The sequence below is a fragment of the Rattus norvegicus genome, chromosome 6 (assembly GCF_021556685.1).
Source record: "Rattus norvegicus strain SHRSP/BbbUtx chromosome 6, alternate assembly SHRSP_T2T, whole genome shotgun sequence".
Classification (NCBI taxonomy): domain Eukaryota; kingdom Metazoa; phylum Chordata; class Mammalia; order Rodentia; family Muridae; genus Rattus; species Rattus norvegicus.
In genome coordinates, this window is record NC_141539.1 from 17,718,751 (window position 1) to 17,790,239 (window position 71,489).

The 71,489-nt window shown below is 47.4% G+C and overlaps 2 long non-coding RNA genes across 2 annotated transcripts; one reads left to right on the forward strand and one right to left on the reverse strand.

Moving 5' to 3' along the window:
- Positions 1-17,639: 17,639 nt before the first annotated feature.
- Positions 17,640-23,458, reverse strand: LOC120103472 (uncharacterized). The gene is made up of 2 exons (XR_015622754.1): positions 22,769-23,458; positions 17,640-18,296 (listed from the first exon to the last, which is right to left on the reverse strand). It is a non-coding gene; the product is annotated as an uncharacterized LOC120103472 (long non-coding RNA).
- A 5,454-nt stretch (positions 23,459-28,912) lies between these two features.
- On the forward strand, positions 28,913-37,820 carry LOC148005067 (uncharacterized). The gene is made up of 3 exons (XR_015622753.1): positions 28,913-29,551; positions 31,176-31,774; positions 37,581-37,820. It is a non-coding gene; the product is annotated as an uncharacterized LOC148005067 (long non-coding RNA).
- Positions 37,821-71,489: the final 33,669 nt, after the last annotated feature.

Sequence of the window (71,489 nt, forward strand, 5' to 3'; positions counted from 1 at the left end):
CCAAGTCTAGCCATCTCCCTCCTCCAAGCTCTAAGACAATTAGTTCTAAGGTATTTTCCTTTACTTTGTTGAAAAGCCTCTGGATTTCTGAGGCAAAGCAACAGCTCTAAAAGTCTGGGCCTCTCCAGACCGCTGGTGTAAAGAACGAAGGAAGGAGAATCCAGGGGAATCAGAAGAGAAGCCACTTAGATTGTTGTCATGACTACCATAGCTTGTGATCCCATCTCCGAACCTGCAGACTACCTCCCAAGAACTACTAGAGGATGGAGGAACGAGGGTGCCACATCCCACAGGATTACGTTTGTTAAGAATCTACTCTCGTCCACGCCTTTGCTGTGCACTGAGGCTGTGATGTTGGATGAGAATGATACAGACAATCTGAAGTCTGGTCTTGGGGATGGGGACAGACTTATCAACCAGGAAACTCAGTGCTCCACCTCACAGGCCATCCGGGTATGGGTGTCTGTAACAGGGCTGAGTTAGTGAGGGCCTCAGGCTGAGGGTCCAGAGCAGAATTCCATGCAGAAGGAAGACTTTAAATAACGACCCCACGGTGAAATGCCACACTTCCTCAGGAAGATCTTCTCTAGTTTTGAGTGGCCGAATCAGAGCACAAACTTGGGATTTGTAGAATATGTATTTTTCTTAAGGAAAACCCCAGGGGAACGGCTTGTTTGCTGGTGTTAGTCTTCGCCATGGAAGGTCCTCTGAGTCACTCCCAGGGCTCATTCTCCTCCCTACTTTTGAGTCTTAATTCTTATTTCTCCAGTGAGGTCTTCCTAGACCTCTACATTACAACTGCCTCTTCTTCTGCAGCTCTGACTTCCAAGTTTTCAACATGCTTTTCTCCCCCGCACTCACTGGCATCAATATTTCCTCCTAATTCTTTCCTTCGTCTCTTATGAGACTGTCAGCAGCTCCATGAAGATCAGGACTTTCCCGTACATAGTGTATCCCTATGTCCCTTCTGACCGAGTGGCCTGGCACACAGCGGAGGCTCAGGAAGTACTCGGTTCATGTTGGAAACGTGCCTGTAGATCTCTAAAATGGGCCAGAGATGATGTTGCATCTGAGAGACAACCAATGACTTTCAGATGCTAATTCACAGACTAGTTGCATGGGGGTCATTTGGGGGATACTTAATAAGTAGTCTCTGGAATTCCTCTTAAATCCAGGGAATGAAAACCTCTACAAATGGATTCTGAATTCAACAAAGATGCCAGGCGATTCAACGTATGACAGGGCTAGAAGTCATACCTGGAAAATTTGGACAACAGAACTCGTGTGTCCTTCCTCAATAGTGGTCAGCGAGAGATTGGCATATTCTAGGAAAGGTGGCAGGGAGGCCCACCAGTTGATTAGTCTGGTTAGACCTGATCTGGCTCTGAAACCAAGGTGGTTTGGACCAATAAGGCGGCCCTGGGGATAGAAAGAAGTGATGGGAGCATGGACCTTAGAGAGGCACTGCCTAGAAGAGCAAGGAGAGAAGGGATTGAGACTAACCTCTGCATTCCAGGGTTGTCAGGTGCACGGGTGAGGGAGATGTCTTCATACCATGGAGGACTATCTAGTTTGGGGGATAAGATTATGAGTTTAATCTTAGACCTATCGAACACAGAGGACTTCTGGAAACTGAAAAGGAAAATAGGAAGCCCAGAACAGGAGACTCCCAACGCCCGTCATCTAAACCATCATGGTCAGAATGGAAATGGTTTGTTTCGGCTAAGCAAGGAGACTTCCATCAAAGGAAACAACGGAGACTAGCTCTTTGGGGGGATACATGCAGAAATCTATTTCCCATTGTGAGAGACAGAGTCATAGAGGCTGAAGTAAAATTGCATATGGTCTGAGGGACCAAAACGAAAGATGGGGCCCGTGTGGATAGATTGCCTGTGTCACCGTCACTCAAAGGACTTGCTGACACAAATATGAAATGACAGGCGGTGACTCACGGGGAAGGCAATTCAATCTATGCACTTGCCTCTGACCTTGGGTGCCTTAGCGGAGCTCGGAGGGTAACTCTAATTGAATCAACGACAAGCTGGACGAGGATGCTGTGGGAGATACGATGTTGTCCGTAAGCGTTGAGGGAAGACACTGCACTTTAAACAGAAAGAGAAAAATAGGCTGAGGCAATTCACCTGGGAAAGGACAACAAGATGGCGACGGTAAACTTCTCCAGCCTGGCCCCGGGGAGGGGGTGTAGGCTGTGAAAGGCAGGAATCGCCTGATAGCCAGGGAGGGTTCATTGCTCTGGGAGGAGGGAGCTATCTTCTCAAAGGCCATTTGTCTAAACTTTGCCTACTAAGCAGAATTCAGTAATAGAGAACCCTTTTTAAGCACTTAGCGGTAACCAAGAAAACTCTGCTAGGCCCCTTGCACACATTTAATCAGCGCAGTCATCAAGATTACTTTTTTTTCTCTTACTTATTCTATTCTTTTTTTTTTAAATTAACTTGAGTATTTCTTATTTACATTTCGAGTGTTATTCCCTTTCCCAGTTTCCGGGCAAACATCCCCCTAATCCCTCCCCCTCCCCTTCTTTATGGGTGTTCCCCTCCACATGCTCCCCCCATTGCCACCCTCCCTCCAACAATCACGTTCACAGGGGTTCAGTCTTAGTAGGACCCAGGGCTTCCCCTTCCACTGGTGCTCTTACTAGGATATTCATTGCTACCTATGAGGTCAGAGTCCAGGGTCAGTCCATGTATAGTCTTTAGGTAGTGGCTTAGTCCCTGGAAGCTCTGGTTGCTTGGCATTGTTGTTCATAAGGGGTCTCGAGCCCCTTCAAGCTCTTCCAGTTCTTTCTCTGATTCCTTCAATGGGGGTCCCATTCTCAGTTCAGTGGTTTGCTGCTGGCATTCGCCTCTGTGTTTGCTGTATTCTGGCTGTGTCTCTCAGGAGAGATCTACATCCGGTTCCTGTCAGCCTGCCCTTCTTTGCTTCATCCATCTTGTCTAATTGGATGGCTGTATATGTATGGGTCACATGTGGGGCAGGCTCTGAATGGGTGTTCCTTCTGTGTCTGTTTTAATCTTTGCCTCTCTATTCCCTGCCAAGGGTATTCTTGTTCTCCTTTTAAAGAAGGAGTGAAGCATTCATAGTTTGATCATCCGTCTTGAGTTTCATTTGTTCTAGGCATCTAGGCTAATTCAAGCATTTGGGCTAATAGCCACTTATCAATGAGTGCATACCATGTGTGTTTTTCTGTGATTGGGTTAGCTCACTCAGGATGATATTTTCCAGTTCCAACCATTTGCCTACGAATTTCATAAGGTCATTGTTTTTGATAGCTGAGTAATATTCCATTGTGTAGATGTACCACATTTTCTGTATCCATTCCTCTGTTGAAGGGCATCTGGGCTCTTTCCAGCTTCTGGCTATTATGGCTTGGATTGCACAGATGATGGAATTGAGGCACAGAGTGGTTAGTTAACTTGCTTGAGGTCACACAGACAATTGAGCAAGCTGAGTGCCAGAGACTGTCTGGCTTTTGGACTCCAGTCTGCTCTAGTGTGTCCTTGTATTTGCATAGTAGTCGGTTGTCTTCTTTGGGGACTTTGAGAGAGAGAGAGAGAGAGAGAGAGAGAGGGAGGGAGAGAGAGAGAGAGAGAGAGAGAGAGAGAGAGAGAGAGAGACCAATCCCACATAACATTAATTTGTTGGAACTCCTACTTGCATAGTTGCTTCTGTGAATTTTTGCAGCCCAAGTTTCTTGCCAAGAGTGTTATAAGGATGTTCAAGGGCTGGAGAGATGGCTCAGTGGTTAAGAGCGCCGACTGCTCTTCCAGAGGTCCTGAGTTCAATTCCCAGCAACCACATGGTGGCTCACAACCATCTGTAATGGGATCCAATGCCTTCTTCTGGTGTGTCTGAAGAGAGTGACAATGAACTTGCATATAAATAATAAAATAAATCTTTTTTTAAAAAAAGAATGTTGAAGAACTGGGGATGTAGGTTGGTAGACGTTGGGGATGTTCAGTGGTTAGAGCTCTTGGCTAGCAAACAGGAAGCCTGGGGTTTGGCCTCCAGCACACTATAAACTGTGTGGTACCTCAGGCCTATGATTTCAGTTTCCAGTCTATAAAGGCCAAAGGATCAGACATTCATTCTCAGTTATACAGAGAGTGTGGGGCCTTGCCTCAAACAAACAAAGAATGTTCAGTCTGTTATGAAAGGAATAGACCATCATCATCCTTCCACAGGGGTCCCCTGGACCATTGGAAAACACAGACATTTACATTACGATTCCTAACTGTAGCAAAATTACAGTTATGAAGTAGCAACGAAAATAATGTTATGGCTGGGGGGGTCACCGCAATATGAGGAGCTGTACTGAAGGGCCACAGGAGGGTTGAGGGGCACTGGACTGGACTCTATCTAGCTGCTGGTTTTAGGAGCCAGATCAGCATTAGCCTGGGGACGCCCACGTGAGGATCTTTCCAGAAACAAGATGACACAATGGTATCAGCTAAGGGACTTAAACCAAAATGTGGACACTATTATTTTTTCCCAATTCTTTTTAGGTCTCGGTGTTGAGATTTTCTTTACTGTTGGTTGCAAACTCAGGGCTGCTTAAACATATGTTTGTGAACAGAACTCTATACTTGTGTTTTAAACATTCTTGTGGGGGGAAAAATTCTTCTCCCAGATGTAAGTAGAACCTAAAATGTGCAAAAGTATAGGGCAAGGTTAGGCCGTTCAATGTAGTCCTTTTGTAGAGAAAAGTTTCTAGAAGCCTCCTGCCCACCCCTCAAAGGTTTCACATGGGAGAAAAGTACAGGCTTTGCAAATTCTATGTCTTGACTGCTTGCAAATGCCTGTAATTTCGAAGCTGTTGGGGAAGCTATATTTCTATATTGCCCTGTGCAATGAAAACCACATGGGAGAGGCTGGTTTTCCAGTTTCCTTGGTCTCATTTATTTATTTCTATTATTTAAATCATGGCTAGGGATACCTCTCTGCACAGATGAGCTGGTGTTACGGAGAGTCGTGAGCAGTTTCACATGGATGCAGGAAGCTGTACTTAGTGTCTCTGGAAGAGCAGCAAGCGCTCTTAGCCACTGAGGCATCTCTACCCACTGAGTTCCCTGGTGTTTCAATGCCTACAGGGCACTGAATGAAAGTGTCAGCGGATCAGACTCCCAGCCAGTAAGGCTGTCTACTGTCTTCACACTATTAGTTCTAGATGTTTAAAATCAGAGCTGGGTAACTCATAAGAAGTTGCAGAAAAACATTCAAGGGCTCATGTGCTCTCTGCCTGGTTTGGTGTCAGCTTGGATGTTGCTCTCAGTGATTAGAGGAAAATCAGCGACAGCCCTTTCGTGAAGGATTGCGAGAAGAGCGGTTTAAATTTCCGAGGGAAAGGTCGTGTTTGGGCAGAGATTGGCCAATTAGGTTTTGTTTAATAACCTAATTTGGAGACTTTTAAAATGCATTTGGGAATTTTATGTGAGATCTCTTGAAAATGCAGACATCTATGTGGAGTCACCGCTGTCCTCATTTTCCTGTCCCCCCCCCACACCCTTACTGCTCCTTTCCCATCCCCCTCCATCTACTCTCTTGTATCTGCGTGTTCCAGCCACCAAGTGAGCCCCCTTCATTTCTTAGCTCCCTTTTGAAACCTGTCTATTTCTTTGGGGGACACTGTCCCTTCATTCCTGGCAGAATCTCACTGTTTCCCCTTAAATGCCATCTGCTGAGACTCTGACAGCAATTTTATTTTTAATTTACATTAGGGCTCTGTCTCCACGTATGTCTGTGTGAGTGTCAGCTTCCCTGGAACTGGAATTACAGACGGTTGTAAGCTGCCATGTGGGTGCTGGGATTTGAACCTGGTCCTTTGGAAGAGCAGCCCCTTGCTCTTAACTGCTGAGCCATCTCTCCTGCTCCTCGGTCAGCAATTTTATCTCAAGGTTCTTTCTGTTATGCTTTCTTGTTGCTTCATGGAACCTGTTTAGTTTGTTGTGTATGTGGTTGTCTTTATTGCCTCGTTTCTGGTTTACAACACAACTAGATTGAGGTAAAGGACCTTTAGGGATGCCTCATAGCTGACGCCCAGTGACATTTAGATGTGCAGAAACTTACGTTGACCAACTCATCGGCATGGTCATGTTTCACACCCATCCAATTTGATTTTATTTTTTAGATGTGTTACGTGTATAGGAGTGTTTTGCCTGTATGTGTGTGTCTGTGTGCTGTTTGCATGCTTGGTATCTACTGAAGTTAGAAGAGGCAGTTGGATTCCCTGGAACTGGCATTATAGATGTCTGTGAGACACCATGTGCATGCTGGGAACCAACCCTGGGTCTTCTGCAAGATCAGCAAGTGCTCTCAACCATCCCTCCAGCTCTTCTAGCCAACTTTTAATCCTTTCTGCCCAGAATGGTCTCTAGAACTTTCTGAGACTGAAACCTCAGCAACACAGTAGATAATTGGGGACAAGTACTGTGGTCAGTGCTATTTGATTGACATTACTTACGTCCCGAGTGTAAAAAGAATCTCTTTCTTCCCTCTGCTGCTGTCGTCCAGACCTACAACAGAGTGAATGTCCGCTATGGCCTGGACCACTGGCTAAAGAGCTTCTCACTTATATTAACTCATTTGATTAATATAAAATCCCAGAAGATGGTCGTTACTGTCCTCATTTTAGTAATGAGGAAACAACTCAGAGACATGATGTTGCCTGAGCAGGGATAATATAGCTGTCAATACCCACCATCTCCTTCTTCCCTGTAAGAACCCCACAAGGAGAGCTTTTCCCAAGTGTGGTCCCTGTGAAATTTTCGAGCATTGTTTTTAGGGCTCTCAGTGAAATGTCATCAATGTGATAGAAAGGTGTCGGTGAAGGGTTAGTTTAGAAAAGGAAGAGAAGGAAAAAGAATGGGGCGACTATTGCAACCCTGGAGATGCTCTGGGGTCAGATGAGTCCTCAGGCATTTCTAAACCATGAGTGCTTTCATTATGGTAACTGAGAAATTCAGGGGAGGGGAAATTACTAATTTACCATGGTTATGCATGTCAGTCACCCTCTCCTCCCCCTCTTGTGACTGCAAACTAGGAGAGGAAAGTGTTTTCGGCCACTTAAGTCACTTACATTCATGTCTCCAATTTTGGGGAGGGAAAGAAAATGGCAAGCACTTGTTAGAAGAAAGTATTTTCTTCCTCTTTAGGATGAGGAAGGTTTTATACAGAGCCTCTCCCAGCCATGTTCCAGTGTCCTGTGCTATCATAGTGGTTTGATAGCAGGACAGGCAGGACCTGTGTTTGAAATTTTAACTAGTTCTAAGGGAAGACTTTGGGGAAACTATTGGCTCTAAATTTCTACGTCCTCACCTTCCCACCCAGGCGTTGAACTAACGCTGAAGTGACTGTGTGATGCCATGGTGTTTGGGAACTGATTCCTTCATAGAGGTGGAACCCAGGAAGGGTAAGTGTCCTAATGAAAATGACCACAATGGGCAGCCTGCTCCTTTGTCACCCAAGGACAGAAGCAGAAGGCATTTCTGTGAACCAGAGCAAGAGCTCATATCACACACCAGAACAAACAGTGATTTCTTAAAATTAAATTTATTATTTATATAGACAGGGTCTTTGTGACACAACTCTGGCTGGCCTGAAGCTCCCTAAGTAGACCAGGCTGTTCTCAAAGTCACAGAAATCCAACTGCCTTTGCATTCCTGAGTGCTGGGGTGAAAGGCCTGTGCCACCGTGCCCGGGCCCTGCCAATGTTTGGATCTTGAACTTCTTAGCCTCTAGAACCGTGAAGTTTAAATTTGTGGTTACAAATTACCAAGTTTGTGGCATTTTTGTTGCAGTAGCTGAAACAGAGTAAGGGAGACATAGAGTTGCCCCCATGTATTTATGAAAAAGTAACTTTTCTTCATCGACAGGCACAAGTATCACATCATCTCTTTATTCTTTTGTAAACACACACACACACACATACAGACACACTCACACACACACACACACACACACACACACACTCTCACATACACAACTTCCATATCAAATTTTTTCTTTGCTTTCTTTTTTATTTTTTTCTCTTCTGTCTAAGGCTGGTTGGAGTTACCTATGTAGTGAGGATGATGTTTAGCTCCTGATTCCCCTGCCTTAGCCCCTCCTGTGCTGGAATTCTAGGTATTCCACCATATCCACTTTATGTAGTATTGGGCACAAAACTTGCATGGCAGACAAGCATTCCTCATCTGAGCTGTATCCCTGCCTCTGACGCGACGTTTTAAACACTGTATTTTATTTTATGTACTTGTGTATGCACCTAAATGTATGCCTGTGTACCACAGGTAGCACCCGCAGAGGTTAGAAGAGAGCAGCAGCTATCCTGGAGTTGGATTTAACAGATGATGGTGAGCCACCGTGTAGGTTTTGGGAATCAAAACTGCTTCCTTCCTCTGTCAGCACTCTTAACCAATGGGCCATCTTGTTTGGTTTTTGTTGTTTGTTTCTCTCTTTTTTGTTTTTGTTTTTGGAGACAGTGTTTCTCTGTGTAGTTCTGGCTGATCTGGAACTCACTCTGTAAATCAGGCAGGCCTTGAACTCACAGAGATCCACCTGGCTCTGCCTCAGTGTTGGATTAAAGGTGAGTGCCACCACTGCCCGACTTCCATGGAAGCTCTTTTTTTTTTTTTTTAAAGATTTATTTATTATATATAAATACACTGTAGCTGTCTTCAGGAACACCAGAAGAGGGCATCAGATCTCATTACAGATGGTTGTGAGCCACCATATGGTTGCTGGGATTTGAACTCAGGACCTCTGGAAGAGCAGTCAGTGCTCCTAACCACTGAGCCATCTCTCCAGCCCTCCATGGAAGATCTTAAATCTTTCTACATCTCTAATGTAACTCTGGCTGGCCCAGAATTCACTCTGTAGAGCAGGCTGGCCTCAAACTGCCAAGATTCTTCTACCTCTGCTTTTGGTGCTGGGATTACAGTCCTGGGCCGCTATGATCCACTTCTGGGAAAACAGGAAACCTCCTTAGCGTGTGCCACTACAGCCCAGTGCTCTGAGCCATCTTGTCAGCCCCTCCGAAGTGACGTTTTAGGTTCTTATCTCTCTTGGACTTCTACTCGAGGCAAAAATAACACATTGAGTGAATGTGGCGCTTTAACTTAAGAAAAAAGAAATCTTTGCCTTTGTTTAAAGTGTCCATTTGCAGGGAATCACAATCTGAAGTTCAAAGAGACCTTCAGAGATCTTACTCTTCAGCTATTAAAAAAATCACAAAATATTTAAGAAGCCAACAGTTATTGGAAACCATATGTAGACCCACATCTGTAACCGTGGCCGGCTCACACAAAGCAAGACTCTTCAGCAATATGAGTGAACGGCTGCTGTTTACCTGGGAAAGCCCAGGTGATTCTATCTCCATGTTAATGAGGACCGGACAAACAGAAAGCCAGACACAAGCATGTACGACTTGACTCTATTTATAAGCAGTTTCATAACAGGTAAGATTAGTTGGTGGTGGTTGGAAGCTGACCCTTTGTACAGCTATGTAGTGTTGTTGCTCAAAAGAAGCAGCAGCGAGGCGTTTGGAATTCTGGGACCGTTTTCTTCTTTGAACAGAACATGCTATGGGGTGCATTTGATTGTGAAAGTTTATCAAGCTGCATACGCAACAAATTGGGCACTTTCAGCGTGTTAATTATACCGCCAAGAGCATTGGAAAGAAGTAAGTGCACGGGTTTGAGGGAGAGGCTGGGTTGCTGGCAGGCATCCCAGCATCCTTCACTCCAGACGTGATGGCAACCTCCACTCTATTCTATCTCACCCTGGGTGGTGGATGGTGGGAATGAGGGACAGACTCCAGGGAGACACGGTGGTCTCTAATTACACTTTTTCTTTTAGAAAATGGTATCCCCCCTCAAAAGGACTTTAAATGATAGCCCATGAAAGAACCTCCTTGATGTCATTTACTGACAAATCCTTCCAGTCAAGTGAATAACCCTCCACCACCGCCACTCTGCCTGCCAGGCCTGGGCAGTGGCACCCAGAGGTTCAGATTGCCACAACTCTGGTTCTCTCCAGTCCTTGGGCAGGGTCCTTTCTCTGAGCCCCAATCTCTAGCTGACAGAATGAAGCTGAGACTTAAGTGATGCTCCCCAGAGATCTGTGTCTGGTACCCTGACTGCACTTGCACTGAAGGGGTTGTAATTACAATTTCTCTGATTTTTGTCCCACACTGTGAGTAGTAGTATTTTAATTTTGAGAATGAGGAAACTAAAACATTTTTATTTTTTAAAGCAAGATCACACATGCCTATTGAGTGATAGGGCAGGTCTCGAATTCTGGCCATTCATCCTGACCCCCCGAGTAGGCCCATCTCTTTGATATATTGTTTCAGGTCACCCAGGCTGCTATGCTGTTGTGGTTCCAGGGACCTGGGAGCAGGGTAGATTGAGGGGTGTGTTTTTTGGATCCATCATTGTGATTTTGAATTTCTCCTGGCTGCAGCTCCTGGGAAGCAAGTGTTCTTTCCTCCCTCGTGCATTTATAAACTGTTGCCTTCAATCTGTTTTCTTCCTTTGTTCTCAGATCACCTCATGTCGATGACCAGACACCACCAGCTATGGCCTTCCCTGAACCATCTGTGGCTTGCCTTTTGGGCCATCTGTGTTCCGAATTGGTGCATGCATGGATGAGAACAGCGGGTAGCAATGAGGGTTTCTGTCCACACCAACTTTCCTGGCTCCGTCTCTGGTCTTGGGGTCCCAAGAAGCAGCTTCAGGCTTCAGGTACAGCCATCTTGTTGGGCAGGGCAATCTTCATGACTAAGCACAAGAGGCAAACACAGGCTTCTTGTAAAACAAAAATAAGGATTTTAATGTTGTGATCTAATGTTTACCTAGTTGTGGGCCTGTATTAGTAACTTTTCTGTCGACGTGACGAAACACCAGGAATTACGGTTCCAGAGGGGTAAGAGTCCTTCATGGGAACAAGTGACGGAAACAGAAGCTGGGAATTCATACCTTGGGCTGTAAACTGGAAGCGGAGAGGTGGAACTGGGAATGGCATGTGGCCACTCTGAAGTGGAGGTTTCTGGTTTCTTCGGAGACTCAGTTGTGTCTTGTAATGTCTTTCTGGGAACTCTTATGAGAGGATGTTTTGCTGAAGCAGACACATGGGAGGGTGTTTTGCTGAGACCCGACATGGTATTTTTCTGGAAGCAGCCTGGAAAAGGGCACGTGATGTTTTGCTAGCAGGGAGACTTGGGAGGACTTGGGAGGACATGTTTGGAAAGGATATACGTAGAACCCAACAGACAGTAGAAGGTGCTGTGCGCTATTGGTACGTCTTACCATTCTTTGCGGGTCATGGTTGGGCTTTGCTGACAGCGCTGTGTGGTACTGGTTCTCCTTGTCACTCTTTGCTGGTCATCATGATGGCTTCACAGAGAGAAACGCCACCAAAGAACTTGGCGTCCCTGCAGCTTCCTGCCACTTTCGGTGGACTCGGGCTGATTGGCAGAGCCTCACGGTTTCTTCTGGATTGACCTGCTGCTGCTAATTTGTGCATGGTGTTTGCAAATAGATTTAGCCACCACTGCTGATTTGTGTGAACTGAACTGCTCTAAAGAGCTGTTCGTGAACAGGTCCACATCCTCCTTTGCTCTATTAACCTTTCCTTTCCACTACCTCTGGTGGCTGGTGGGCTAGCAGAGAGGTTAAAGCATCTAAGAACTCTTATTAAAAGTAGATTTTGAAGAATCTAATCCTATACAACTCCTCCAGCGAGACTACATCTCATAATCCTTCCAAAAACTTTGCTAGCAACTGGTTACCAAGTATCCAAACAACTGACCCTGAAGGAAGGGAATCTTATTAAAACCATCACATTTGACTCCGTGGCCCTCTACACCCGTGACCATGTCATAATGCAGAGTGCATTCAGTCCTAAAGTGGAAACTTAAGAGTTCTTTGGACAGGCAGTTGTGTTGGATGGTGTTTTCCCTGGGCAAACATGTGAAGGAATGCTTTCCTGAAGTGGGCACAGGTGAAAGACTAAGGCAGACTCCTGAAGGAATGTTTCACTAAAGTAGACAGTAGAGAGGATGTCCTGCTAAAGCAAACATGTAAAGGATGAAGGGTTCTTTGCTAATAACACGCATGTATTGGTCCTCCTTACACTGTGTAGTTGAGCCCCATTTGTCGGGACTCTGTGGACTCGGGCTGACTGGATGCTCATGCTGAGGTAAGGCACATGGAGGACACGTGATATTTGGAGGGCATAAATAAGATTCCATGAAGTGACGGAGACAGAGCTTGGCTTGCTGGTACAGCTGTGCAACACTTGTGGGTCTCAAGTCTTTGCTGATCTTTTGGCATCTCTCTGGGTCCCCCTCAAACTGAGGCTGAGGCCTGGCTGTCTCTTCTAGTTAAAGCCACCACTGCTGATTCTTGTTGCTAACCCAACTCTACTGAACTGGACTGCCGGTGTATCTGGGAAGTGTTTGAGAGTAGATCAAGCTGCCCCCGCTGACCTGTGAACTGACTGCTGATTTCTAGACAACACAGATGGGAGTTGCTCCAAAGAACCTTTCTAAACAGGTCCATTTCCTCACCCCTACCCTGTATCCTTTCTTTCCCACTATCTCTGGTGGGCGGTGGGCTACAAGGGAGGTTAAAGTGTTTAAGACCATCATTAAAAATAAAGTTTGAAAAAATTAAGGTTACATGGTCCTAACTCAAAAGTCCCACATAGTCTTTCACAGTCTCAACCATATCTAAAAGTCCAAAGTCTTTTCTCAGACTCAGGCAATCCCTTAATTGTGGCCCCATGTAAAATCAAAAGCAAATTACATTCTTCTAGTACACAATTCACACAATATGCATTACCATTTAAAAGGGAAGAAATAGACGCACAGTTAGGAAATATTGGACCAAAGCAAGATTGAAACTCAACAGGACAAACTCCACAGTTTACAATACAATGCTAAAAGGCATGGATGGCCCTACCCTTCCAGCTTTACTGCCTGAAACATGCATCTCTGTCTTGGGCTGACTCCACTCCCTGTGTTCAGAGATCTCATTGATCTGGCATCGCCAATATCCTGTGAGCTGCTCCAGAAACCAGGCTTCATTTCCATAGCTTTACTAATGACCTCGTGGGGCCTCCATGCAGGGACTTAGATGACATGGGTTAGCTGGCTTCAGTGGCTCTCTGAAATCAGAGAGGATTCCAAGACTTTGTTACTTGTGCATCATTGCCCCTGGATGACACTTCCAAGTTCAGATGCCAGGCTGGGACAGACCCTGGCATCTTGAAGCACGTCTTTTGCTTGTTGATGATTTATAAGCGTTTCCTTTCGCAATGTGGAGGTTTGGTCTTGCCCCCAGGGAACCCTTCCCTTTATTCCTGCAAATGATGTCTTTCCCTAACAACACTGGTCTCCTTAGCAATTACAGCCTCTGTTGAAGCACATGCCTTGACGGTGTCCTTTTCCTCTTCAAATCGTACATTGTACATTTCTTTCTGTCCTGTTTGCCCATTTCACTGTCAACGGATGTAAGACTGATTGCTAATAACCATGCCACAGAGCTAATATCACACTGCTTTGAAATCTTCTCTGCCAAAGAAATTAGTCTGCTGTGTCTATTTATCTATCTATCCATCCATTTATCTATTTTATTTATTAATTTTTGAAACAGGGTTTCTTTGTGTAGCTTTGGCTATCCTGGAAACTCACTCGTAGAGACAAGGCTGGCCTTGAACTGAGAGATCTGACTGCCTCTCTGTCTCAAGTGCTGGGATTAAAGGCATGCATCATCACCAGTAGTCTGTTACTTTTAAATTTAGTCTCAGACAAGTTCTTAGGACAAGAACAGAAAGCAGCCACTTTTTTTTGTCAAAATATCACACAAGAAAGGTCTCTATCTTAGTTCCTAATGTTGTTCCCCCTGGAACCACTTGATCTGCACGTCTTTGATCTACAAACCTCTCAGTAGCTCTATCTTTCAAATCCTTCAGTGAGGGCTCACTCATGAACTCTGCCAACAGCATGCAATGGATTCTCTAGTCCAAAGTTCTTAAGTCTTCCAAATTCCTCCAAAAAACAGCATGGTTGGGTCTAGCACAGCAATAGCCCACTCCTGTACCAACTTCTGTATGAGATACGTTACTACGGCTGTAACAGAACAGCACGATCAAGGCGAGTTGTAGAAGAAAGGGGTTCTTTGGGCCTCTGGTTCCAGGGGGGTTAAAAGTCCACCATTGCATTGAGTCACAGGCATGGCAGCAGGAAATGGAGCTGAGAGTTCACATCTCGATACAAGTAGGAGGCAGAAAATGAAATCTGAGATTGGCCAGCGACTTTAAAGCCTTAAAGCACACCCCTAATGATGTACTTCCTCCCAGAGGGCCACACCTCTCAGAAAGCCACACCTCCTAGACTTACCTAAACAGTGCTGTCAACTGTGGACCAAGTTTTCAAACATCTGAACATGGGGTGGGGGTGGGGCAGTCTCAGTCACATCCCCATAGAGCCCTTTTGCATATGAGATCCTATGTCTGTCTCTTGAGTCTTACTCAAAATTTTGTTAGATGGAGGGCTAAGATTTGTGGCCATGGATCCTAGTTCAGACCTCACCATCCACACCTGCCTGATTCCTTGGTTCCTTTAAGGGATTAGATTGTCAGTGAAGCAAGGGACTGGTGTGTTCAGGAGGCAGTTGGCATGGCTGTGGCAACCTGAGGTCTGGCTCACCTCAGGTGCTTTGGTCTGATGGCTCAGTTCAGTGGCAAAGTTTGTGGAGTTGATGGAGTAATTGAGGTGGAGATGAGGAGACATGTGTCTGGGGAAGCCTAGAAGGACAGGGGCTGGGTTGTGGGAAACTTGGAATCTGGGCTTTGAGACACAATGGGCTATTCCACAGACTGGAATTTTAGTGTAGGCTCAGCCTGACTTGTCAGTGGCTTCCAGTGCTCTGGAGAGGAGGAGGTGTCTGAGGAAGCTTTGGGGCCATGCTAGCTCAGGAACGCCCCAACTTCTTTGGTCATTAGTGAGGCTGACACTGACTGTCTCTCATCTTCAGTAAGTACACTTACTTGCTTTGTGTTCTAGTCAAGTCCTTCTGTGTGGGGGCCACCATTCTCATTGCTCTCCCTCTCATGTCCTTATCCCCTCTTCAGATTCTCCTAGTCCAGGAAGAACTCAGGGCTTGGCCTTAAAGAGAGAGCATGGCAGCAATTCTGACTCAGAGTGGCTATGTGAGCAGAGCCAAGTTACTTCTTTGAATCTTGGTTTCTCACATATGAAATGGAATAATAAAATTATCTGACTCTTAACCTAGATATGAGGGGTAATGAAACAATATAGCTGGAGTACCTGCCATGGAACAGATGTTACATATAATAAGTGGTAGATGTAGTGTAGGAGTAAGGAAATGATTGATTGGAACAGAACCTGTGGCATGTAGGATTAAAGTCTCAGAAGTGTGGGAGTGAAAGTCAAAATGAGCTAGTGTCTGAAGTACCACTGCTATTTCTCTCAGTCTACTCCTGTCCTCTGTCTGGCCTTGCCCTGCCTGGAAAGCCATTCCCCTTACCCATTCTCCCCCAGGGGCTTGGACGGGGTCATTACCTGGGCTGTGATCTCTAGACGACCTCAGAAACCTAGGCCAGAGTGAGCCGAATCCCCTTGCCCCTGGCTCTGGGGTGCCCCCCAAAGTGTCCTCCCAATCCCCACATGGGCAACAGCCTCTCAGGTTCAGCAAGTCGGCCTCATCCGATGTTGTTTATGTAATCCCTCCCTGAAGTAACAAGGTGTTTACTGTTGCACAAACACATTTTGGTTTAACGGCTGACAGTAAAACTGTCTGATAAAGTTTGATTTAGCGAAAGAAAGCAAAATAAATCTGGGGACACAGAGAGCTGTAGGGAAGAGGGGCTGCTGGGTCTTTGTAGAAGGAGCAAGAGAGCATTGGCCAGGAGCTGGTCTACATTAGCCTGGGTGTTCTCTCTGCCCCTCTTCCAAAAGTCCTCCAAAGGTCCCCCTTTCAACAAGTTCACTGAGATCCTGATCAGTCTGAACTCTGGATCCTGGAATTCCCTTGCTGTGGCACAAGACAGGTTTTCTCCATTGTCTGCTCCCGTGCATGACTCCATCCTCCAGCAATTTGCAAAAGCCTCTGAAGGCTTGAGAGCAAAGGTGTGGCCTGAACTAGCATACCTGAGAATTGGCTTCAGCTCTGTCCTGTTGCTTTGAGAGATGTCACTTAGCTACAAGAGGCGCGAGGGCAATAAAATCTGCGGCAGAACCTGTTTCGCAATTAGAACCTTGCTTCATTTAGGACACCCCTGCCTTGCCAGCCACGAAGCCTCACACGGGACATGCTGGCTGTGCTTTCTGGCATGTTCCGCTTGCTAAGTAAAACAGGGCAAACATTTGTTCTTGCAGGAGGATCTTCCATGCTTCAGGTCAGTTAAAGGGTGCACCTTTCCCTTCTGCTTCAAATCAGATTAGTGAACCCTAGAGAAGCCTGGAGCCTCCAAAGTATACCAAGAGTTCTCTGCTTCCCAAATAACCAGGAAAACATACGATAAGGAACTGAATTTACAGCTGTTGGACTGGGTGTCAATGACAGTAGGTGCCTGTAGGAAGATGGCAGCTTAAAAGTGTTTGCTCACTGCTTCAGGGAGCGGCCTGCTGGGTGGAGGAAGAAGGGACCTATGGGAGGAGGAATGTATGTATGGCATCGCTTTCCTCCTCACACAAAGGGACAGGGCCTGGCTTGTGTGTCCGAGGCTCATGCTGGTGTTGATTAGAAGGTGACTGTACCTGGGGCACAAAGGGAGGATGTGGTAGCAAGAGTCGGAGGCAGGAGATTAGACAGAACTTCAGTAACATGTCTCTACCTTTGGAACAGTGCTTGAACTCAAAGGGAAGAAAGAGATATACCATGCACCATTATTCATATCAACTTAAAATACTATTTTTTCAGAAGCACACAAAAATGATGCATACCAAACCTCTTGGATAGTTGTGGGTAGAGGTGGAGGTGAGGTTTGAGGATAACAGGGAATTTCTCAAAGCTCTGTCTGCAACAGGAGCCTCTTTCCACTTCATGTTTCCGTGTTCCACCCTTACTTACCGATTCCTTGAGCTTGCCCATGCCTGGCTGTCAGCCGTTAACATGTATGAGTATATCTGGGAGAGTGGGGATCCAGAGAACTTGACGGGACCACACCCTATTAGTCACGGAGTCTGGATGCTGCCCAGCAAAAGTCCCCTGAATGTACTGAAGAAATGCTGGTTCCTCCACCGCCAGCAAATGCCTTTATCTCCCTGAGCTTGGATCCCCACAGCTGTCCAGACAGAGTTGATAGTTGAAAGTCTCTCCCAGGGTCACTGCGGAGGTGAGCTGCTGGTGTGTTGGATGTACTTCAACTGCAAAGAGGCATCCGGGTCGGGAGGGGAAGGGCAGATCGAAAGGCCATAGCTCAAACCCTAGCTCTGCCTGTGCTAGTCGCTGGCTTTGAATGGCGGAGTTCTTACGCCGCATCAGGTTTGACATTCTGTAAAATGGGCCTCACGAGTGCCGACTGTGAAGACGCTTGGCGTTACTGACAGCGCCAAAGGAGTACTAGCTGTCCAATAATAGACGTGCAAACAGCCGTCTGTTTTCATTCACCCATTTATTTAATGAACAACTGTGTATACTACTGGGACTTGAATGTCTTGCTCCCTCCCCTCCACACTCAGACATTGAAATCCTAATCCCCTTGAGGCCATGGTGTTGGGAGGGAGGCTATGGAGTCATTGAGGTGGCTGCCTCACAAAGTGATTGATGCTCATCTGTAAGAGGCTCCAGGGAGCTGCTGGGTGCCTTTTGCCATGTTAAGACGCAGGTAAGACGTTCCTTCTATGAAGCAGAGTGTGGGTCCAGACCAGGTACAGAATCTACTGGTGCCTTGACCTTGGACTTTGCAGTAACTGTAGGACTTTGCTGTAGTGTTTTAGAACAGCCGAGAGAGTGTCAATGTTGTGATAGACTGAGGAAAAGTCTAAAGAGTCTTCTGCTGTGGAAAAGGAGCCAGGTAGGTGTGTTAGTTATCTGTGGCTACCCCCAAATTTAGCGGTGAAAGCAACAGTGTGGTTGCCTCAGTGTTCCTGTGGGTGAGGGGTGAGGCGCAGCTGCGGTAGCCTCCCCCGGGGCTGCATTCACCTCGGTGTGGATTGGAGAGGGTGGTGAAGGCTGTCGTAGGGGTTCAGTGGAGTCTCTCGGGTCTCTGCCTTGTGGACCTGTTGTGCTTCAGTTCGTCGTGTCCTGGTCCTGGTGATGCAATGTGACATCGTCTCAGCTTCATTTTATTCACTAGAGATAAGTCACTAAATCCAGTCCTGGCCCGAGGGTGGGTGGGGGCTGGGGACAGATGACCCATGGATACAAGGGAATCATACGGGCCATCGGATGGATCCCATAAGTCTATGTAGGAGTTGTCGTTTACATATGCAGTGAAGTTGCCCAAGACTAGAGGTAACTGAGGAATTCATCACTGCACCCAGCAGAGCCTTTGGGCTTCATTTTGGGAGCACAGTCTAGCTGTGCTTCCTACAAGGACTACGCGTGATCAAGTAACTGGGAATTATTTATTTATCCATATAGTGATTGTGGGCCCAGCCATCCTGGCTAATTAGGCCCTCTGGCTGCATGCAGGGGCTGTTCCAACTCTCAGGGAAACAACATTTATTTATGTGGATGTATATGTCCATGTAAAGCTGTGTGTGTGTGTGTGTGTGTGTGTGTGTGTGTGTGTGTGTGTGTGTTTCTATCTTCTCTGCCTCTTGGGTCCTGTCCCTCCCTGGGCCCACAGACCCCTAGGTTCACCTTTCCTCTGTCCCCCATGCCCCATGTCGGGAGGTCACGTGTGAGGAAACAAGCTCCACATGGTTTTAATCATTTTGCTATAGAAGCCGGGCTGCTCTCGGCTTTGATCAGGGTTGAGCTAGAGGAGGAAGGGCTGGGGGCCGGCCTGGCCTGTCCGTGAAGCCCTCCGCACGCAGCTCCCACATCAGACCGCAGCCATAAAATGGAGCACAGCTCATTAATTCTCCCTCTTAACCAGGGCACCTGACAAGAACTGACTTTGAAAACCCGGAGGACGGATGGGTGGGCGGGTGGGCAGCTCTTGGTCTAGGGGAGAAACATCTGTTTCCAGGTCCCTGGCTGTTAAATTGACATCTTTTTATTTGAAAAATTTCTTTTATTTCGCAACTTCCTGCAGTTGGCAAGGTCTCCGGTGCCAGGGGATAGACTGTGTGGCTTTGTGGGTGATGTGAGTGGAATGGCCTGGCTGTCCGGCTGAACAGACCTCCAGGTGCCACAGTGGGCAGCTTTGGCCCTCTGTCAATTATTAAACCCGTGTTGGTGCAGAGAACATCAAACTCCATAAAAAAGCGAAACGGCCTTGAAATTGAAAACCTTGTGAATGTCCTTGAGTCTCCATATGAGAAATATTAGTGCTGAAGAGTTATAAAATTCACCTTGAGCCTAGTACGTTTCATCAAGTCTCTTCCCTCTCCACGTAGCAATCGAGTTCCCTTAATAAGAACAACCCAGACCCCTGCAGTCTACAGTCTTCATCCTGCAAGCCGAGTCAGCCATTGGAAACCAAAGACCAAGATTTGACCTTTAACCTTGAACTGTTAAAGGTCACTGACAGAGGCCGAGTTGGTCATCCTTTCATCCTGAAAGGGGTAAGAGCCTGGGGCTCTCAGGACAGGCGGCTGGAAGTGATGGGTGGACAACCCTATTTATTTCTTCTTTGTCTGGGGGGGGGGCCTTGGCGTTATTTTTACCATGTGGACCATTGTCAACTGGACACATAGCAGACAGCCAGGGCCATCAGTCAACTTCTGAGGGACAAGAGCATGGATGACTTCTAAAGGATCATGGGGAGGTAACTGCATCTGATGTGCCTCTGTCTGAGTGTGTACATGCTCATGCGCGTGCATGGTGCTAGAAGACCTGTATGTCTCGGTGTGTCTGTGTGGAAGTGTCGATTCCGTGGTGTGAAAACACTTGCCTGTGACATGTGTGAGTGAGTGAGGAGTGACTGCCTTTGTCAGGGTGTGATTTGTGTGTTCGGGTACACAGAGAAAGACTTTATGAAGCAGTGCCCTGCACTTGTGGACAGCACGGTTTCCTAAAAGTGACATCCTTAGTGGCTTGACTTTGCCAGTGACTCAGCTCAGTGAAAGATCTCCAGCATACCCACGGTACCCACTGCCTCCCTTGGAAGCCCTCAGTGAGACGGTAGGGTGTCCAGTCACTTTGTCTGGGTCCTTATCTTCCAAGCCTTATAAAACGGCTTAACTCTGTGCACTGTGCTTCACCCCTCCCCCCATTTAAAAAAGATTACTTATCTTGCATTGTATATATGGATGTTTGGCCTGTGTGCATGATATGTCCATGTATACGTCTGTTGGATCTCCTGGGAATGGGATTATAGATGGATGTGACCTATCACGTGGGCTCTGGGACTCGAACCTAGGTCCTCTGCAATAGCAACAAGTGCTCTTATCCTTTGAGCCATCTCTCCAGCCCCACTTCAGCTTCCTTATCTCAAAAAAAAAATTGAGGAAAATAGTACCAAGTAAGCGAATCCATGAAATCGTCCATGCGAAACAACTTGAAACCGAGTGGCGCAGAGTAAATGTGTGGTTGAGCATCAGCAGTAATGCCTTTCAGCATTTCCGCTATTTCCAAGTCTTTTCTCAAGCCCTTGTCTTAGTCAGGGCCACTATTGTTGTGATGAAACACCTTGACTAAAAGCACGCTAGGCTAGGAACGACAGGGTTTATTTACCTTCTGCTTCCACACTGCAGTCTGTCACCGAAGGAAGTCAGGACAGGAACTCAAGCAGGGCAGGAGCCTGGAGTCAGCAGCTGGAGGGATGCTGCTTACTGCCTTGCTCTCCGTGACTTGTTCAACCTGCTTTCTTATAAAACCCAGGACCACCAGCCCAGGGATGGTACCACCCACGATAGACTGGGCCTCTCTCAACAGTCGCTAATTTAAAAATGCCCCACAGGCTTGCCTATAGCCTAATCTTATGGGAGCATTTTCTTAATTGAGGCTCCCTCTTCTCAGATGACTCTAGTTTATGTCAAGTTGACACGAGACTCTCCAACACATCCTTTTCTTCTTCTGTTCATGCCTTTCATTCTCTTTACACCACATGGTCGGTTCCCAAAGAATCATCTGTAGTCCCCTTGGGCAGTGTTCTGTAAACCACCTTTCCGGACCAGACCACTCACCCAGGCAGGAATGACCCAGACAGTGTGACCCTGAGGAGGTAGCCTCCTAAGCACTCCTTAATTTATCAGCATCATGGGGTGGGGACCTGAGCTGGCCCAGGCAGTGTGCTTTCTCTTCCCTCTCATCACTTGGCTTGGGGTGAGGGGGGAAGCCCAGATTCGAGGAAGTATCTGGTACAGTTTCCTATCAGTTTGGGGCCAAGAAAACGAGAAAATCCACATCCTGGTCACTCTGGCTTTTCTGTTGCAATGGGAATATATTAAAAGGCAACATTCCAGCTGTGCAAATCACCAGGCCATTGAAATAAAAGGTCTTTTAACTTTAACCATTAAAGATTTAACTAGTCAATAAATCCAAGTGTGTGGGGGGTTGTTACCGAATGTTTATTATGTTGCTCTTGCTTTTAATTCAGCAGCAAATGCTGGGCTTGGGCTTGGGCTTGCATGGGGAAAGACCTTCCTTTACCATGTCCTGACGGAACCCAAGCAAGAAGTCTCTGTCTCTCTTCTAAGGGTTGACTCACTTTCTTCTCAAATCTCTTTGAAAGTTAAGACAGCTCTGTTAGGTTTTTTTGTTTTTTGTTTTGTTTTGTTTTTTTCTTTTCTTTTTTTTCGGAGCTGGGGACCGAACCCAGGGCCTTAGCAATCGCTCTACCACTGAGCTAAATCCCCAACCCTCTGTTAGTTTTATACACAAGTTTGCTTGCCGGACAAAAGGCCTGGAAGACCCTCTCGTTGCCTCAGTCAGAACACAACTGACTAAAGTGATTCAAAATTTGACTTTCGACGTGAGCGTTTTGGTCCTGACTTTTCCAGATTCAGATTTCACAGAGGCACAAAGGGATATAGCTTTGGTGAAGAAAAATCTCAACGTCTTTTCTCTTAGTGTCTTCGGAGTGAGTTGGGTAATCAGGTCTTAGGCCTTGGCAACCCCCCCCCCCCCCCCCGAGACAGGGTTTCATTGTATAAACAGCACTGGTTGTCCTGGAACTTGCTCTGTAGACCAGGCTGGCTTCCAACTCACAGAGATTCACTTGACTGTGCCTCACAACTGGGATTAAAGCTGTGTCACTGCCGCCACCACTGCCACTACCCAGTGGCCCTGACATTTTATAAAGAAATAAAGAAAGTTGTTCCTGTGATTATTCTTACTACGGTTGTTTTTACATTTACAGCAGACGCAGCATCTGTTCCCTAGTGAAATAGGGGTTTTAATTTGCACAAATGTGAGAGCACAGAACTCAAAACAATCATAGCCGTCATGGAGGTTAAAAAATGAATAGAAGCTAGATAAATTTTGGCCATCAAAACAGAAGACAGACAGGAAGCAGAAGAAGATCGGACACACTTGTTGAGTTACACCAACCAGCTCCAGACAGGGCCATGACAGCTCTCCAAAGTACTCCAGCAGTTAAAAGTCTAAACTCCAGTGAGCCACGATGTGGGAAATACTCTCTGAATTCTCCCTCTACTTGGGGCACTTACCTCTGAGGAGAGTTGATAAGCTGTCGTGATTTCGAGCCCAAAGAGTTTGACTTGACTCTGTCCCAGCGCAGAACTCCATAGTGGAGCAGGTGCAGATAGTTCAAATGGCAGGGGACACATGGGGGTGGCAGCCAATCCCATACCTCCTTAGCTTTGGCCAAGGAGGGATCCATCCATGGTAGTCCTTTCTGCTCTCCTGATCTTGGTCTGTGATCCTTGTCTTTCCACTGAGAAGGAAGTAAGCCTCCAAGCGACAGGAAGCTACTGTCCCCAGAGGTCCCCTGTGCTATCCTTGGGCATGATATGGCAAGGAAGGACTAAACTTGCTAAATTTCAAAGCCTCCTCAGTGAGCCATTAGGTGGAGGCATGGCGATTTGGGGGAGGATCTCTTTAGTTTTCTGTCATTCTCAAATCTCAATTAGCTAAGAGAGAAAAAGCAAGAGAGAGACCTCTCAACAGTCATTAGGAAGATCTGCTTCCTGAGGGTGTGCCAGCTGGGAAGATGTCACCTGGATCCCTTGTTCGATTGCGACTGCACTGCATGTGGCCCTGCTTGTTGGGTGTCGCATGACCTTGGTGTTTGAGGAGACAAGGCACCTAACTTCCCAAAGGATGACAGAGGTTTAGAAGCGATCCTCAGTCACTTGTCCATTCATAGGTTAGCTCCCTCCCCCGTCCGTTTACTCACTGGGCAGATTCCACTCCGAACGTTCCGAACGTTCCGTGTACCTCTCTGCTGGGCGTCTGGCTCAAAGCTGGAGGCAGAATGAGCCCAAGGTCTGAGCAGACGATCGGCCAGAGCCCTCTGGGAAGAAGAAAGGACACTGACTCCACCCTAGGAGTTACTCGGTGGAAGCCCTGCTCCATGCGGAAGTCCCAGACCATTGGTGATTGGGTCTGCCCTGATTCCTGTCTGTTATTGATCCCCCTGGAGTCCTTCATGGCGCCATTTAAGGATTCCCAACTGTCTAGAACTTGCAGCTCCGTGGTTACCACTACAATCAGTTCATGCTGCCAGAGAAGGCAGCCAAGGCCGATGCCGTGTCCCCAGAGGGTCCCCCCTCTCTGCTATTCCTCTCATTTTCCCAGTGGTGGGGTCAGAACCCAATTCCTCCTATTTCTTTTTGATTTCTGTGTTCCCGCCTCCTCCAGGACCCACCCCTTCCGCTATATCCCTTCCTCCAGCATGGTCAGTCAGTTTCTCCTTCCCACCTAGGCTTCCGAGGCAGGCTTTCAGATTGGGGTCTTTCTTCCTCTTGGTTCCTGACTGAGGACCTTGGAGCTTGGACCTCGGTGGGGGAGGGGTACACTCATTCTCCCTGAGCTTCTCTTTCCAGCAGCCAAGCAGCCTCAGATGCACTTATTGCCTCTTCTCTTTCCTTTTCTCTTTAGACACTAGACATTTAAAAAGTTTGAAATGGGCTCATGAACTTTAAGGGGTTTATTAGTTTCGAAAGCTGCGTTCTCTGTTTGGAAGGAGGGAAAACAGTCGCCTTCTTTGTGGATTACGTCAATCCACAGGCGTTCTGCAACCGTAATTTACATTAAAAAAAAACAAAAACCCTAACATGTTCAGAAATAATGGAAAAGCTGCGTGGAGAAAAACAGATGAAATAAAAACGGATGGGAAATGTGTATTATACAAAAACCAGACCTGTGAGCCTGAGGCAAGACCTACGGATGGCCGGGGGAGCTGATTAATGAGGCGAGCTGAAGGGATCCCCAGTGAGCTTCGATGCCCGCTCTCCTCAGGACCACAGACGCCTGGGCGCTGGCATTTTATTTCCCACGCACAGCCTCACGGATGGTTCTCATTCTGAAACTTTAGGTCCCCTGTTGTTTCTGCCCTGGGAGAAAGGACTCCTGGATCCAAGGGAGGTGAAAGGAGCTAGGGGTCTTGCAGGAGGGGATTCTGCATTGTTCCAGCCTCAGTCTCTCTTACCCACAAATCATCATTTTCTTATGTATCTTTGTCTTATTTAGTCCCTTCTTTAACTTCTCCCTTTTCATCTTTCTCTGAGGAAAAAAAAAAAAAAAGAGAGGAGAGTCAAACTGTAGGTCGCGGCAGGATGTACTCATTTTATTTCTGATAATCTTCTAATAGAACCACCTCATTAAAGCAGAGAATCTTTGACTTGGTTAAAATCAAATATCTACTTACAAAATAACTCCATTTCGATGCATACTTTTTCTATACATTATGTCTCTCAGTGCTGTGTAGTTTGACATACCTTTGGCAAACATATTAAGACTATATCACAACACAAGTTTGATGGCATTAGACTTTGGAGATTCAAAGGGACTAAAAGCAATCTGATCGGTGCCGTCTGTTTGACGAGGCCAGAGGAGCATACAAACAAGTCACCATGGTCTCTGTTAGCAGGGGTAGCAGTGTGGCAGCAAGAATGAGATGTCCCTCATTGATCTCAGGCATTTGATGGTTTAGTCCCCAGTTGGTGGCCCTTTGCAAGGGCTTTGGATGTATTACCTTGTGGAAGAAGCATGTCACTGGTGGACTTTGAAGTTTCAAAGCCTGGTGCCACTTCAGGTTAGCTCTCTCTGCTTCCTGCTTGTGAGATGTGAGCTCTCGGTTGTTCCCACCGATGTGGGTTTGCTCTGGCTTCGTGGACTCTCAACCCTCTGGACCCGTAAGTCAGATTAAGCTCTTTTTCTCATACCTGGCCTTGGTCACTTGGTTCTTTATCACAGTGGTAGAAAAGTAACTAGGACAACCAAGTGTTATGGGAGTATCTGCCAGAGCGGAGAGGCAGGGGAAGGAACTTGGGTGGATTGCTAGAGAGAAGAGCGCTTGGATGGAGAGTGGGATTCGATCTGGTGAGACTGTGGGCTCAGAGGTAGAGCATTGTGAAAGCGGACTGTGTTAAGGTGATTGGCAGGAGGCGGGTCTTCAGGGGTAGGCGGGGACCCAGTCAGATGGACATTTTCCTGAGAGCCTAGACTTTGTTTTGTGGGCAATGAGAAGGGGCTCACACCTCTGAGACACTTTTGTACAGTGATGGAGGTGGCTTCAGAAACTATTCAGTCCTACTGTTTGTTTATTTTAGATGGTGAAGAAGAGAGTTGGAGCGTAAATGCCACTCCCTGTCCCTGGCGCTGTGACTAGCTGTATCAGTTTGTTTCTGTCACTGTACTAAGGTTACTGAAGCTGGGTAGCTTGGTTAAGAAATTGAGGTCTCGAAAGAGGAGGTATAGCCTTGTTGGACTACGTGTGGGTTTGCTGGAGGAAATCTGTTACTAGGAGGTAGGCTTTAAGGTCTCCGAAGCTAGTGGTTCATAGTCACTTCCTGCTACCTGTCCATTAAGATGTAGAACTCTCAGCTCCTTCTCCAGTACCATATCTGCCTGATGCCACCATGATTCCCAACATGGCAATGCACTAAACCTCTGAACTGTAAGCCAGCCCCAGTGAAGCGTTTTCCTTTATGAGTTGCCATGGTCATAGTGTGTCTTCACAGCAATAAACCCCCAACTAAAGTAACACCCAGTGGTATTCAATTGCCACCCTCTTGGGATCTTGCAATGGAGTGAAATCATAGAGAAACCATAGCATCGGCTGCTGGCTACTGAGAGCAGGCAGATTCCTACATGACTTGTGTGGCTTGTGTGCCTTAGCTCATGTTCACAACAGCCCTCTGGGGAGAGGCCCTCTAGCATCTCCATTTAACAGATGGAGACACTAAGGCCCAGAAGGACGAGTCACTCACTTGCTTAAAATGATACCAGCTTGCCAAGGTCAAAGCCAGGATTTGAGCTAGTGCTGTGTGACTTCATAATCCTAACCGTGTATAGACCCTTCCTTAAGATACCATGGTGAATTCCTTGAGCCATTATAGTGAATGTGGGAACGTACATAGACCTAGGCTCCTGAGACTGATCTGGGCTGGTAAGCCAAGTGTTCTGTGATGCCTACCAGATATCTGTCTGCTTCCTCTTCCTCTTCCTCTTCTTCTTCCCTCCTTCCCTCTCTCCCTCCCTCCCTCTCTCTCTCTCTCTCTCTCTCTCTCTCTCTCTCTCTCTCTCTCTCTCTCTCTGTCTCTCTCTTTGTTTTATGAGACAGGACTTCTCTGTGTAGCCCTGGCTGTCCTGGACCGTGCTCTGTAGACCAGGCTGTCCTTGAACTCACAGAGATCTGCCTGCCTCTGCCTCCTGAGTGCTGAGATTATAAGCATGTACCACCACCACCTGGTGTTTTTGCTTTCTTAAAAAGTGGACAAATACCTCATTTCACTTGTTCTGTTTCCTTTGTGTGCAAGTGTGTGTATGTGTGCATATGTATGCTTCTGTGTGTGTGTGTGTGTGTGTGTGTGTGTGCATATGTAGGTCAGAGGCCAACCTTGGATCTCATTCCTTAGCTACCAAGCCAACCACCTTGGTCTTTGAACAAGATCTTTTTGTGGGGACCTGGGACTCAGCATTAGGGGTTTGGCTCTGTTGACTGGTCAGTGAACCCTAGGGATACTTCTGTCTCTGTCTCCAGTGCTGAGTTTACAAGTCTGAGAAGCCACACTTGGGTTTTTACATGGCCAATGAGGATTAAACTTAGGTTCTTACAATTGCAGAGTTGCACAACAAGCCCTTTACCTCCTGAGCCCTCTCCTTGTCCATCTCCCCGGTCCTTCAAGTGCTTTCACACACTGTTTTTACGGGCCGGAGAGATGCCTCCGCCTGTAACAGTGCTTGCTGCAGAGCCCGACTCCTGAGTTGGATCCCTTCATGATGACCCCTGAAGTCATTTTTGACCTTAGCACACATGCCATGGCATGGAAGCCCTCCTTACACAAACAGACAAATAAAACAGGGTAAGGAACCAGGAGATGGTGGCCAGCACTTAGGAGGCCGAGGCCGAGGCAGACAGATCTCTGTGTGAGTTCAACACCAGCCTGGTCTGCAGAGCACATTCTAGGACAGCAAAGGGGTACACAGAGAACTTCTGCCTTGAAAAACTAAAACATTAAAAAACAGTGGAATAAGACTGCTTTTTATTCCTCCTCTGTTTCCTTGTCTTGCACTGCTTGTGAAGGGCCATGGGTTTAACAGTTTGGTAGCTGGTCCTTCTCTGGTCAAAGACACTGGTTTGGGGGTTAGGGTGTCTTCTTCCTTCCTTGGCCACCACTTCCCATGGGTCAGCTGTTCACTCTGGGCCTATCCTTTTGGAACTCCCAGCTGCCAGGTCTGGTGTAACCTCAGTCACTTGTCATTCATTCCCAGCTAATGACCTTCTAGCTTGGCCCCATCTCAGCTAATTTCTCCAATGGGGGGGTGGCTGGCTGGGGTGGAGGGTAGGGTGGGGGCTTGTTTTCAGAAGCCCAAACTGGAACTTTTCTGAATTAGCTTTTATGGTTCAGAGCTTTTAATTTGAGATTTAAAAAACACCATAGCGCACCAAAACCCAAATAAACTGAAGCTAATGAAATTCACAGAAGTTCTAGGAGAATGCTTCTTGCTGGCGCTCCTGGATGATTTATTGACAGCCGGTTGTAAAAACAATCTTATTAAAGGTCATAATGTTGGGTTAAAAAAAAAGCCCTTTAATTTATAGCGTAATTAGGCTTCCTCCAATAGCTTTGCTGCTCTGGCTGTCACTTAAGGCTCCGAGGAAGCACTTGGTGTTTTTCATTATATCACAGAGAGGGAGCTCCATGCTGCTGGAGGCCCACTGACTTGCTCTTTATGGCCCTTTTATTGCTGCTAAAATAGTCAAAACAGGGGGTTGATTAGAGTCAACTGATGCCTACTGATTAGGGGAACACCTCTGGGGGAGGGAGAAGGTGTGGGAAGGGCCTCCAGACACAAGGACGTGCCTCTGACAGGAAAAGAAGGCTATGTCAGAGAAGTGTGACTGGGCTTCCAGTCTCTTCCGCAGACACTAGTGGATTGAAGGCTGACCTCAGGCCGGAGAGGCTGGGGTGATAAAAGGCCTGTGGAAGGTGCTAATGCCTTAAGGAAGAGAACAATCCCAGCACAGGATGTGTATAAGAATAAGAACCTTAAAGATGCTAATGGGCCCAGGAGGGGGGTTGCAGATTCAAGCCTGGTGTGTTGTACCTACGGTGGCCATCTAGTAGGAGGGGAGAGGGGAGCCAGTATCTGTGTTCAGGGGGTGGGGCTGAAGGAAGTGGCTTGCCACAGTCATTGCTTCTGGTCGAATTTGGAGTCAGCACCTGTGTGTGTGATGCTAGAATGTCACGTGGACCCCACTGAGGTCTTGGCATCTCCACAAGCATCTGAAGACCTGCTCCATGGCTGTGTTCATTGTGCAGTAAGATGTCCTGGGTGCTGTAGCCTCGATGCAGAGTCAAGGGCACTGAGGGAGATTGAGCTTGACCAGCTGTTGTAACGGGGAGGAGGAGGCATATCTGAAGCTGTGCCAACGCCGGGTCTGGCCCTGAGTTATCCCACGACCTATCACATAATCTAGCCGGAGAAACATGCTAGTGACCGCCATTTTTGCAGCCTGAGGGACGTCTGTCAGTTCTACAAATGCTGGAGCTTGGAGGGAGCTCTCCAGGGTTCATCTGGGCTTCCCATCGTTCTATCCCGTTTCCTGCTGGAGCTTACCCTCACCCCTCATGGCATTGCTGACTGTGTTTCAGCCTCCGGGCATCTGGACTGCCTTCTGGAACTGAGGAGTCCAATGCCGGGATCTAGAAACTGAGGGTCATTGTGGCCCTGCTGGGCCCTCAGCGGTGGGCAAACATGGCGCAGTGGCAGGCATTTGGACACCCTTTCTGTCACTGCTCCTCCTCGATCGCTGGAACTCAGTAAGTGAGAGTTTATTGGGAATTAAAGGACAGAGAAGGGAAAATGGGGTGCAAGAGCCAAGCTTTGGGACTGCATTCAGATCTGGAATGTATTTCAAAAGATCAGAGTGTTTTCTGACATATGAGTATTCAACAATCAGGACAGACTGACTCTGCACAGTAAATGCCTCAGCAGGCTTTACACCAAGACCTGGGGGGAGGGGGTGATGGAAAGAGCAGATAACTGGTGTGTATGTGTGTGTGTGTGTGTGTGTGTGTGTCTGTGTGTGTCCACCTGTGTGTGGCAGCGTGATATGGGAGTGTGCTGTGCTGTGTGTGTGTGTCTGTGTGTGTATATGTGTGTGTGTGTCTGTGTGTGTATATGTGTGTGTGCGTCTGTGTGTGTCCACCTGTGTGTGGCAGCGTGATATGGGAGTGTGCTGTGCTGTGTGTGTGTGTCTGTGTGTGTATATGTGTGTGTGTCTGTGTGTGTATATGTGTGTGTGCGTCTGTGTGTGTCCACCTGTGTGTGGCAGCGTGATATAGGAGTGTGCTGTGCTGTGTGAGTGTGTCTGTGTGTGTGTGTGTCTGTGTGTGTGTCTGTGTGTGTATGTGTGTGTGCGTCTGTGTGTGTCCACCTGTGTGTGGCAGCGTGATATAGGAGTGTGCTGTGTGTGTGTGTGTGTGTGTGTGTGTGCCAGTGGGGTAACCTCGGTAGATGGTGGGAATATGCAGACTTTGTTAAAGGTGTGAGTGTCAAGGTTGTCACCTGCAGAGCAGTGACTCGAATAACAGAGGACCAGAGCCCTCCCCTGAAGGTCGGGTTGCTTCTACTTAGGTGTGAGGAGCAGGACGTGTCAACCTGGACTGATTGTAGCCTTGGCTACTTTCTAGGAGGCTGTGTCCTTTGAGACAAAGGGCAGGAGAGAAAAGTCCCCCTCCCCCACATTAGGTGTTACTCAATGCACTCAGGAGGCAAAGGGATACATTCATTCTTGAAATTATTGTGTGCCCGTAAGGCCCCATCCATCCAGAGACCATGACTTATGGTCAAGGGTCAAAGCTCATTTTAATTTACTTATGTCAACTCTCTCATGCTTTCAAACTTTTCGTCCTTATTTCTTTTGAAATCTGGAAAAAGATTATTCACAAAGGAAATTGACTTCTCCACAAAAACTTGTGCATGTAGAAAAAAAAACTGCTTGGCGTGTAGGCATCCAGACACTAAGATTAACTTGGGGTGCCTAACCCTCCTCCAGTCCCCGTCCCTCACTCCCTTGCTGCAACTGGCTATTTCTCCTCCTGACCATTCCTCTCCATTCCCCTCTGCCTCCAGGCTTTGTGTCTGGGCCTGTTATTTGTCTTGATTTCTTTGATTGACAGCCCGTTTTGAAGTCACATTCCCAGACTGACCTCACTGGCTTCGAAGGAGCCCATCTCTGGGGCTTCCCCTAAGGCCTCTTGTTCTGAGTCAGGCATGGGAAACCCTGCTTGGCAACCTCGCATTGGGTCCTTTGCTCTGTGGGTCACAGACCTGGCACCCACAGTCAGCCTTTGAGGCTCTGGAGGAAGCTGAACAGGAAGTGTCAAAACTCCTGAGGTCCCTTCAAAACCTAGCCCTCCCTCCTCACTCTTCTCTCTACAGTACTCTCTTCCTAGCAGGCTGCCTGCCGGCCACTCGCCATCTGCCAATTGAGAATAAGTAGTGGAGTTTCTTAAGAATGCCTGTCCTATTATCACTCCTCACAAGGGAAATAACTAGAGGCTCCTGTGTCTTGGCCACGGCTTCCTAATGTCTGCAGCTTCCCAAGGGTTCGTTTGGTCTACTAACTCTTTTACTAATGGCCGGAGGTGCCAAAGGACTATTGATGGAGGCACACTGCAAGTTACAAATTGCCAGCCGGCTGTGGAAGCACACAGCTGTCATCCTAGCACTCAGCGGACACCAGAGGAGCCAGAGGACTGGGAGTTCAAAGCCAGCCTGGGATGCATAATGAGACCCTGTCTCACAACAAAGCAAAAGCGAGTAAAAACAAACTACGAACAAACATTGCTGTACAAATTGCAGACAGCTGTCCCGAAAGGCTACCAGCTGCGGGACACTGGCGGTCCTCGTCCACGTTTCCCCTGGAACCGGAGCTGAAGTTGGAACTGAGAGCAGGAAAGGAGTCTTGGAGCTGGAGTTGGTGTTGTCTTAGCGTTTATTCGGCGTTGGCACTGGGGATGTGAATTCTGATTGCTCTGGTAAGGGCGAGGGTTGGGGCATGGGTTGGATTGGGGCTCCATGCACCGCTAGGCTTTGTATATGACTGCTGGGGGTGTCAGTGTAAGGGCCAAGTCTGAACGTTGGGGGTCGGTCTTTCCTCTTGTCAAGCCCTCTGCAACCACCTTCCGGTCTTACCAGTACCACTGTACGAACTAGCCTGAGTGCCCTGCAATTTAGATTTGCTGATTGCTTCCGCACATTAACACAGGGATAGCGTGTTCACGGCAGAGATTACGTCCAGCCTTGTTACGGGGAAGGGGAGTAGACACAAAAATCATTGTCGGTTGAAACATGGAGAGCAGAAAAGGAAGTTGGCAGATGAAGGGAGTCCTTTTTGTTAAGCTTTCGTCTGATGGACAGGGAACCCGCAACCCTGCTGGATTTCAAACGCCGCCCTGGGCTTTATAATTCATCTCCTTTTACCTTCATTTGTATCGACTTCCGGAGAAGCCGAGTCTGGGTCTGCATCTGTGCAACAGAAGGTTAAAATATCTCACATCACAGGCAAATGGAGCACACAGAGAGGAAATCGTGTCTATTTCTCCCACTATTGCACTTTGTTTTCAGGCAAAAACGGACTTTTATAAGGTTTTATTCGTTCATTCCTTTATTGAAAGGACATCAAGTAGCCCAGGCTAGCTCACCAGGTAGCCAAGATGACCTTGAACACCTGATCTTGCCTCCACCTCCCAAGTTCTACCATTGCAGGTGTGCACCGCCGTACCAGTGTTTACAGTTCTGGGGATTAAACCCAGGGCCCTATGCATGCTAGCAAGGACGCTGTAGATCCACACCCCAGTCTGGTTGTGTTTATTTTTAAAGAACTAATACCTGAGGCCAGTGAGGTGACTCACCAGGCAAAAGTATTCACGAAGGGAGTCTGGCAAACCTGAGTCCACACTGGGAGGAACTGACTCTCAAGTTATCCTCCGACCTCCACGAGAGTGTTCTGCATGCTGTGTGTGCCACCTGCCCCGCACCATCATACATACACACAATAACAGCTCAGCACATATTTTAAAAATTAAGCAATATTTATTGTGTCCTTGGTACGTCTGCAAACTGTCGTTCTATGACTAACTTATTTGGCCGTCTCTCAGCACCATGTGGAACGGTCTCATTATCTCGTTTACACGTAAGGAAACTAAGTACCTGAGAGGACACCTGCGTCTCACAGAATTCTCATTTCTGTGGTACAGGTTTTTGACGACAGTCACAAGGGTTACATCTCTGAGAGAAGCATAGCCTGACTCCCAGGGCTCACCATGGGGTAATGTGACATTAGACACTAGATACAGAGAAACAAACCCTTTAACATTTAAAATTGTCTTAGCAAAGAGCCATGAGAAGATGCTAATGAGTAATCGGGTGGATTTCTCAAGGGAGCAATGCCCAGGCTGGGATCTGAGGGGCTCAGTGGGATAGAGGAGGAGGGGGGAGCCGGTGCCATTATCCTTGATGATTCTGAGGTGCAGAAGAAACCAGCGGGGAGGAGGCTATGCCCCTGAGGGCTAGTCCCTTGGGAGACCAGGTGTAGCTAGGGCAGCATTACACACAGCTAGCGTGTGTGTGTGTGTGTGTGTGTGTGTGTGTGTGTGAACAAGCAAGCAGTGACTCCTCCCAAACCCCCATGACATAATGCCAATGGAGGTCTGATCCCGAGGGGTTGCTCCAGCAGTCACAGCAGCTTTCATTAACACACTGCTGTCTGTCTGTCTCAGAGGACAGCATCACACAGCAGCAGGACAGAGTGAGGTCTTAACCGTGGCTGCTCGACTACAGAATTCTAGCATCTTCACCTTTGCCAACCAAGGACCAAAAGACTCCTGTTCGCCCTGAGCCTGAGGTGGGAGGAAGCGCTGTCCTTCCTAACTGGCTTCTAACCTGACTGGTCAATGTTTGTTCTGTCTGAGGTGAAAACCTTTCCTCTGCAGGAGGAGTCAGATAGCAGTTCTCACTTTTCTTCTGCATCTTTGCGTCACTCCTGCCCTAGACAGCCCTCAGGATGGGACCGTGCTCTCCTACCTCCTGTGCTGAGTGTAACTACAGGCCTTTGTGCTTGCTAAGGGTTTGGTTTTCCTTGCTCCACCTGTCCTGTACTCTTGTCTCCCCGGGTCTATTCCTACAGTCAGGGTTGCTTCTCTTTTAGAACCAGGGCTCACTGCAATGTCTTCTGTCTAGCCCCCTGTAGATCTTAGGAAAGGACAAGTGGGGACTTCCCTATTGACAAATTAATACAGCCCAAGGGCTTAAGCTCAGAGCCCCTGTGTTTGCACCTCCTTCCAAGGACTTGAGCTAGAAGCTCTAGTGGCACACCCTGGAGTGATGTGAGCAAAACCGAAAGCAGACCTCTTGAGACGAGCTCTTCCACCACTCTGATTTTGCCTTGCCATGCTGGGATGAGAATCTTCACGTCCAGACAAACCACACCAGGCCAACACGGAGGAGGTTTATTGGGATGGCGGAGACAAGGAGGGGTAGTGATAAGAGAGGGAGAAGAGAAAGAAAGAGATGAGAGAGGGGGCAGGAAAGGTCTGCCTTTTATTTGAAATGTGATGTAACTACTGCCAGGTGAAGGTGGGAGCTGAACCAAAGGTATGCTGGGAATGTATGACCATTGCCATGGCAACACATGCGCAGGTGACCAGGTGACATCACTGCTGGAGGCAAAGGCAGTTCCTGATAACCAACACGCCATGCTGAGTTGCCTTGGTGTATGTGCGTGTATGTGTGTGTGTGTGTGTGTGTGTGTGCATGTGTGTGCACATGTGTGCATATGTGTGTGTGTACATGAGTGTGAGGAGCAGAGGCTGACTTTGGGTGTCTTCTTCATTCTTTTCCATTTAAATCACTAAGGTAAGGTCTTGCAGATGCAAACTGGTGTAGCTCGTTATCCTGCTCAGAGATCATTGAGGTTTAAGTATCAGACTTACAGGTGTGCCAGCATGTCCGCTCAGCATTGACATGGGTACAGGACAGTGATTCTCAACTTTCCTACAACCCACGGATACAGTTCCTCATGTTGTAGTGACCCCCAACTGTAATATCAAGTTATTTCATAACTGTAATTTTGCTACTGTTGTGAAATGTAATATAAATATCTATGCTTTTGGTAGTCTTAGGCAACCCTTGTGAAAGGGACATTCAACCTTCAGAGAAGCCATGACCCTCGGATTGAGAGCCACTGACCCGGGGCTCACGACTCCGGCCCCTACTTTTCAGGGCCAGAGCTTTATTCACAGAGCCATGTCCCCAGTGAGACATTTCATTCTCATATGGCTGTCAGGCCTTTTGTGAATAATTTGTTGCTGGCCATCTGTGTTAGGATCAGCTTCCAGAGACTTCTGTACACTCTGTGGCAAGATGAGATGCATGCCCAGAGGGCATTTCAAAATGAGTGTCTATTATAACCTTATTTACTCAGGATTTGGGCAGTGGAGGAGAAACTAATTTGGAGGTACAGTGGTAGCTTCTTCCCTACAGCTACTGTACCAGATGACCAGAAGCTGCGTGGTTAAAAATAACTTACAGTTCTGGAGTCCGCAAGTCTGAAGCCCAGGTGTTGAGAGGACTCTTTTCACAGGACTCGAAGGGAAAATCCTCTTGATCTCTCGTCTCCAGTGGCGCTGGCTGTTCCTTGGCCTGGGTTTGCTCTAGACTTAGCCCGGTCTTTGTGCCGGTGCGTGGTGTGTGTTCTGCTTGCTTTGGGCTAATCTGGATAATCCAGATAATCCTTTTGTTTTTGTTCTTTAAGATAGGGTCTCATTTTGCAGCTCTGGCGGGCATGAGTTTCATTATGCAGACCGGGCTGGCTTCAGGCTCACGAAGGTCAGCCTGTCTTTGCCTCCCGAGAGGTGAGATTAAAGGTCTTGAGTCACCATGCCCAGCCATACGGATGATATTAAAATCATTCATTTGGCTCCATCAGCAGAGATTCTATTTCCAAATCTGGTCAGCTTGACAGGGTTGGGATTTGGAACTCCACGTGTTGACTCATCCTAGAACCGTAAGCTGATGTGGCAATCCTTGCCGTTACTCAATACCCTATAGGTAAGAATTCAATTCTTATTAATACCATATCAAAACAGGGAGGTATGCACGATTATAAACACGTCACACATTTCTCCGTTTTCGGTGAAATAATACTTGTCTGTAAACTCATCTGTTTATGATCGTCAGTTTATCATCAAGACATAAGGAGAACATGGTTCTAGCTCTTTGGACGTAAAATATTGACACCAGTGACACACTTCAAAGCTCCCAAGCCATGACGACGCCAACAGATGGCTTAGTGAATATCGTCAGCTCGAAGACGGTTCAAAGATGAGTCACTGTGCTACCAAAACTCCCAAAGAAGCATCGCAAATCCAAGAGAGGGCCTTAATGGTGGCTTCACCAAGAAATCCTCAACATTTATGTGTTGTTACCCACGTAAAGTAATGAAGCTGAAAGGAAATTTTCTCAGGGCTGGCAAGATGGCTCAGCTGGTAAAGGCACTCACTGCCAAGCCTGATGGCCTGAGTTGGAATCCTAAGACCTGTGAGGTGGAAGGAGAGAACTGATGGAAGTCAGTTGTCCTCTGACTTTCACGTGTGTGGTATAGAATATGTGAACTTACACACACACACACACACACACACACACGCGCGCGCGCGCGCGTGCACACAAAGTCAATAAAAAAGAAAAAGGATCAAGCAACTTTTTTGATTCAGGCTCACTATATAACCCTGGCTATCCTGGAACTCACAGATATTCACCTGCCTCTGCCTCTAAGGTACTGGGATTAAGGTGGCCATCATGAAAAACACCTTTTAATCAGCCACAGTGGAAGCATGAGTAGTCCTTTTCTTTCTTTCTCTCTCTCTTTCTCTCTCTCTCTCTCTTTCTTTCTTCCTTCCTTTCTTCCTTCTTTCTTTCTCCCTTCCTTCCTTTCTTTCTTTCTTCCTTTCTTTCTTTCTTTCTTTCTTTCTTTCTTTCTTTCTTTCTTTCTTTCTTTCTTTCTTTCTTTCTTTCTTTTGTTCATTCTCTCTTTCTCTCTCTCTTTCTTTCTGTTTTTTAAAAAAGATTTATTTACTTTATGTGTATGAGTACACTGTTAACTGCCTTCAGACACACCAGAAGAGGAGATCAGATCCCATTACAGATGGTTGTGAGCCACCATGTGGTTGCTGGGAATTGAACTCAGGACCTGTGGAAGAGCAGTCAGTACTCCTAACCACTGAGCCATCTCTCCAGCCCAGCCATTTCTTTTGTGTCATCATAGAAGATGATCCATTAAGTTTTCGATGTAGAAGAAGCTAAGGTGAGCTCTGGAAAGCTCTGCTGACGAGTGGCAGGCAGTTGACTCGTGTATTTTTTGAAGCCTCTCATATTGATAAACTTAAATCTGGAAGTTCTGCTGTGAATGGCTTACCTGTAATCTGTACAAAGTCAACCCTCTGCTTCCCAGGGTTCTGTATCTGTGGGTTCATTTAGTCAAGGATCAAATATATTTGGCAGGAGGGACCCACATTGGTATGACCATGTGCAGACTCCCTGTCCTTGTCATTATTCCCTAAACAATGTATCTCACCAGCCTTACAGCAACTGCGCCACAGAAGGCAGATGAATACCTTAGCACACTATAAGTGTATATGCTACATGCAGATGCTGCACCAACTGACACACAGATTTTAAACATCTCCTGATTTTCATATCTGTGGGCTCTTGAAATCAATCACTGCATATTTTGTACCGAATTTTTTATTTAAAAATTTGGCTTTTTTTTTTTTTTTTTTTTTACAGGACCCCTCTGCGTTGGTTTGAATAGGAATGGCTCTCAACAGACTCATGTGTTTGAATGCTTGGCCCATAGGGAGTGGCACTATTAGGAGGTGTGGTCTTGTTGGAGGAGGTGTGGCCTTGTTGGAGTGCTCCTCCATGGAAATCCAGCCCGGTGTTTGTTCATGTTTCTCTTGAGGGGCATTTACATTGTTTCCAATTTTTAACTATTGAAAATAAAACGGCTATAAGACGTGGATGGATATTCATTTGTCTGGTTCTTGGGAGATACGTGCCATATTAGAGTTCTCCAGAACAAATAACATATATATTTCTACATATGAAGTTGGACCCTGTAACTATGGGGGTGGGGCTGCTAATCTCTGCCCTCTGCAGCTGGCTGGCAGATCCAGGAACCCTGGCTGTGTAGCTGTGTAGTTCCAGCATGCTTTCAGACCAGAGAGAGATAGTAGTTCAGTAGGGGTCTGTGAGAAGAAGGAATGGTGTTCCAGTCCAGGCTGGAGAAAGAGTGGTAGAAAGAGACTCTGTACTTCAGGGTTTTTGTGCTGCTCAGGTCTTCAGCTGATCAGACGAGTCACATCCAGTTCTGCTTCACTCAGTCCTACCAATACGGATGTTAATGTTTCCCAGAAATCCCCTCACAGACACACCCGGAACACAGCTTGATCAAATGTCCAGGTACCCTGTGGCTGATGCAGAGTTAGGCCATACATGGACTCATTTCCTCAGGGTACCTAGTACCGTGAGAACAGGTGTGTTCAGAATGTGGCTTTTCTGACCAGTACCAAATTGCATTCCAAGCAGCAGTTTGCCTTCCTGCCAGCACTTGGCATGGTCGGCCTTTCATTTTAGCCCTCATGGGTGCGTGGCAGTTTCTATGATATGCTGGGACCAGACTGTGTGTCTCCTAAGTGACACTTATCCCCAAATTCTGCATTGAGTGGTATCACATTGGTGTCAGGAGATATTGCCATGAGTGAGTACTACAAATGAGGGCTTTAAAAAACATTTTTCTCAATCACAGTCAGTTGTTAAACATTTACCAGTGTACTGCTGATTCATTCATTCATTCCTTCTTTTCTTTCTTTCTTTCTTTCTTTCTTTCTTTCTTTCTTTCTTTCCTTCCTTCCTTCCTTCCTTCCTTCCTTCCTTCCTTTATTCCTTTTCCTACTTTTTTAATTACTGTGGTTTTAATTTTTGCCTTTTGCTGAAAAGTTGTGTGGAATACACATCTTTTCATATGTGTACCAGCCATTCATCTATCTTTGTCTGCAAACATCTCTTTATATTTGGTTCTTTCTAAAAAAATTAGGCCGTTAATGTTTTTTGTTGTTCTGTTTAAGCTTGTTCTGGTTGTACGTTCTTTGTACTTATAACCAAATGAATAGCTTTTGCTAGGTTATTGCTTGTTTTCACACTCTTAGAATGAGTCAATATTTAACTTTTTAGTCAGAATACATTTTACCAGTTGTCTCCTTTACATATTATACACTTTGTGTTCTGCTTATGAAATATTTATCTACCCCCAATGAATATTTTTAAATGTACTATTTTGGGTGGAGTTGCTGAATCATATTTTAAAGTTTAGGACCCAGAGATCTATGTATTTTCAAAGCTTCTTTAAGTATAAATGACCTTTAAACACCCGAGACGTTTCTCAGTTTTATTTGTGATGCATGAAATGTAACATATAACCACATGGGAGTACTGCTATCCTTATCTCAGTGTGGATTGAAACACTGTCTGCAAGCACATTGTGTTAGCTAAGATGCAGGGGAGATGGTCCTTTAATACAGCGTGAAAGTCTGTGTAAGTACATGCAGCCTTTTCTATGAAGAGTAAGTTAACAATATTCATCAAAGAAACTGTCCATGTGCCTCTCAAATTGCCTGGCAGTTCTTATAGGAATGACTCTGCTGACATTCACAAATATTCACAAAAGAGTAAGTTCCATGATTACGCGTTCTGCCCCCTCAGAGAAGATGAATTTTTCCTCATATTACCTGCCAATAGCTGTCTAATGAAACAGTCAGCAGCAAGGTGACTATGTTATGGTTACAAATGTGGGATGATTTATATGGCTAAGTTTAAGTAAGCGGATGTGTTTAATTTTTTCCCCTAATGTGTAAAAATAAAGACAGTTTATGTGTTTGCATCTTTTAGATATGTAATCTTACATATCCCTGTGTGTGCAGCTATAAGTGTATAAATGTGTGCATACAAACACACATGTGCCATCACACACACACACAAAGATACAAAAGCCTTTCTGAAGCACCCACCAGTCATAAGATTGGGAAGCAACATGAACAGAGAGGAAAGAAGAGCCAAGAGTCCAGCTTATAAATGGTTTATACCGAGGTTTAACAAATTAAACCTTATAGCAAATTCAGCTCCATGCTTATGCTTGGCCAGGGACGATGGGTTTGGGATCTGTCTTTCTTGGACTGGTGACTTTTGCACACTCTCTTTGAAGCTCTCAGTGATTCAGGTGGCCATCGTGTATCTCCCGGGAGAAGACTGCAGTGGAGAGTCTGGGCCCAAGAAAGGGATTGTTAGGGGTTGGGGATTTAGCTCAGTGGTAGAGCGCTTGCCTAGCGAGCACAAGGCCCTGGGTTCGGTTCCCAGCTCCGAAAAAAAAAAAAAAAAAAGAAAGGGATTGTTCAGGGTTCCAAACTTGTCCTCGATGGTTCTCGCTCTCTGGCATTTTGCCATCTCCCATTCCTTGTTCCTTCTCGGTGCCCAGCTTTTAGAACCAGTGTGTTTCTGCCTTCTGTCTGGGATCCCATCACAGCCACAAGCCAGACTGCCTCTGAAGGTCTGGGTGGGGAGAAGAAACAGGCCACAGGCCAGTGTGCTGAACCAGCACCTCCTGCCCTCCCTGAGGGTGATCTATGGTGATCAGAGGTGTGGGTCCCTGCCACTTGCTGAATAGAAAGTATCTTTGTTCTCGGGAGTGAAAACAACCCAAAGATAAATGTTGGGGCTGGAAGAGCAGAGGTAGTGTTTGACTCCAGCTGCCCGGAGGCCCCTCTCTGGAGCAGGCCTGAGGTTGGGGAAGACAGCCATGGGCTTCTCAAAGAAAGATCCTGATTATGAGTTTTCTGGGAGTCGTGAGCTGGATCTCCTGGAAGGTGGCTGTCCTTCCTTTTCAAATGAAACCTGGCTCTTCTAACGCCTGCCTGAACCCTGCTTCTACAGTCAGTAAACTTTGTCAACCCATGGACGGTTCCCGCTTCCTGTCACTGACTGGTTATGACATGACCACACTGTGTCTAACATCCTTTGTCATCTGGACCTGCTCCCACTACTGTGACACCCCCCTTCTTTTCTTTTGTTTTTTTAACAAGATGTTGAGGAAGGGCGGGACCCAGCTCTGCACCTGCAAACCCCATAAAGCTCAGTCTTACGACTTCCATGAACCCCAACCTCCCTCTTCCCCAATCCAGTCTGGGCAGGACTGAGCTGGAGGATGTTCCCACTGCCAGGAGAGGGGGGATAAGGAAACCACCCAGTCAGGATACTCCAGTTCTCAAAGGGAAGACACAGAGATTTGAGGCTTTCACCCTCCTTACAGCTACAGGGGAGCTACTTTTGACATAGGAATACTGGGAGGTAGTGGGAGACTTTCAGAGACCCCAGAAAAATAGGGTGAGAATTAAAAAATCCCGCAGGAAAGCCTGGAGTATAGTCTTTTCCACTCAAATGCCAACCCTGGGTTAGAGACAAGAAACTGGGAGGTCTCAGAAGTCAGGGATGCAGTGGGGCGGGGACTTTAGAGAAACCTCATTGGCTCTGGCCAGGGCTTCCCTGTAACAAGCATGGCTTCTCTGTGAGACTTGGGAGAAGGAACAAGGACAAAAAATAAAGAGCTGTTAGGGCTGCAGAACTTGGGAGGCCCCTGTATTTTACCTGTCCAAGTCTCATCTGTGCTGGGTAACAAAATGTGAGTGTGTCTGTCCCCAGCTCCTCCACAACGTTCTGTCCCTTTTACTTCTCTTGGTCTGGGTTGGACCAAAGAGATGTTAAAGTAGTAGAAGGTTGAATTGTGCTTCAGAGTTTATACAAAGGAAGAGGAGGGGGAGGGGAGGGGGAAGGGGAGGAAGAGGAGGAGGGAGAGGAGGAGAAAGAAGAGGAAGAAGAGGGGAAGAAGAAACTAGGGGAGGGAGAGGGAGTAAGAATGACCATTTATTGATTCCATTTGTGTCAGGCCTTATAGTAGTGTTACTTACATAAACAGCCTTATGTAAGGCTCACGAAGCCTCTGTACCCTCAATATGGCTGAGGAAACTGTCTTTGAGAGGCTCAGTGGCTCCCAAGGTTGCACAGCTGTGGGTGTTGGAGCAGAGAGGTGACTGGGGCCACATGTGTTGAGACCCGGTGCCATCATAACTGCCTCGCACTGGCGCTGCTGCCTGCCTTCGTGTGCCAAGACTGAGATGTGACTTGAATGGAGACCAACAAATTAGTCACCAGCGCCCAAAGACACGTCAGCACACACCCATAAATAGACTCTTGAGGGTCACGTGTCACATGGCCAACTTCTATCTCGTTTCCTTCTTGCTCCTGGACTGTGTAGGGGACTCTCGGGGCCCTTTGTTCTGACCTCGGCCTGGTGAAAGTGGGCTGTGTGCTTGGCCGCTCCGCAGTCTATGCAGAAATCAGGGTCTTCCTATCTCCTGTGACTGAATTGGGTGGGGCTCAGAGCGATGGTTTGAATCACATCGGTGTGATTTACCTGCACTGGCCAGAGGGCTTGACGGTCCTTAACGTTCAGGTATAACTTCTCTAAAAGGAGCTCTTCCGTTCCAACTGGACACCCCTCATCTTCTGTCTTGTCCGTAGGAGTACCTTCTTCCTTTTGCACAGTATCCTCCTTCTTTTCTGGAGGCTGACATCCTACTGACATTTTACCCCCAGCCCTCACCTTCTCCTTACATCTGGAATTCCACATCCCAAGAGAGCCTGTTGTATTCATTCCCTTTCTCATCCCGGCACATTAGGGCCTCCCAGCTCCTGGCAGGCCTAGCTCAGCTTGGCATGAGTAGTAAAGACAAACGCAGTGTCTGACTCTTCTGAAGCACCCACCAATCTATAAGATTGGGAAGCACCATTAGCAGAGAGGCTTGAAGAACCTGGGTTTGAGCCTGAGTCTGATCACTCAGGCGAGCCCTACTCACGCGGCCGGCGCAAGGCCTCCCTCGCCTCAACATTCTTCTGGGTATATTTTCCAAAACAGTATGCTTGGTGCCACGCGTTTTCCAGAGGCTAGCCATCTTCCTTGAGAAATGCAACATCCCCTTGAATCTTAGGTAGGTAGGTCTTTGTAAATTACATCAACACACGGAACGTGCTAGAAACGGGATTGAGGGACTCCACAGACTATGCTACAGTAGGCTTCTCCTGGTACACTCTTTTTCTCTCTATCACCTAACCAGAAGTTGGCCACCAGAACCTGAGAGCCCAGCCTGGGCACAAGGGTCTGGGCAGGGTCTGTCTGAGAGTCCCAGTGGGGCTTGGGCTGACGGTAATAATGAGTGGGTAGGTGAGTGCCCTGCGAAGAGGGTGTAACCGGTTAGTCTTCCACAGTGGCTCACCCATTCGTTGCTGAAAGAGCAGAAGGGAGCAGGGAGGAGGGTTTATCCAACTCCAGTCATGACTTTATGAACAAAATAAATGTTACTTTGTGGTCACCCTAAGTCATTAGGTTTTGCAGTGTTCTGCTGTATAAGAAAAAGGACCAGGATAGTGATACTTGGTTTATAACAGCATATCCGTGGGGTGGTGCTCAGGAGTCCCACAAAGCTCTCCCTCCACATGTCACCAACACGTCATTGTCATTATCCCCACTACTGCCAGAGCACCTCAGTGTCCCAGACATCAGTGCACATGTGTCTGCAGGTGCAACAGGAACTGGATTAGTGATACACTTCTTTTGTTTAGTATTTTCAATTTTCCCCTCTCCCACAACCTCTGTCCATTTCCAATCCAGCTCAGGCAGGATTGGATTGTCTGTTGGGAAAATGAAATTAAGGTTAGCATTATTTTCTCCAATTTGCAAATAGGAAAAAAAAAAAAAGAATCACAGGGAAGTTAAGTTCTGGTAGAACTGGAGTTCGAGTCTGGACCTGGATTCTAGAGGAAAACATGCAGTTTCTGCCTGGGAAGTGTCTGACAAACGGTGTTGGCTAGTTTTACGTAAACTCAACACAAACTACACAGTCCTCTGAGAAGAGAGAACCTCAGTTGGGGAGATGACTATATAAGATCAGGCTGTAGGCCATTTTATTAATTAGTGATTGATGGGGTTGGGACCAGCATTGTGGGTGGGACCACCCTTAGGCTGGTGGTCCTGGGTTCTATAAGAAAGCAAGTCATGGGAAGCAAGCCAGTAAGCAGCACTCCTCCCTGGCCTCTATATCAGCTCCTGCCTCCAGGTTCCTGTCCTAATTGTGTTCCTGCTCTGACTTCCCTCAGTGATGGACTGCAAGCTAAAATAAAGCCTTTCCTCCCAAGTTGTTTTTGGTCATGGTGTTTGTCTTAGTTATGGTTTTGCTTCTGTGAACAGACATTATGACCAAGGCAGCTCTTAAATGGACAACATTTAATTGGAGTTGGCTTACAGGTTCAGAAGTTCAGTCGATTATTATCAAAGTGGGAACATGGCAGCATCCAGGCAGGCATGGTGCAGGAGGAACTAAGATTAACATCTTGTTCTGAAGGCAAACAGGAGAAGATTAACATCCTTAGGCAGCTAAGAGGAAGTTCTCAAAGCCCACCCTGACAGTGATACAGTTCCTCCAACAAGGCCACACCTATCCCAATGAGGCCACACCTCCAAATAGTGCCACTCCCTGGGCCAATCATATTCAAACCACCACAGTGTTTCATCACAGCAATGGAAACATTAATCAAAACACAAACCATGCATCATCCACAAGCCTCAGTTTTGCTCTTGTGGAATGGAGATAATTATATTTCTCACTTCAGAGGATTGTTGTGAGAATTGCATGTTATATGTTTTGTAAAACACTGCACACGACAGAGAAAGCATGCAGTAAATACCGTTTTTATTGATATAGAAGCAAAGGTTTGCAGTATAACAAGATGCACGCAAAGTCAGTTTGACAAGAAGAGGAGTGTGGTCATCATGCAGGTTACAGGGTGACACATTTTGAGACTGCAAAGACAAACAAAAGAGCACAAGGTTTGTGGAAGAACCGTGTCTGAGATAGACAGCACCCCCATGTCTGCAGTAGAGTTCCGGAGGACTCCAGGCAGAACTAGATGGTTTTAAAGCAAGTGCTCTCTCTGTCTCTGTCTATCATCTATCTATCTATCTATCTATCTATCTATCTATCTATCTATCTATCTATCTATCTATCATCTACCCATCCATCCATCCATTCACCCACCCATCCACCCACCCATCTGTCTGTCTGTCTGTCTGTCTGTCTGTCTGTCTGCCTGCCTGCCTGCCTGCCTGCCTGCCTATCCCTCTTCTCTCAAGAGGTTTGAACTTGCAAATGTCTATAAGGAGAATCCCCGTTCCAAGGATCAAATGCTAGGCATAGTGTGAGAGATACTCTTGTAATGAAGGAAGCAAGCCCAGAGAAAAAGAGATAATCTTACCTATTTGTTCCCTTTTATGGACTTTCAGGCTCCCTTGATCAGGATCCACCACCAGTCCCCAGCACCCAAAATCCCCCAAAACCAAAAACCAAACCAAATCAAACCAAACCAAACCACCACCAACAAAACCCTCCCAGAAATGCCATCAAGGAGTGGCTGGCTACTGGGTCAATGGTGGGCTTACTAACTGGTGCATTTGGCCCCAGAGAAAAGTCACCATGGGGGACTTGGGCAGGCTCTGGGCTCTAGGAGGGCTGAGCACAGCTGCTTCGGTTTAAATATTAATAATGCAAAATGAAATGTGTGGGGTGCCTGGCATACTAGGGCCCAAGCCCGAGCATTGATCTAATGTCCTCTGCACTTCGGTTTGGAAAAATGTGGTCAGTGAATTTAATATACTTCTTGGCAAGGAGGGATGACAGTTAACTTCTCGCAAGTCTCACTGAAGTGGGGTTCTCCTTGAAAGTGGAGGAGGGAGACTGTTTTTCCCCCAATGTGCCAGCATGCCTGCCGCCCATATTCTGGCATAGCTGCTCTCTGCTCTCCCCACCTGGACACCCAGCAGGAGATGAAGGCACAGGATTAGCCAGGCTTGTTCTGCAGGAGTGAGGCAGAAATCCAGTTAGGATTCTGCTGGCTTGAATGGCTTCCTCCAGAAAGTTGTTTGCTTGTTCTATGGCCCCTTCTTGGACTCCCTTCCCCTACTAGAGACAATAGGGGTGTCACTGGGTTCTGGTGGAACCCCTGAACTTAGGCAACTGACTCTAGGTCTCCAAAGCATAACACCAGCCCCTTGGCTCCCCTGACTCACACTGCATTTTTTAATCTGCCGAGGTTCTTACTGTTGCTCTTAGAGCATCTGGCCATCACTTCTGTTTTTTTATCCAGTCATGGCCAGAAACTCTGTGGATTTGTTCTTTCTGCTCCAGCACCCCAAATCCTGGAATCCCTCTCACTAAGTAACACGATCTCAACCGACTTCTTGAAAAGTTAATAAATGCTTGGTGACATCACAGCCCCCACACCCACTCCCCTAAAGTGGGGTGGGAGGGTATCAGAGGCCTGAGTTAGAGGTTGTTTTGAGTAGGGGAAGGCAGAGGCTCTGGGTTTGCCCAACAAAGGAGCCCTGTGCGAGTGTGGCCACAGCAAGGCTGTCGCTGCCACAGAACTGGAATGAGGAGAGGCAGCGTTTCCCCAAACGTCTCTCTCTGGTTTTACACAACCCAGTAATGTTCCCAGTGAGCAAATCGTGCTGTAATGCGGGTTGCACAGCCACAGTGCGTGGGGGTTCGGGGTGGGGGCTGAGGGGCATGGTCACCTGGAACCTCTCAGAGGATTGGGAGTGGACACTCAAACTTGCCTGAGGAGGTTGGAGGCAGTGGTCACCAACTCTGGGCTTCAGCCCCTCCCACTCCACCCCCTTTTGGCATCCATCCCCTGGGGAAGCTGAGAGAAAGTCTCGCCTGCTCTGGAGGCCGCAGCCCAGTCCGCCACAGTGATCCCCTTTATGTGTCACCGCTGGCTGTAAGCTCTGTGTTTGGTTTGGCAAAATGGCTATTTAAATAGCAGTGAAATGTGTCACTGGGAAAAAAAATTAGCTCATGTTTCCTTTGCCATTTCTTCATGATTTCCATTAAAAGTGTAACCACGGGTAATAAATTAACAAGATCTGTAAAAGCGACCATAGGAAACCACGGATCCAGAATCCCTATAAACTTCTAACCCACGGAGCTAAAAAGTTGGGGGACCCGGAGAAGGCAGATCGGATCACCTGCACTTCAGGTCTCTGTATCTGAAGCCTATCTTTCTTTTCAAACCCCCAATCTGAAAGGAAGCCTTCATTTCTGTCAGGGTCTGCTGTATGGTTCCAGAGGTGAAGTTCTTTGTGTGGAAAGCTCAGGGCCTTAAGGGCATTGCTTAACACTTCAAATTTCCTAAAAATGCAAGGAAAAAAAAAAAACAACCCAAAGTTCATACCAAAGAATAGATCCTTTTTATGTTGTGTTATGGTTGCTTGTGTGTGTGTGTGTGTGTGTGTGTGTGTGTGCGTGTGCGTACACGTGCACACATACGTGCTTTCAAATGTGTGGCAGTGGAGGATAACCTTGGGCATCATGACTTCTGAACTACTCATTCCTGTGCCTTGTGCCTTTGGTGTGAGACGGTCTTTGAACGTCCTGGACGTTTATGAAGCAGGCTAGACAGGCTGGACAGAGAGCTTTCAGGAATCTGCCTGTATGCCTCCCATCTTGCCATCCCTAGAATTGCAAATGGGTGCTAACAAACTTAACCCTTTGTGTGGATTCTGAGGATCCACACTCAAGTCTGCATCCTTGGGAGGCAAGCGATCCACTTATCGTGGATCCCTTCAGTCAGGACCACAGCCCAGGTCCTGATTCTCAGTTGGCATGAAAATCAGACCCTTCCCATGTTGCTCGATACTGGCTTTCAGAGAGAAGCACTGAGGTAAGAGCACAATGCTTGCTCTGGCCATCCATTCCTGTGATCAGCGGATGTCAACTGTTGCCACCTCCATTTTTCTTCCCAAGCCGTTTCCCAGCCCATGCTTGTTTGTGCTGAGTTGGGAGAGAAGATCACAGTAGGAGGCCAAGAATCTTTTGGAGATAGTACAGGGTAAAAGCTGCTCCAAAGGAAGGCAGCCTTGAGAAACATGTTTGTTATGACAGATATGGACTATGGGGGAGCCAAGGGCGTGTACTACAGTGCCTCATCTGAAGAGTGGGAGAACGAACAGGGGCTGTGTGCAGGACCCTAGGGATGTGCTGGTGATGTAACCAGTACTGGGGCAGAGGTGAAAGTCAGGCAGCTCTGAGCTTGGGGTTACAGGGGTCGGACAGAGGACTGCACTAGCAGTGCTTAGCTGGGGAGAAGAGTGGGTGTGTGTTTAGTGTTACACTAGGGGCTGGAGGGTTGAAGAGCATCCGTAGCTGCAGAAGTCGAGGACAGGACTGGAATGCAAGTTTGGTATTGTATCAGGGACTGAGAGAACACCTTCAGTTTTAGATATGGAGATGGAAGAGAGAGGGAAACCAATTGGAGGGCTGTGCTTCAGGCTATTCTCAGGAAGCTGGGGGAGTTGAGAAAGCTGGGTAGTGTTGGGGCCAGAAAAATGGCGCATCAGGGAAAGGCACTTGGAGCCAATCCAAAGACCTGAGCTTAATCCCCAAGGCCCACAGGGCCCCCATGAAGTTGTCTTTGGACAGCCATGTGTGTGCTATAGCATGCCTTGGTGTGTAATCTACCTGTCCCCAATAAATAAACAAATAAATGTGATTGTTTTAGAAGAAGTATTGAGGCATGTGTTTTACAATTACACACTGTGAGGAAGCAAGGAAGAGGCCTAGGTTTGTGTTAGCGGCACCGCAGGGCCTATAGGGAAGCTGGAGGCAGGGTTGAGTGTGTCTGCGTACCAGGGCTGGAAGAACAAAAGAGATATCTGAAGGGATGCACTGAGTGTTACATGGCAGGCCGGGGCACTGTGTTCAGTGCCAAGGCATTGGGGAAAAATGTTAGTGGAACACAGAGTTTGTCTAGAGATTGTGGAATGGGGAAAAGGATAGTGGGTGGAGTTACCTAATTTCTCTTTGCCTCTTGTCTTTGTGGTTCCTGTCTTTCTTGTCTTGTCACAGCCTTTCATGAGGATTTCAACCTCCCTTACTCATGGGATGGGATGTACTTCCTGTCTCCTGTCAGGTAGAAGATGGGTTGGGAGAGGGGAGTTGGGTGCTGTTTTTACACTGCCAAGTAGTCCCACACCACTACAGCCCAATTCCCCATGGGTGTTAGGTCCATGACTAAGCAGTAGGCTCCTACTGACCTTCTTCCTTGGGACAGTTCCTTCCCCTAGAAGGGGTGGTGTGGAATGTGGAGACCTTTGCCACAGTGAAAGTAAAGGATTTAGCAGAATGCCTTTTCTAGAATCGCATAAGGAACCCTTCTCTTCCCTCCTCTTCTAGCTTGAGCCCCAACGCTCTGCCAAGGCACCTGCTGTCCTGAAGGAGAAACATCTGTTTATGCCCTCCCTGTACATCCCTTGCAGACGTCTGGGTGCCATGTAGATTCAGCCTGTGTGTGGGTCTTCTGGGCACCCTGTCTGCAAACTGAATTCTCTTCTTGGAGTTGGAAAGCAGAGAGGGAGGGGCTTTGAACCGAGAGCAAAGTGGGGCTGGGTGGCCACCCTACTGCTTGGGGATGGGGGGTAGAGGGAATTTTGGAAGGCTGGGAACTCTGGAAGGATTGTAGCCTTGGCAACAACTGGAACAAGACTTCTCATAAACATTTCGACTGTTTACGAAGCCACCAGTGTAGGCAAGCATTTGCCAAACCTTGATCATGAAAAAGCTGTCCTTTGTAGTCATTCACACCACTTCCCAGATGCAGATGAAAGCCCTACTGGGTGCTTCGGGGGCCCTCCTGTGACCCACACTAACTGCTCTTTGCACACCGTGGCCTGTGGTTAAAGGGCAAAGAAAAACAATGCTCAGGGCTCCTGGCTGAGGCGGCCAATTAACAACGCCGGTCTGTGAGCATAAATCACCATGCTCCCCCTTCCCCGGGCTCAAGGCTGGAAAGTATCAGAACTGTGCAAATACTTGGGATGTTTCTCTTTATTAGTGATAAAATATTGGACGTCAGTGTGTGCTGTTTCATGCCCTGCCTCCGACAGTTGGAGCAGTAATTGTGATGAATAGGGGTCCAGGGGCAGAGCCACAGGCGTTTAAGCAGGCTCTCTGGATTGAAAATATTAGAAATGATTAAAGGTCAAATACTTTATAAATATATCAGTGCTAGATACACTCTCCCAAGGTAGGGGCTACCCTTCCAGGCAAGTGAACGAAACCCAACATTAGAGCATTCTTCCACACCCTCCCTCCATTCCACTGCATTTCAGCTACCAAGCTGAGTAATGTTGCTCTCAGCATCCCAGAGCCCTGGCTCCAGAAGACGCCAGATACCAAAATCTACAGATGTGCAGTAAGTTTTTGTAAACCTGTGTGGTGGTGGTGGTGGTGGTGGTGGTGTGTGTGCGTGTATGTGTGTCTATCTGTGTGTGTGTATGTGCGTGTATGTGTGTCTATCTGTGTGTGTGTGCGTGTATGTGTGTCTATCTGTGTGTGTGTCTGTGTGTGTGTGTCTGTGTGTGTGTGTGTCTGTGTGTGTGTCTGTGTGTGTGTCTCTGTGTGTGTGTCTGTGTGTGTGTCTGTGTGTGTGTCTCTGTGTGTGTGTCTCTGTGTGTGTGTGTCTCTGTGTGTGTGTCTGTGTGTGTGTGTCTCTGTGTGTGTGTCTGTGTGTGTGTGTCTCTGTGTGTGTGTGTGTCTGTGTGTGTGTCTCTGTGTGTGTGTCTATGTGTGTGTATGTGTGTGTGTGTGTCCTGTTCAGATCCTGGCATACACTTTAAATCAACTCTAGCTTGCTTATGATTCCTGACTCCAAGTAAATACAGAATAAATAGCTGTCATACGACATTGTTTGGGACAAGAACAAAGATCTGTACGTGGTCAGCATCGACCCATCCCTCACCCCAAAGGTTTTCAATCCACATCGATTGAATCCGTGTATGTAGATTCCACGGGTTAGACGTGGGCTGCAAATAAACAGACATTTTCCTGTAGCTTGTGTGGGCAGGAGTCTGCTGCTATCTCACTGGCGAGGAGGCATTGTGCTGGGATGGGAGGAATGGATCAGTATAGGATTCCAGGGCCGCTCTGACCTCGGCCCAGAGCCAGGAACTGTGCTCCTCATTCTTGTCTCTATACCAGAGGCCTCCCAGACAAAATGGAGGAATCGGATCCTTCGGGTGGAGCATCTGATCCCCCACTATTGAGTCAAGAGATCTTCATAACTCTGGCTTCTAGGAGGATCATAGCAATAGTGTTCACTTGCTTTCCACAGAAGTGAGGCTCAGGCCTTCATATAGGAGGGGGCAGAGAGAAAATAGATAGAGGAACTTGGAAATAGCCCGGGAGTCACATGGTGATCAACACCATGGTGAGAAATAAAGCACAGGAGAAGGTGGCTCTTTGGAGATGGTCAAGGAGGGCAACCTAGAGAAGCTATAGAAGAAAACGTTGAAGACACTGGAGCAGGGACACTTTCTCAGTACACTTTATTAACCACACAAGCATCTGGGTATTGTAGAATCTCCTGTCCATGTTCCTTGGAAATCAAACTGTGATACAGATAAGAAACCATAAGTGGGGTGGAAAAAGAACCTGTTCACAGAAAGTGATGGCTAACGCCTCATACAAACAGAGTTGTGAGGGAGCCACCCAGAGAGCTGATCAGATGGGCTTTGCCAGGTCCTACCCCCCCGCCCCCCGCCAGAGCATCCGATTCAGGAGGGGTCTGAGATTTTGTAGTTCTAGCAGGTCTTGGCAGGTCTAGAACCTAGAACCACCACCCTAAGTCAACAGTAATGCTCTGCTTCCTGACTGGGGCTTCCTGAAGGTGAAGGAAAGTTTAGGGAGCAGGATATTCGGCCCATCTTGTTCCTTAAAAGTGAGATAAGGGGCAGTGTCCTTGTTAGGGTAACTATTGCTGTGATGAAACGCCATGAGCAAAAGCAAGTTGGGGAGGAAAGGGTTTGTTCAGCTTACACTTCCACATCACTGTTCATCATCAAAGGAAGTCAGGACGGGAACACAAGTGGACAGGAACCTGGAAGCAGGAGCTGAAGCAGAGGCCATGGAGGGTGCTGCTTACTGGCTTGCTCCTCCTGACTTGCTCAACCTACTTTCTTACAGAGCCCCGAACCATCAGCTCGGGGAATGGTGCCACCCATCATGGGCTGGGCCCAACCCCATCAATCACTGATTTAAAAAAAAAAAAAAAAACATGCTCTACAGGTTTGCCTACAGCGCAATCTTACAGAGGCATTTTCTAAATTGAGGTTCCCCCTTCTCAGATGACTTTAGTTTGTGTCAAGTCAACATAAAACTAGCCAGCACAGACAATAAGATTTAAAGGAGACAGTGGTTAGAGACTGAGAGGTCTAAACTCCAGGCAGGCGGAGGCGGGCTCTGATGGTCAGCATTAAAGATGATGCTTCTTCCTTCTGCTGGCTCCCTGTGATGAAGCAGAGAAGGAAAGATCCAGCAGAGAGAGAGAGAAAGAGAGAGAGAGAGAGTGAGAGAGAGAGACAGAGAGAGAGACAGAGACAGAGAGACAGAGAGACAGAGAGAAAGACAGAGAGGAGAGAGACAGAGAGAGAGACAGAGAGAGAGACAGAGAGAGAGAGAGGCAGAGAGAGAGAGAGAGAGAGAGAGAGAGAGAGAGAGAGAGAGAGAGGAAGAAGGCCCACTCCTAGACTGTCCAATACTTGAGAACTAGAAGGTATGTGTGTTGGGGAGAGTTAGAGAAGTGCTTTATTCACCTCCTGTGCTAAGTCAGGCCTCCAGCAACACTGTGGGGATACACAGGACTCTGGAGTCAGCTTTTGTCCAAATGTGTCCCATGGAATGCTCCTGCCAAGGCACAGTTGTAAACGTCACTAAAAAGGAGAAAACATGTTTGCGAAAGCTGGGGAGCATGTCTCTTCACCACAGGACTTGAAAACCTGTGATGTGCAAATGTGAATTTTGAATATCCCCAGAGGTTGGTCTAGGAGACAGTGTTTTGCAAATTTTTGGATCATAGACTCTTCTTCAGTGTTTCATGGAAAATCCTACAAGATCGTCACACAAGAGATATGCTCTGGAAAATACTGCTTTTGGGATAAGGTGGTCTTTGCTAACCTATCAGGATGGGATGCCAAGAACTCTAAGGGTATCTTCAGCAGACACAGAATCAGGACTGTTAGTCCTGAACTGGAGTACACCAGAACTGTGGAATCTAATGCCAGAGGATACCGTAGATCTCTAAGGAGAAAACTTATGAGCCTTGGTTCTAGAATCTCCTGTCTGACATGGGCAGGACAGGAGGAGATCACACTCCCTCTAGGGTATTTGAGGTTCAGTCAAACCCACTCTCAACACACAGAAGTATGGAGGTGTGTGATGCATGGGCTGAGCTGGCCAGATTGGTCCTCACTGACTTAGAGCGCAGGGTTTTGCCCCTTAACAAGAGCCTGCAGAGCCAGGAAGGGGAAGGGGAGGGGCCCTAGGCCAGCTGTGTCTGCAGAGCAGCAGGCCTGATATTTACGACTATGATAGTCCTTCTCTAGTGGACCTGCTTTGGAACATAAATAAACTTAATAGGCTTCAAATAATTGTGACAACCGAGTTTAAACCCTAGACTGTGGTCCAGAGCAATGGATGTCTTTCTTCCCAGGAATCATCAGGCAGTCCACCCGACTCCATAGCATCTATGCATTCAGTGTTTCGCAGGCTGAGCAGCACTGACCTGCTGGTACTTTGGCTAAGACGGGGCGGCCTGGGGAGTGAAGCCCAGTGAGGAGGCTTGCTCCTGCAAGATGCCCCAGGCTGAGGTGTATGTGTTCCTCAACTCACCTTGTCTGGCCTCCATCGATTGGCAGGAATTCTGTTTTTTTTTTTTTTTTTTTGCCTAGAGAGAAGCATGTGCCTTTCTCCCTTTCTGATTCTAGCCATCCCCAGAAGCCTTACTGAGACATGTAGGATTACGATTGGCTCGAGGTGCAGGCATATTTGGAACAGTTTGTGTAAGACATCATGCCATCCTGTAGGAAAGAAAGACATTTACTCTTGGGCAGAGAAACCCTGGATAAAAAGCTAGGCATAACACAGAGTTATAAAGAGAGCAGAGAGATAGGAGAGAGATTAGTTTCTGCTGATCAGGGATGGGACTTTCCAGGGGAGGGAACGACCTAAACAAAGGCACAGAGACGAGAGAGCAGGAGGAATGTTCAGAGAATGGTGCGGTCTGTCGGCTGCAAGAGCAGCAGGATAAACATGTTGGAGCCAGAATGTGGAGAGCCTTTCATTCTAAGGGATTTGGGTTTTATCGAGTAAGCGCTAGGAAGCAGGGTTTTATTTTAATGTTTTAAAGTCATAACATGCATAGAGTGAAATCTTCAAACAATGGCTCTCTGATCCCTAGGCACCAACCTCCCTTCTCAAGACGCATTTGCTGTTCCCGGTTTCTTGAGTATTCACTTGGAGAGTTGGTCTTTGCAAAAATGTACAAGACCGTATGGACACAATTAAAAAACAAGCTATGCCTGTGTTACATACATTGTACCCCGTCTGACTTACCTCACTGCAGATATTAGATGTCTAAAGTTTAGTCCATTCATCTCCACAGTTTAATTAAATAAAATCACACCTCGGGATGTTTCATGCTTGTAGTCTTTTGCTACTTAAAAACATGGGTGTGGAGAATAGCGCGGCGTATAATTGCTCTGCGCCAAAATCTATAAATTCATCGGCATAAAATTGCTTGTCAAGGGATATTTTATGTCTGCTGTTGTAGACTTCCTGTGGAAGAATCTAGTGGAGAGGATGTTGGGAACAGGCTTATTTTAGGAAGGTGTGTTTGAAGGCGATGGCAGGGTGGGCAGGCAAGGACAAGGTAAATTTGGAAGGTATTAGGAGAAAATCAGGCTAGATATAATGAAGCCCGGAACAGAACACTGGCTGAGGAAGAGAAGGTCAAAGGTGGAGACACTGGTCACTGTTTAGATGAGTCTGCGTGAGAGACAGCTTAGCTGCAGGGCCTTTCTATAATGAGGGTGGATTAACCATGGGATAGTATGCATAGCTTTAACCAGACCTCTTACAAAACAGAAATGTATCTGCGGAACTGGTAAGGAGAGCTGAGACAAAACAGAGCAGGGAAGAGTGCGGACTTGGAATCCTCGCCTTCAGAAATAGCTTTTACACTTTATTAGTTTAGCCCTCACTGGAAACGACAATCATGCTTCAGGGGTTTCACACGGTACAAGATTATCTGTGACACAAATCGCCATCTGACACAGGTTCTCAAAGGAGCGCCCTGCTCAGTATAGTTAATGAAGACCCTGTGTTCTTCCATATCCAGACTCTAGTGTCTCTTCGACCCCTGGGGCCCCCTCCATTCAGCCACTGAGTAGGAAAAGAGACTGTGGATAGGGAGGTTTAATGGAGGTTTAATACCCACCCGCCTGCAGAGTAGTATTGAATCTCCTGGCTGCATGTAACTGCAAGGAACCCTAGGAACTGCCTCTTGCCATTTGCCAGGAGGAAGAATTACCCGATGCGCCGGTAGGCGACCACTGCCTACAGAAGCTGCAGAACAGTGACTTGTAGTCTCAGAGGCTCTTCTCCCGTGTGTAGAATGGAAACAAGGGTGCTGTAACCTCAGAGATTAGGTGAGGGTCAAATGGGATCAGAGTGCCGTCTGCCCAGCTTGGCACTCAGAGGTAACCATGGCTGCCGTAGATACCCGTGATGTGATCTGTTTGCTGCGACCCTGTGAGAGCAGTTATAGCAGCGTTCCTTGTGTTTCTCTGTCCTTGCCAGGGCTAAACAGAGGAAAAGCACAGTCCATTTATGGCCAGCCTGGATTGGTCTGGCCCCAGAGTAGATTTATTTTCTTGAAATAAATCATTTAGTTTGGCCAACTCCACCGATCAAATTCATGAGATTATTTCCAAATCTCACTATGCCTGGTCCATGGAGCTCCAGTCTCTGCCAGACAGCTCTTTTACTGCATATGCAGCTTGCAGAACGATCCCTACCCAGTCTTTCATGTTGCTCCCACAGTTCTGAAGTCTGGAGGCAAGCTGAATGTTTGCTGTTCTGGGATCATTTGAAGCCGGGCATGCAGAGTTCCGAGTCACTTTCAAGTCAGCCTGTAGGAAATCTTTCTTGGCAACCAGACAACTAGCATTAGTTATTAAAGGCATGTCAAATGAATACAGACACCTCTGTGAGGAAAACCGCAAGGGCAGTTACTTTTTCTAATATGAATGGGAGGCTAATATCAAATCACCTTTAATTTTCCACTCTTTCTTTGCTGTTTCGATGGGAGGTCAAATCTAATAATACGGATACACGGGGAAACCGTTTGTTTTCATCTCCCTCTGCAGATGTGTGTCTTAAAACCAGGCTGGGGAATTTTAAGTGAGTACCTGCACACTGACAAGGCTGTTTCCTCCTGGAACGTTCCACTGGATGCCAAGCCGGTGCTGCCCTCACAGGCAGTGAGCTGCCGACCATGAAACGCAATCAAACTTGGTCTTGTTGATAAGTCACACAGCCCACAGAACCCAGGCCACAGCGTTTGCCCCAAGGCAAGGATGACCGTGTACACTTAGTTACTCTGCTCCCTAGGACCCAGGGAGACAGGCGGAAAAGCATTTTGGAAAGAGCAGGCTGTTTTCCAGATGTGAGCCCCTGAAAACCTTGAGAAGGCGCTTTTCCATGTGGCCTCTGTTTAGGATCCCCGAGGACAGGTTTGCGATCAGGGGGAGCTAGTGACAACCAGGAAGTGCCACATGGTGGGGAGGAGGCTCCGGTTGGGAGCACTGTGTTCTGCCTACACCGCTGCTTTCTTCTTGCGGGGGAATTGTGCTGGGATTTCCCTGGCCTTTGTTTTCTCATCTATAGAATGGGAGCTATGCCTTCTCACATGGTGATTTTAAAGATTAAATATGCAGAAATAGGGATTTCTCCTCTTTTACTACCGTTCCTACAGGGTCTGAATATGTACCTCAGATTAGCCCTGGACTTGTGACTCTCTTGCTTCAGCCCATTGAGTTCTGAGACTCCATGTGTTTTGTCACCATGCTGGGCTATCAGTGCCTTATTCTTAAACCAACCTTTGGGGTGATCTTCCACCATTTGCCTCTGGCCCTGGTCCTTCCTTTAGGTCCTTGTGCTCAGTTCCTTGATGTCTTAGGCCAGTGTTTTGTTCTTGCCACCTGCTCTTTTCCAGTGTCATATCTGAGGCTTCTCTTCCCTTCTGGGATCCACATTTGTGGTTGTTCTGGTTTTGTATTTGCTCTGAGATTGACTGAATGTCACGATACCTCAATTTATAACAGGCTGGGGATGAACTAGAATGAGCTCTGAAGAGATGGCCAGGGAATTGAGGAGAACTTTTAATTCTTTTTCATATTTCCTATCCCCATTCCTGATAGTTTAAAAATGTGGTCACTGGTGGGTGGGTGGGGGGCAAGACTGGAGAGATGGCTCAGCGGTTAAGAGCACTGACTGCTCTTCCAGAGGTCCTGAGTTCAAATCCCAGCAACCACATGGTGGCTCACAACCATCTGTAATGGGATCTGATGTCCCCTTCTGGTGTCTGAAGACAGCGACAGTGTACTCACATACATGAAATAAAGATATCTTTTTTAAAAAATGTTTTCATTGTAAATGAGCAGAGGAATCGATGTTCTGGTGGCCTGGTTTACATTCATTAGTTCCTCGGTCGAGACTTCAGGATGTAAAGTAAACACGGAAGAGTGAGTCCAGGAGCCTGAAGAGGTGGCCGGTGGGTAAAGTGCGCACTACATAAGTATGAGAGAGAGTCTGCGCCAGTCCCAAGCCTCAGACCTCATGTAAAGCGGGGTGTGGTAGCAAGTGCCTGCAATCCCACTGCACCAGCTAGGTGGAGATGGGAATCACTGGAGCCAGCAGAGGAGAACTGCGGAGCCACAGATCCCACTGGAAGACCCTGTCTCAGAATATACAGTAGAGAAGTAACTGAGGAAGACTTCTCATGTCTTTATGTTCCAGATGGACAGATGTGCACACACGCATACACACACACAACACACACACACACACAAATGATACACACACACACACACACACACACACACAAGAAGAAAAGTGACCTTGTCCTCCCTGCCCCCTTCCTTCCTCCTTTCCCTCCCATCTTTTTCCGCACTGTATTCTTTCTTGTCACAAGAATGTATTCTAAGGTGCGGGTTTATCAGAGTGAATTGGAAATGGAAAACTTTACCCAGGTGCTCAGATATGGCCTTGACAGTTTGCTTGTGTGGATCTAAACAAGCAGTCGATCGGCCTTTTCCCCCAAACACTCATTAGTCACCTACAATGCAGCCGGAGGCCTCTACGGAAGAGGACCCCCCCTTAAAAATAAGTTACTAATGTATATGGCCACAGTGTAGCTGTCTTCAGACACACCAGAAGAGGGCATTGGATCCCCTTATAGATGGTTGTGAGCCACCATGTGGCTGCTGGGAATTGAACTCAGGACCTCTGGAAGAGCAGTCAGTGCTCTTAACCGCTGAGCCATCTCTCCAGCACAAGATGAGCCCCTTGTATGCATGTGTGTATGTGTGTGTGGGGGGGAAGAGTGTGCATGGACAAGTCTAGGCACAGCAGTAAAGGAGCCAGCAGAGGTGCTGTGGGCAGGATCTGTACCACGGCTTGCTCTGTTGACTCTTTATGACTACGAGGCAAGGTTATGATCATCACCCAAGCAAAGTTCAAGGGTTTGAAAAAATGGCCTCCATTTGTCCATAGGGAGTAGTACTGCTAGGAGGTATGGCCTTGTTGATAGTGTGATGCTGTTGTTGGGGGAAGTGGGTCACTTTGAGGTCTTATAAGTTCAAGCCATACCCAGTGTGGTACTCTCTTCCTGCTGCCTATGGATCCAGATGCAGAACTCTTAGCTACCTCTCCAGCACTGTGTCAGCTTGTGCCCTGCCATTCTTCCCCCTCTGAAGGTGGTGGACTAAACAGCTAACTGTAAGCCAGCCCCAATTACATGCTTGTCTTTATAAGAGCTGCCGAGGTCATGACGGCTCTTCATGGGGAGAGAAATCCTAACAAGACGAGAGACTGCAGCCTGGGAAGGCTGGAGGGTTTGTCCAACTACCAGTTCCAAGATGGAGGAAGATGTAACTCCAGACGTTGTCTGACTTGGGAGGCTGGAAAGAGAAAATGCTCTAGAGACAGGCCCTAAATACTCCTAGAATACTAATACTCCTAATACTCCTAAATACTCTGTAGTGAAGCTCGAGCTATGTGCTAGCTCTGAACACCCTCACAAGAGTACACTGTAATGTCTACAAGCCTGGAGTCTCTGTACCTTCCCCTCTCTCCTTTTCATGGCTGCTGGAGCCCTGACCTGCCATGGCGACTGTCTGATGCAGGAGTCTGAATTTCTCTTATTGGGAGCTAAGGTCGCCACAGTGCCCATTAAGAGGCCAGAACCCTGCTTGGGTTGGCACAGCCCAGGGAGAAGACAACTCATTCAGTTCCCATTAAGCTGGATGACCTGTGAGAGGATGCCAGGGCCACGGGTAGAACAGGTCTGGAGCGATTTCTCTGCATGAAGCCGCTTGGTCCCAAAGCCGCACTGAACCTTTTAGCAGCCTCCTCTAACTGAGTGACAGGCCAGTCTCTGAGCCGCAGGAAGCCTACCATCCCCAGTTCCATCCCCAGCGCCACAGGTCACCCAGATGCAGAGGCTGCTGTAACGTAATGCAGTTTTCATGCTCATAAGGGGAGACCCTGTCCCTCGGGGGAGTCGTCACGTCTCTGCCCTCCGACCCCACGTAGAATCTCTGGTCTGAGCGATCCTCATGGAAGAACCGAGCCGGGGTAAGCCTGCACATATGAGGCCTCAATTTCAGATTAGATTCACAAATTTAATTTCCTATTCCTTAATTTAATTCTGAATTTTAGTTTTGTTTTTATTATTTACATGGGTTCCCTTTAATGATTCCAAATTGCTGCAGCCCTCTAGCAGTATTTTGTCTTAGGTTAACTTCTTGAAAACCGATCGGCGTTGGCGTTTACTCCGTGCTGGGTTTAGTTATTTTCTGAAATGAAACACAATTAAATTAGAATAATGAACACGCTCTTTAGAGGATTAATTCGTAATAAGCAGGCCATGTGCTACAGCTCACAGAAGAAAGGGCGCGGGGACTGAAAGCTGTTTTTTCTGCCTAAATATGAAAAGTGCACTCTACAGAGCAGAACAAATCAGCTAATGACATCCAGAGTGCTGGCCAGCCCCAGAGCGGCACGGAGCTGGCATCTTGACTTAGCACAGTCCCCGCCCACACTGTTGCCTACCTTCCCTCCCCGAGAGGGGCTGGCAGAGCACAGCCTGCCCGGGCCCTTTCTCTTTAGCCTAGTCGAGAGAAGCTACTGTGAGCTTCTAAATTCCACCGGAGGAAGCCCTAAAACTCTGCCCCTCATAGATAGCTTCTCAAATTTGGTTCTCAGAACATCTCAGTACCTAACTGCCATTCTCTCGCTCATCCATGGGATGACTTCCGGCGATGGGCCAGGCATTCATACACAGGCTTCAGATATATTTGAGAGGGAAACAGGCCTGGCTCTCTGCTCTCCTTGGACTTATGCTAGCAGGCAGAGACAGAAGGAATGAGCACATTATACAGTTAAAGAGTAGCGAGTATTGAAGAATGGAGGGGCTGAGACAATGTTACATCTATGTACCCTTGGCTTGCAGTTTAAAATGTGTTGGGGCGAGGTTGGCTCTTGGGAGAAGGTATCCATCGAATCAGCATCTGAAGGTGAGAAAGCTAACCCTTCCTAGGAACAGCCCAGGGGCTGAGTGTTCCAGTGGGAAGGTCTCTTGTGCAAGAAGAGAGTGTATTTGGCTAGGTAAGGGAGGACTACACCAGGAGTGCTGAGAGGAGAGAACAAACAGGAGCAAAGGCAACAGGATCAAATGGGCCTTGGCTTCTGCTGAGAAGGCATAAGAGGTTAGGGTAGGGTTCTGAATGGGCAGCATGCAGCTGACTTACATTCAAAGACTGATGGCTGAGAAGGGACTGTTGTGGGCGATGCTGCAAGGTGCATGGAAGCTGGGCAACTTTTCAGGAGACTAAGTAAGAGCTTAGGTCCTGGAACCGAAGCCTCAGGCTCGACTGTACCATGTTCTCTGGACTCAGGCCTCACGGCCAGGCCTAGGAATTGAGATTCTCCCTCGGCCTCTTTCCTACCAGCAGAACCAGAACAATGGTTTCTAAACCACCAGAGCTCACGCCCAGCCAGGTGTGCCTCACCGTTACTCCCTCTTGGTCTCGAGCTCTGCCCTACAGCCTCTCATCCTTCACACCCACCCAGCACACTAGACTCTGGCATCCGGCAGTGGGAAGGATTTTGCTGGGAGGAGACAGCCCTCCATAGTCTCTTTGGTTGCTTGGGACCCCACAGATGGAGGGAGCCCCTTTCAGCCAGGTACCCTACAAGGCACCTCGGAAGGTTTCTCTGGTGCAGCTGCCAGAGGGACGAGGAGAGATCAAAGCGAGAACAGACGGACATCTGTGGCAACCAAAGCGAGGACAAGCTCGAGGTACAGGCTGAATGAATAAGTAAGTGGATAAATGATTGATGGGGATGGGGAGGATGAATGATTAATGAATAAATGAATGATGGATGAATATACAAGCATACAGCTGAGACCCGGCTCCTCCTCTCTCCGCTTTCGGGTTTATTCCTGCCTGGGAACACAGGAGTAAACCCCTCCCATGGCTCTTGCCTGTGGAATTTCCCCGTGGGGTTGGGATGCAGCATCTGACCCCGGACTCAGGAAGCTTTGTCTTAGAGACAGGACCTAGGGCTGCAGGGAGTACAGTGCAGGAGAAAGACTGGACCATGACGGACCTTAAAGGCTCCAGAGCAATTTGTAGGTTTTGAGGGAGGAGAGCCTCACAGGATCTGGGGGAGGTGGCGGAGAGGGGGAGGGAGAGAAGGAGAGAGAGAGAGAGAGAGAGAGAGAGAGAGAGAGAGAGAGAGAGAGAGAGAGAGAGAGGACATTTAGGTTTTGTTTTCTTAGTTTTCCCCAGTTTATCCAGCCGATGCTAGGTCTTTGGTGAGTCCTTCTAGGACCTTCTAGGGCCTGTTGGGACAGAGAAACCCAGCTGAATTAAGTATCTGGTTGTGTTATGTCAACAAACAATACGGTTTTGGTGACTAAACTTGCCAGAATCTTTTTGGGGGAGGGAGGGCAATTGGAGATGGTTCACATTTAGACCCAGACAACCTATCCACTCTAGTGGCATGGTAGAGACCTCGCTGTGCCCTCCTTTCTAGAAGTTTGTATCCCAGTGTGGCTAGATCTTGCTGTCTCTTGGGGTTGGGGAGGATGCTTGAATCCCTTTGAAAGGAAGTAGAGAGTGTCTAGAGCCCCTGAGGCTCATAGCTCCGTGCAATTTTGGGGTTTTGTGTGGGATTCTCGTTGGAATCTAGACCGATTTTGGGGTTGTAAGACTGCGAGAGTTTGGAGAGATGGTTAAGTTGGTAAGAGTGCTTGTAAGGTAAGCATGAGAACCTGGGTTTGATCCCCCATATCCAAGTGCAAACTGGGCCCAGCAGCGTGCCCTGTAATATCAGCGCTGGAGAGGTGGAGACAAGCTGATACAAGGTGCTTGCTAGCCAGCTATGAGCTCCAGGTTCCCTGAGGAAAACTGTCAAAAAAAAAAATAAATCAGATAGAGAGTGAGTGTGGAAAATGAATGTCATTGATCTCTGACCTCTACACATGGGCACATGCACACATGTTACAACTGGAAGGGAATGAGTCCGATTTCCACTTTATTTTCAAGAAACTGAGCTGATACCCACTATCAACCTGGTTCCCGTTTATTGAGAGTTTAGTTGTTGAACTAAGCGCTTTGTGGGTTTTATGCCATTGATTTCTCTTGTCCACCTCAGAATGCATGGTGGGCATTTTAAATCTTTATTCTATAGATGGAACAGGGATACACAGGTCCTAAATAATTTGCACAGAAGTTGTGCAACTGGAATTGACTCCTGGGGGATGCTGACCACTTGGAGCAAGGGGACTTCTAGGAGTTTCTTCTAGCAATTCTCCTGAATCTGGTTGTTTTTAAATCTTAGGGGACTCTAGACCCTCTAGGCTGTAAGTGTGCAGAGCTCATCTTAGAAAATTCACACTTAGGGTGGTGGAGGAGAGATGGCTCCATAGCTAAGAGCACTTGCTGCTCCTGCAGGAGCAGTTTTTGTTCCCAGCACCTACGGGACCTTCGTTAGGCACCATCAGGCACACATACGGGGTGTGTGTGTGTGTGTGTGTGTGTGTGTGTGTGTGTGTGCATACTAATACACACAAAATAAAAGAAAGTGCACATTTTGTATTTCCTAGGCAGTCTTGAGGTCCAGGAGCCTCATTGAGCATTACTTTTCCTTTTCACTGTCCGCATTGACTGTTTTCCTTCCTCATAACCTAAGGGCACAGGGCAGTGCAGGGCAAGGGGCAAGGCTCGGAGCCTCCGAAACTCACCCCTGTGGGGTGGGTATAGGATCAGACAGGACAGGTTAATCAATGAGAGCTCACTGCCTGCTCCTTCTATAATTGCATTCCTGCCTTTTTTATCCTAACAGCCAGCACTTAGAGTAATTGCATTCCAATAAGGCCCCCAGGTCTAGGGCCTCTGGGACCTGTTGACATGCCATCTGTGGGCTTCTGGAGACCAGGGCAGCCTTTTGAAATCTTTCCCTGTTTCTTTTTTCTTTTTCTGTTTTTTTTTTCTGTAAGAAAGACAAAGGACTCTCTAATAGCCTTGTCCCAGATTCCCGTGTCTTAGCCCACCCTTATCACATTAGCTCTGGAGCTCAGAGGTCTCCACTGCCCTGCACTGTCCGATATCACAGCAGTGCAGCTCTCTTCCAAGTAGATGGCCTCTGGGAATACCTGATTTGGCATAGAGTGGTTGCTACAGCCCAAGCTGAGAGACCCACCTCTTAGAAGCTTGGGAGCCCACTCAGGGCTGGGTGTTGGGGATGCCTTCACCACCTATAGTTTACACATTCATAAGATTTATCAGCACTGAACCCAGAGGCTCCTACCTGGTGAAGGAAAAACAAAGCAAAACCAAACCAAAACCAAAACCAAAAAAAAAAAAAAAAAAAAAAAAAAAAAACCCTTAGTGCAAAGAAATAGGGACTCTCCCAGGAGAAGCAGGGGTTTTATGAACCCAGAGAGTTGTATTTCTAGAAATATGGCTTCCTCCAAAGAAGGTGCATGCGTTCATTTTCTGGGCCCCGGGAAGATCATGCAGCTCACAGAGAAAGTGCAGGGTTCATGGTGATTTGAGTTTCCCAAAAGACATGGCTCCTCTGCTGGCCCCCACCCAAGGAATGAGGTAGAAAAGGGAGAGGTCTGGTGTTTGTTATATGACTTACAGATGCCCCTCCCCGTCACGCTATTTTTTTTTTCTTGGAAGAGGTTTCCTCCAGGAGTCTTCAGCCAGAAGGCCTCCTCGAGTTCATCTCCCTTGTCCCGCATCTTCAAGGTTGGGTTCCTCATCTATTCTAGCTGTAGGAGGGAAAAGGAAGAGTTTAACCTTGCAAGAAGATGAAGGAGACCCTTGAATGGTTAACCCTTCCCCTTCCAGCACCATCATTCTAGCTGCTGCTCTTCGGGTTAGCAGAAAACTCATCTCTCTTTCGGGAAGGTGGGCTGGTCTCTGAAATCTAGGCTCTGCAGTCACAGGGTGTGTGCTTTTGGTGGGGGGAAGTCTTGTCACCTCCTTGATCATAGTTTTCCCCCCAGTGGGAACAGAGGGTGAGATTTATTCTAGAAGGTAGAAATTAAGGGGGAAACATTTTCACGATATTCTCTATATAGTTTCCTTTTTTTCTTGCACGAAGGTACTGCATGGTCTCTCCTGGATGGGCATGCCATTCGATCCACTCACCCTCAGTCCTAACCTCTTGTTTCCCTACAGCAGACCACCTGAACCCCATAGCTTTGGGATTTTCCCATCAGTCTCTGTCCCACTCACAAGCTTAGTGTTCTTCCTAAAGTGCCGGTGTAGCCTGAGGCAGGGGGACACCCACAGGCAGGACAATTTGTTGTCTATTCTTACCTGCGTCTGATCGAAGACCTCTTCCATCTAAGACTATTCGAGATGCCCATGGGACCCTGCCTGGGATTTTCAGGACAAGATTCAGGTTGTTAATAAGTTCCCCATGTGGCCTGAAGACGGACATGGGCCGTTGGGTGGTGCGGGACACACACCACTTCTCAAGGCCAGGCCTAGCCCTTCCTTCTCTCCATCGATGATACCTTTGTTCTTGCCAGATATACCACCACTGGGACACTGCATGCACGACACTCAGCACCTGAGTCAGGACTGTCTGAGCTGTAGGGAGATGACACCCAAGCAGCACATAGCAACCAGACCCTCAAGGAAGACCCCCTCACCCCTACCACTGGCACCACCCATTTTGCTGTGCTTTTGAAAGCATATGGGCTATTTGTCTAGAATCTTGAAGCTGACAGGTGGTAGGAGAAAGAGTGCCAGGGGAGGAGGGAAGGGGTCAGAAGTGGCCAGAGATTAGGGATTTCATTAAACTGCCTGTTTAGGTAAGGGCTTTTAGGTGCAAATCTTCTTTGCATGATAATGGCAGTTTATCTGAATTCCATTCTACTGAAGGAAGCTTCTTCTAATCTTAATTATGGTGGCTAGTAAGCCACTGGGTTTCTCTCCAATGCCTCCCCCACCCTGTGGAAAATGGAACCGTTTGACTCTCAGCTTTAGCATCCTTAGTCACTTCAGGGGACAGATCCCTTGTCGTCTGCCCCTTTAGGGTGCTTGGCCACAAAGCAAGCAACATTTGGTGTGTGGAGGGCTTTTGGGACAACGCAACAAAGGGAGACTCGGATCGAAGACTCTTGAAACTCTGCACAGCCAGTCAGGGTAGCAGAACAGCTCTGGTCTATGTGACTGGAACCCAACAGTACTCCCCACCCTCAACCCGAAGTGCAAACTGGGACTAGCGCCACCTGGATGTTTGGCTAAGTGAACTTGGTAGAGGCTGGATCAAGGGATGATCTTCTGACTTGAGGCATGGCCCAGTGGTTGGAGGAGAGGAGCTGGCAATATTATTCAGGCAAGAGGACAGCTTTCAGGGAACCACCAGAACAAAGGGAGCTAGACAGAAAGGTTGGCTGGTGGTGGTGGTAGGGGGACTACAAGGGAAAGGGCCTGAAAGCCCTTAGGGAATCTGCACACTGGGCAAAGACAGGGAAGGGTTAAAGGGCCTGGGAACTCCTGTTTCCAATCACTTGTCAGTTCGCTTTATCAGCGAGGATAGGGCCGCGCAGGGAGAGGCCCGGAGAGCTTTCGTTTCTAAGCTCTTCCCGGACTCGAAGCTCTCAGCGTTCTCATTACCTTCTAAGGGCTCTCGGCTCAGTCCGGAGGTGGGGGAAGGGACGGAGCGGCGAGGGTTGGGGGGAGGGCTTGGAAGCCAAGCACAATTAATGGAGTAGAGTGCAAGTTACTAAATACAGCCCTAGGGGGTGGCAAGGCTGTGGAGTCTCTGCAGTAAACCTTCAAATGGCCCTTCCTCCTCCCACTGCACCGCTGAGAGCCAGACCTGGCGAGGGCTGCGCGGTCCCTCTTATTTAACTCACCTTAGACCGGCACCCTTCAACATCTTTCCCTTTTACAATGACCACTGAGCCAGAAGTCTCCACGACGTATCTGTGTTGCTCCTTTTACAAGTCTAGTGAAGCATCCTTCACCTCATGTTAGCCTATTTTATTCTTTGGAGACCAACCCAGTCTTGCCTTGAACTCTTGATTCTTTTTTTTTTTTTTAAGATTTATTCATTTATTATATATAAGTACACTGTAGCTGTCTTCAGACACACCAGAAGAGGGCATCGGATCTCTTTACAGATGGTTGTGAGCCACCATGTGGTTGCTGGGAATTGAACTCATGACCTCTGGAAGAGCAGTCAGATGCTCTTAACCGCTGAGCCATCTCTCCAGCCCTGAACTCTTGATTCTTTTGCTCCAGCCTTCCGAGTGCTGAGATTAGAGGTGTGTACCACTCTATCTGGCATCATATTGGCTTCCCAAAGGGTGGAAGTTCTCATCTCTTACTAAGCTCCCTGGTTGCAGCCATTAGGAAATTAGGTACATTTACTTCCTGAAGTTCCTGGCTCAGAATATGATGCCCAGGAAAGAGGGCTGCAGAAGGGCAGGCCGTTATAGACCTTGACTCCACTCCTGAAGGTCGCACTGACGGCAGCGAAGGATCCTCCACAATGTGCTTTTCTGGTCTCTCGCTGTCTACCAGTGCATCTAGAGGGCTGTCTTGAAGGAAGGCAATGCACTTGGTGTCTTGAATGGCCCAGATTTGTCATTCTGGGCAACCAGGCTAATGCAAGGAGAGAGGAAGATGTGCTGCAGCAGACAAGTAAATGACAAGTCAAATATAAACAGCAGAGCCACCATTTTTTGTGCAGTGTGAACATCACCTGTCAGAACAGAATTGCATCCAGATATGCTGGGGAGTTAGGGATGCGAGGAAGTGTCGTAGATAAGAGGTGGTGATGCTGTAGGTGGCCTCTGGGTTAGTCTAGAGTGGGGAATCCGGCTACCAGTGTGGAAGAGACACAAGAGAATTGGGATCCTGTGAAGACAGAGATAAACTCTGGGCCGGAGTCATGCTCTTCCTGTGGCAGACGACTCCCAAGGCTTTGGTTCTTCCAAGTTTGGACGTCCCAGGCTGTTTGGCTCCGTCCAGAATCCGTCTCCCAGCTGTCCACTCGGTTTTGCTGCAACTTTTACATCCTCTAAGAACCCTTCCCTGTTTCCTCCTCAGCTCTAGCTTCCGACTTTCCAGTGGGTTATTTCTCCCACTCTGATCCCTGCATAGACATCCGAATTTATGCCCAATTTGTTTTATTATGTAGAGTTTAAGGATGCAGGGCTTAGAAGTTTTATAGACATAGGAAGATGCTGCCTCCAACTTTTAAGCCTCGCTAAATTCCAATTTCCTCATCTATAAGGTTGGGACAATAATAAACACCCAACCAGACTGGCACAGGGTTTAGTTGGAAGGGAGCTGTATTCATTATGTATGGCTGCATAACAAATTACCCTATAATTTAGTGGTCTAAACTAGCAATAAACACAGTGTCACACAGTTTCTATGGGTCAGGGATTTGGAAACAGTTTAGCTGGATAGTTTGGACTCAAGACTTCTCCTGGAGAACCAGGTTAGATCTTTGCTGGGAATACAGGCATTGCAAGGTGTGGCTGAGGGTTATGGCTCTGACTCTAAAATGGCCTGCTTGCCTGGCTTAAGACAGGAAGGAGCTTAGCCGGGTACTTGCACTGTGGCTAAAATACCTGGTAAAGATGACTATTATTTATTTTGGCTTATAGTTTCAGAGGGTCTTTGCCCATCATGGCAAGGGAAGCTTGATCTCAGTTTGTGATGGCGGGAGGTTGTGGTAAGGCTTGTTTATATCATTGCGGACCCGGAAGCAGAGAAACGGGGGTGGGGAGGGGGAGAACCTTCACAGAAGACCTACTTCCACCAGCTGGACCCTATTTCCTAGACGCTCCACATCGTCCCAAAAGAGTAGCACCAGCTGGAGAACATGTTCAAAACAGGATGTTCAGATGTACATCCTGACGAGAGGTTTTAGCTCCTCCCCCTGGGACTTCCCCACAGGGCGGGGCTCCTCTGGAGTGAGTGAGCCAAGAGAGATGAGGGAGAAGCTGTACTGTCATTTACATGCCAGCCTCAGAAGTCACACATCCTCATTTCCACAAATCCTATTAGTTACACATGTCAGCGCTAATCAGTGTAGAAGAGCTCTATAGGAACACATGAATACGAGAGGGTAATGCGCATTGGTGGCTCTCCGGGAGGCCGGCTACTGTAAGTGCTTGTCTAATGCTTGTCAAAAACATATAAACTGCAACCCTAGCTACTCAGCCCAGGTGCATTACAAGTTCAAGACCTCCTTGGGCTAAGGAGTGAGTATGAGTTTGTCTCAACACCCAAACTAAGGGCTAGGGATAAACTCGGTGGTAGGGGGCTTACCTAGCATATGCAAAGTCCCCCCCAACCCTTACCCTCATGTAACCTCTTGTAACACATACCTACCTTCCCTCCATATCAAAAGACTCAGAAAGCAGTAGCTGCTATTCTTAGTAACTCATACTTCAACACCCCTATTTTAAAAAATGAAGTCCTTTAGGGGTAGAGACCAGGTTTTGTGCCTGTGTGTATCCCAAGGTCCTGCCTAGCATTGGTGTAAGCATATTGGTAGGTTCAGACTGAAGGTTGAACCCACAGTGAAGGTTTGGAGAGGGTCTGATCGTTGGCAGGCTCTTGAGTGAATGCAGAGAGAATGCTTCCACAGATGCTACTAAGACCCTGTGCGTCTAGGATTCCCTGTTGGTATAGAACCAAGAGCTGAAGGCTTCTCATGTTTTGATGCTTCATTATTGAGTCTGTTTGATAATAAAATAGCATGTAGGGCAAGTGCTCTGGAAAAGAGGCCCAGAGCAGCTGTTTGGTGGGGAGTGTTTCTCTCCATCATTCGAAGGGTGACTTCACTGCTAGTCCCATCCCTGGGCCAAGGCATACATGGGGACCAATTGACATTTTGTCATACTCTATTTCCTATCTTGATGATTCCTGGGTCGTTCTCCCAGGTACAATTTCCCTTTCTAAGGGACTCTGACATACATTTTCTTAGGGTTCATTCAGAGGCACACCAAGCATTTTATGTGAGAGGCCTCCAAGCAGGGCAGGACCCGAGCCTGTGAGGTAACCGATACTTTGGGCAATATTGAGTTTCCAGACGTCTAGCGCAAACTGGAGTCTCTGCCCCGGCTCCTTGTGCTTCAGAGTTCACCAATTGTCTTTTACCCTACAGACAAAGCTCTCTGTCCTTACTGATCTGTGCTGTGTGCCCCACTTTCTCACAGGGAGCTTCTCTTGAGAGGCAGTCCCTCCCGGGGCCTCAGAGACAAAGACCTTTGAGGGACAGGTGTCTTCTCAGAGATTTCCTGTGTAGATCACATTCCTACCTGTTCAAGGTTCCAGAGCTCCCTCTCCAGTTTCTTAAAATCCAAGCGAGTGGTTTGAATCATCTCTCCTCCTTTCTTAAAACTAAGGGAGTGGAGTTAGATGAAGGAGAGTCTCTTTCTTCTGGGGTGGAGGGAACCTGGTTACACTGAGCGATATATTGCCCTGGATAATGAAAAGATCAAGACATACAGATTATGGATGAGGAGAGAGCCATGGGAACCAGACAATGTCAGAATTCCGTCTAAGTCAAACCAGGTCACTGCATGGGACTCCGACAGGAAATTAAAAATGCTTATAATGGAGAATTTTTTTTTAAAAAGTGTAATTAAAATGTTTATTGATAGTAATAAAAATTAGTATAACTGACTTTGAAGGAAACGATTATGCCAGGGACCATTGTAACCCAAGGCAACTGGACTCTAGAAAGATCATCGTCTTGAACAAACCTTCTATTTCGCTTCACACTAGGAAAAGTAAGTAGTGGTTTTATTTGGTACTGGGGATTGAACCCAGGGCTTCATAGATGCGAGGAAAGGGCTGTACCTGATCTATACTGCCAGTGTTTTTAATAGAGGTAACGTTGGGAAATATAGTTAGTCAGGGAGCTGGGCCTTGTTTGTGAGGAATCCCTTGGGTGCAGGATTGGATTGAGGAGCTAGAACTGGGCAAACATAACTGTTGGTATTCTGGCTAAGCTCCACCCCCCCACAGCTACCTGGCAGTAGCCTGGTATGCTCCGCCCCACAGTTGCCTGGCAACAGCCAGCTGTGCCTGACTATAAAGGGGGCTGCTTGCCCCCTCCTCTCCCTCTTGCTCTCTCTTGCTCTCCCTCTTCTCATGCCCTCTTTGTCCCTGTCCCTTCTTTCTGTACCCCCCTCCCCACGTGCTCATGGCCGGCCTTTCCTCTCTTCTTCTACTCTTCTTCTCTCATTAAACCTTTCCGCGTGGAACCATGTTGGCTTGGTGTGTTCTGTCCCGGCACGAGCCGAGATTTAAACCCCAACATTGGTCCTGACAGTAACTATGTCCCTACCTAGTTGACAGAGAATCGCGCCATTTTGACTAGAAATCCTAGGTGATGCAGGAAGCACAGAATGCGACTTAAAAACAAAGAGCGTTAATGAAACGATTAAAGTACAGCATGGTTATTAACCCGGGTGTGGCTTAGCACGTATTCTCAGCGCCGGTATTCCCAGGGGAGGGCAGGAAGTAATGCTTGACTTTGCAGCAAGTGTGAGGCCAGCCTGGACTGCATGAGACTTTATACCAAAAAGCAAAAAGAAAAAGTTATAAATACAACTTAACATAAAATAAATACTCATTATGGCTAGTTGAAGTATTTTAAAAGACTCCAAAGGAAATATGGAGTGTTTAGAGGTTAACAGGGGAGGGATGGGTACAATGAAAACTCAATGTAGAAATAAAGCTGAAGAAACAGGACTTTAGCCAATGTTTATTAGAAAAATAGCAATAACCATTGATTAAACATATAAATTATGATTATAGAAAGGCACAAAACAGCCTTGGGAAGTCTGTGTTAGATT